Source organism: Perca flavescens, chromosome 5, assembly GCF_004354835.1.
Source record: "Perca flavescens isolate YP-PL-M2 chromosome 5, PFLA_1.0, whole genome shotgun sequence".
NCBI lineage: Eukaryota > Metazoa > Chordata > Actinopteri > Perciformes > Percidae > Perca > Perca flavescens.
The window spans coordinates 5,807,169-5,879,257 of NC_041335.1; the positions used below are offsets into that span (position 1 = coordinate 5,807,169).

Here is a 72,089-nt window from a genome sequence, read left to right on the forward strand (position 1 = left end):
GAGAAAAAGTATTGCAGAGAAATAAGAGTCAATACAAGCATGTTTTATTTCATTACAAGTAAACTCAGCATGCTTTTACATTTAGTTGCACTAGTGCAGTGCAGTTGGAAATGTGTCTGTTTGGAATGGGCCAATTGCTTAGCCTGTGGTATTGCTGCTTGTAGAATTTTTCAAAACCAAATTGCACCCCAAAATTACTTACAGAAGGACCCCAAACCACTTCATATGCAACCCCCCTGTATACCCTACTACTGACTTACAGTGTAGGCTACTTCTACATCAGAGGAAAGATTGTATTACTATATTTACCTGACAGAATCAGAATTTAATCACAATGACAATGTGGAGTAATCAGACATTAGCCTCATGGCAATGCGTTACCCACCTTGCCCGTTATGAGAGCTAATTCAATCAGGAGAGACTTCGTTTGCAGATATGCAAAAATTATTTATTGTACAACTGTATAATATGAAATGTACAAAGTCTTTTGGAGATTAGACTCCACCGAATCAATATTTTTCAATGGGGTAGAGAACAGGAACATAACCCTCGATGGAGCCCAGACACTGGTGGCGGCGGAGAAAGAGACCAGAAACCGGACCGAAGAGGCGGAGCAGTCAGCCGGGAGAAACACGAAGACCGGAGGCGGCAGGGGAGGAGGAGGGTCGAGCACTTTGCCTGAAACGACAGCTGACAGCACAGGGAGAGAACAGATTTAAAGCAGAGTTGTAAGGCCGTGATTGGCCCTTGAATTTCGTGGCCAAGTCCGATTGGTATTATAAAAAAAAAAAAAACTTGATTTAAGAATGAGTAGTGATTGAGTTAATGATGTTATGGAACGACACAGGAGGAGGGACCCAAAAGCAGACGGCCAACACAAAAAGTAAAGGTAAATGTTTTAATGCGTGAAATATATACAATAAATGTGCTGCTGGCAAAAGAGGGGAAGTTGTCGAGGGAATCCAGTGGTGAGTGGTGGGTGCTAGAGCAGCAAAAGCTAATGCATACATCTAGCATGTATTCTGTTGCAGCAAAAGCTAATGTGTGCTTCTTTTACCGACGATTTCTTTTGCGTTTCTTATCCAAACAACATCAAACTTGGCACTGCACGTACTCGTGCCCATAGTAAGACACCTGTCAAGTTTGAAATCCATCGGACTAACGGTTTGAGAGATATGCGCTTAACACCCACACCCACACACACACACACACACACACACACACACACACACACAGACAGACAGACGTTCCTGCAATTTATAGATAGATAGATGTGAAAATACCCATACATCTGGCAGGCAGAATCCCAGCTCATCAAATTCAAAGATTTAGTCTGTGTATGACATGCTACAAAGTCTTTTCAACATCCATGCATGGGGAAAACATTAAGTACCAACTAGCCTCACTTTGCCAGACCTTCTTCCGCAGCGCTGCGGAGGGCGGTCTGGCTATTCCACACAGCATTCCAGGATGGGAGAAAAACGTGCACTGATTTATTGGCATTTCTTTAAACCAATCACAATCACCATGGGCGGCGCTAAGCACCGGGCAGAGCCACTGTGCCTCTGCAAAATATCCTCAGGAAGGAACTTATTTTGGTGAAGTCCGCCTACACAGAGTTTACATCCAGTGCTGGAAAGTTGTTTAGAAAAAAGTTAGTAAATAAACTCCCTTTGCAATCGCTACAGTGGTGTCATTTTTGTTTAATGTAGATCCTCTTTTATTAGTATATCAGCTTTTTAAAGGTGCCAGAGTGGAGAAATGTAGGCAGTCTTGGAATTCAACACAGACTCAACCTTGACGACTCAACTTGGACTTGAACACTCTAGACTCGAGACTCGACTCGGACTCAGGTAGTGGTGACTCGACTACAACACTGGCTGGGACACAAGTCAGGACCTGATCAACCGTCCTGATGATGCCTATAAATGCTGCACTGCATGTGTACAAGGTTCATTTATTTATTTGTCATTGTAAAACACAGGGTTGCACAGAGTACAGTTGCAGACCCTTTATGTTACATGAGAAAAAAATTAAACAAAACAAAAAACAGTAGTGCAAAGTAAAGAGATTTACTACATCAGCAGAAGTTGTCCTGTGGTCTATTAATTATTGACTATCTGTGACATTCTGTGCTGGAAATAGTCCCTTTCACAGAATTCTTTGGCACCTACCACAACTGCAGTCAGCTAGTCGCATCTCATTTCAGGAGAGGAAAAATTCATCTCACAGAGCCTAGTCTCATGATGAACAGTGGTGCCACAATCCAGAAGTGATTTTACAGAACTGCTCACATTAGCATTGCTGTCTGCAATGGGAATAAGTAATCAACTATATAAAACAGCAGAACTACAAATTGGATCATTGATATGCATTGTGTAGAACTGCTTATATGTCTACATATAATCAGATTTGAGTGAAAATTATATATGTCCCTCACAGTTTATAGTGATCACAAAAGGCATTGGCTCTGTGTGTGTGTGTGTGTGTGTGTGTGTGTGTGTGTGTGTGTGTGTGTGTGTGTGTGTGTGTGTGTGTGGTTTGGAGTGTGGCTGGCAGAGGAAATGCTTGACTCAGATGACTTAACACAAGAAATGAGTTGGGTTTCTGAATTTAAACTCAATTCAGTCCATGCAGTCTTCGAGGCTGGCCGATGATCCTGAGGGATTTAGAGACATGAAAAGATTTCAAAATTCCAAATGTTATTTCTGACCTTTCAATTGATTGGTTTTCAGTAGCTTAGCCTGAATGTTGCCCTACCTCCCATTGAATATTTGTACTAAATTATTTGTGAAGGATGTGAGACTTTTTGATGAGCTGCTGCTAACCTAATGACCCTCAGAATGTGCAGAGGGGTGACAGATTTAAGTCCTTCAACAAAGATCAATGAATATGCTGATGAGTTAGAGAAGCCTTTGGAAGGATGAGCTCTGTGGATCTTACAGAGCAGTGTATGTTCATTTATTCCTTTCTCTGCACTTTTGCACTTATTCTTGTTCATGATCAAATGGAAAATGTCATCCCAGCCTGCAATGGAGATACCCAACCCTTCCATCACAGGGCAGTGCATGATAACATAATATTCTGTCTTTTTGATTGGACCTCTCAATTTTTCCTCTCCAGTATAAGCTCAGAGGTTTGGTCATGCACTGTGATGAACAGTTAACACCAGTCCATTGTGCCAAGGAAACGGCGCTCTCTGTGTGTTGCCGTTCTCACACTCTGTTTGCTTCGGGAAAGAACAACAAACTTTGAGCTAGCATGCTACATGCTGAAAAAAATGGCAAGTTTTGAAGAACTTTTGGATCATGCAACAAGGCATGCCTGCTTGGTTCTTTCAGGGAGGGATCGTATGCCGTGAACGAAGTAGGCTACACATGGTGATACACTGGTAAAGAGCTAAATGTGTTTAACCATGTATCCAGCTAATTTATATAGCTCACATTACTGTAGGTTGCAAGAGCAGAGTGCAGCGTATCATCCGCTCTGCTGAGAAGGTGATTGGCTGCAATCTGCTGTCCCTACAGGACCTGTAGCCTCCAGGACACGGAGGCGGGCAGGAAAGATTGTAGCTGATCCCTCTCACCCCGGACACAAACTGTTTGAACCCCCCGCCCTTCTGGCAGAAGGCTGTGGTCTATCAGGACTAAAACCTCTCGCCACAAAACCTGCAGTCAGCCTCATTAACAAGGCCTCGGACCCCCACTGACATAGACTCTTAAACCCCTCACACCTAGTTACTACACTACATTAACCTCCATCCTGAACTATACACCTGCCCATTGCACATGTTACATTACACTTTTTTCTTTAATAGCTTTTTTTGTATGTATTTGTTTCTGTATTTATTTCATATTAAAGTTCAATATGTTGTTTTTTTATGTATGCACCAATCACCAGTGCAAATTCCTTATATGTGTTACTTACTTGGCAAAAGCCTTTTCTGATTCTGATTTCTGTATTAACTTTATTTAATATTGTATGTGGCATTTTCTTTTGCAGGGAGCAAATGTTCCACCAAAACGAGTTCCTTCCTGAGACCATTTTGCAGAGGCACTGTCGCTGCCTCCAGAGCTTAGCGCCACCCAAGACAATTGTGATTGGTTTAAAGAAATGCAAACAACCCAGAGCTTTTTTTTTACTCCTATCCAAGAATGTATGTGTGGAGTAGCCAGACCTTACTCCACAGCGTTGTGGAGTAAGCTCAAGGTAACATTGAGAGCAACAAAAATCCGGAGTCAAATTCTGTGTATATGTACATATTACACACCATTAAAGGTCCCATGGCATGAAAATTTCACTTTATGAAGTTTTTTAACATTATTATGCGTTCCCCCAGCCTGCCTATGGTCCCTCAGTGGCTAGAAATGGCGATAGGTGTAAACTGAGCTCTGGGTATCCTGCTCTGCCTTTGAGAAAATGAGAGCTCAGAAATGGCACATACTAAGGAAAGCTCATTGTGGGACTGGCTCTAGTGGCTGTAATTCTGCACCAAGGCTGAATTTTGGGAAAGAGACTTCAGATACAGTATTAGGGGACCACTAAGGCCTATATGAAAGCATCCAAAGAGAACCATGTCATGGGACCTTTAAAGCTATTTATATTAAAGGGGTGATAGAATGCAAAACCGATTTTACCCTGTCATAGTTGAATAACGACAGTTTGGTGGGTAGATAGGACATAGATAGAAGCTCAAAGTCCCATTGACACCCCTTTACTATGAAAATCTCATATTTTGAAACTGCCGCCGAAAACGGGCAAATCCCAACAAAGCTGGAAGTTGACGTCAACATCCCAAAAACCGGAACCTTTGTCAGCCCATGGGTGTATTAAGAGAACGGTCACGCCCCAACATTTACATAGGCTACACAACTGACCTGAGATCAGGTAGTCTTCCAAATCTAGCTCGCGCAGATCTCTGCTATTCCATTACAAAATTCACTTCTGAAACTTTTTTATACGAGAAATCAACTATGTAAGGCTCAAATATGGGCCGTTTTACGAAAATGGATGGCTAATTGCAAATTTTGTGTCGGAATTCAGCTGCCGGTGCTGCCTGTGTTGCTGCCTCGCCGCCCGACCTGCCCTCCTTCACACACCCCGGCCTGCTCTGAGGTACTTGGAGCTCCGTCACGACTGGCAGCCCACAGCACTCAAGACCCGCGCAAAGTCACCGGTTTTTGGATAATGGACTACTAAACGCCGGTGCTCTGACAGAGCTCCAGGGCCTGCAGCTCCCCTCTTCATGCTAGCTAAATGCCCGGTGTGTGTGAGTGAGAGCACGGTCAGCGAGCTTGTTACGCCAGCAATCTGTTACCACAGGCTCCAGTTAATCTTTTAATGTGTGTAATTATAATGTGTTGAGTTATTTAAACAAACGATTGGGGAAATAAACGCTGCTTGTCCCTGAGTCTCATTGATAGAGCCTGCGGCTGGATGTAGCTCTATCAATGAGAGCTAGCTCCTCTTAGAATTCCTCTGAAATTCACAAATATTCATTAACTTGAAATCGGACACCGTTGTTAGCTTTATAAGACCTTTAGGGAGATGTTGTATAAGTGGCGTGATGAAATTCAAACTGTAAATATACACAAATTTTACGGAAAATGAAGCTAACTATCCGTGATTTGTAGCTAGCTACACATACACCCTAAAAAATGCTGGGTTATTTCATCTACCCAACCGCTGGGTTATGAAATGTTTTACCCATTATGGGTTATTTATATGGAAGTTGGGTTATTTTGTGCAACTCATGCGTTGAGTCAAAATCCATCAACCCAACATACAGTACATCTGTTGACCCAGCACTTGGGTTGTTTGTGCTTCGAACGTCATCAGATCATCACCAGAGTCCACACACCGAGCGCTTGTCACAGCAGAGAACCAGTCTGGTCATCCAACGAGGCAAATACATAATAAAAGGTTTGTGTACACTAGCTACATGTCTAATTCACATTGTCTGTGTTGCGTTACCTATTAAAGTACTATCTTTATATTGTGAGGCTAGTTGGTTAGTTTGGCTAACAACGTAGCTAGCTAACGTTAGCCATTTAGCCGTTATCATGGAAGCATGTATAGCCTACAGCTTATCCGTTTGGTCTGAATTATATTAATGAATTAATGAAACAAGTTCATAATGCCCATGGGCATATGGTCATGTTTATTGAGTTCACCAGGCTAATTTGCCAGCTAGTTTCAAGCTAGCCAGGTAATTCGGCAGTTAACAAACTATCTAGCTAGCTAGCTAGATAGTTTACTAGCCAACTGGCTGTCAGTTAGTTGCTTTGCTAGCTATATTATTTTAACTGGCTGTAAATGAACGCGCTTGTTTTTCCTTGAAGCTTTTAATGTGAAATGTGAAGGCATAACAGTGTATGACTGATTAAAGTATGTAAAAACAGTGAGATAACCTGATATGTCTGACTAAATGCATTTATGTGCATTTATTTAAGTAATGTGGTGACCCACAATAGATAAGAACAAATGCTTATTTAAAATGGCGGCCTGGCAAACGACAAGGGCCACTTGAGTTAAGGGTTAAGAAATATATAATAAAAAGTTTGGGAACCACTGCTGTACTTTTGTACTGACACTGTGCCTGAAGGCTATGCTTTGAGCAGCCACAAATATTCTTGTAAAAGGTAAAACAATTTACATGCATGCAATTTGTCATATGAATTGTATAGGTAGAGAGGGAGGATTGTGATGCTAAATAAAATGGCTGTTATCTTCACATTGGATTACATTCTGCTGTTGGTCTGCATTGCTTTTACATGGTGATATCTGAATAGTTAATACAATAGCAATTGTATCTTTGCTTAAGCTCTTTTTGTGTTTGTTTCAGATCAATGGATAGCTTTGTCATTAACACTTTGACAGAGTGCCAGACCTTGTCGAAAGATTTAAAAGGTAAGAAATATGTTTTCCCATCCACAGCATATCAAGTCTGCATTGCTGCTAAAGCCCTTTTCAGACATGAATTCTTATGAAATATAATTTCCTCTTTTTTTTTAGCTTCCACGTAATATGTCAAAGTGACTCCAATAGATGAATAGAGCCGGCCACTGGATTCCTGGAGGAAAGGCTGCGGAACGTCAGGAAGCGGCTGAGATCAACCAGCAGGTCGCAGAGCACGGCACAGACACCACCACAAACGCCAGATGATGGCGCTCTAGCAAGGGCTCTCATACCAGGTAATTATTAAACTGAAAAATTATTTGATGAAGCAAAACATCCATATTTCAGTGAATGACAACTTTCTTGTTCTTTTTTACAGACTGTACCATATCAGACGAACGTGGGTCACAGCTTAAAGAATGGTTGAGAAACAATTCTCAGCCCCTCAGCCAGATAGAGAACTACATGCCGAACACAGCAGTCTACAGGGCCAAGTGGATTAGGGACAACAATTGGACCATCGATCAGATCCTCGAAGAGTTCCCTCACCTAATGACCAAAGGCATGGTAGGTATAGGGAAATATGATCTTACATATAAGGATGCATTGTTTATAATGTTTATTAGTGTGCCACATTGAATTGGTTTTAAAAATGTGTTTTCCATTGTATAGATTGCACAGGCTTGTCCTGCATGGGGATGCTGCATCAAAGTTGTTTGAAACTTGGTCACGTGAAATGCCAGGAGGGGAGTCTAAAATGGTAAAGTTTATTCAAAGTAGAATACTTGCTTGCAAGTAGAGCTAATGGCTCTTAATAGCAGCTTTTTAATAGGAATTTGAATTTTTTCAGTATAGACCTGTTGAATGTTCAGCCAGTTCATTCGTAATTGTTGTTTTGCTCTGAATGTTTTCCTACCTGAGTGATATGAACTGCACCAGTTCCACTATATTGTTGATATAATAAATTTTTTTCAAAGATTCCATTATGTTGTTTTGTTTTTGTATTGTTTAAGTGTTTATTAAATAATATATGCATACATCTAGCATGTATTCTGTTCTAGGTTTGTAGTTTAACAGTTTTATTGCAATTTATTTTCTTAAATTGTACTGTAATGTGTTAGAATTAATCTGGCATATAGGTTAATTTTGCCCAGCATTCGGGTACACTATATAACAAATATGTAGTTGAATCAACCCAAAATTGTAATTAATTTGACCCAGCATTTGGGTACACTATATAACAAATATGTAGTTGAATCAACCCAGAATTATAATTAATTTGACCCAGCATTTGGGTACACTATATAACAAATGTATGTAGTTGAATCAACCCAGAATTATAATTAATTTGACCCAGCATTTGGGTAGAATATTTAACTCATCTGTTGGGTTAAAAATCACCAACCCATCTTACTGGGTCAAATTAACTACTGTTGGTCCGGTGCAATAGTGATCCAGCGGTTGGGTTATAAAACAACCCAAGTTGGGTTATTTTTAACCCATCATTTTTAAGTGTGTAGCTAGGATTGAAGGGACAGTCATAGCTAACAAAACCCCCACTGTTCACAAAAATTCATTAACTTGAAATCGGACAGCGTTGTTAGCTTTATAAGACATTTAGGGAGATGTTGTATAAGTGGCGTGACGAAATTCAAACTGTAAATATAAACAAATTACGCTGAAAATGAAGCTAACTATCCGTGATTTGTAGCTAGCTACACATAGCTAAGATTGAAGGGACAGTCATAGCTAACGAAACCCCCATTGTTCACAAAATTTTATTAACTTGAAATCGGACACCGTTGTTAGCTTTATAAGACATTTAGGGAGATTTATAAGTGGCGTGACGAAATTCAAACTGTAAATATAAACAAATTACGCTGAAAATGAAGCTAACTATCCGTGATTTGTAGCTAGCTACACATAGCTAGGATTGAAGGGACAGTCATAGCTAACGAAACCCCCACTGTTCACAAAAAGTCATTAACTTGAAATCGGACACCTTTGTAAGCTTTATAAGACATTTACGGAGATGTTGTATAAGTGGCGTGATGAAATTCAAACTGTAAATATAGCTACTCTAGTTATGCCGGCAGCTGACAGCCAGCCTAGAGTAACTGGAACTGTGGTAAGAGATTGCTGGTGTAACAAGCTCGCTGACTGCGCTATCACTCTCACACACGGGCCATTTAGCTAGCAGGAAGAGGGGAGCTGCAGGCCGGGGTCTGTGGAGGAAGGCAGGCCGGGCAGTGAGGCAGCAACACAGGCAGCACCGGCAGCTGAACTCCGACACACAGTCGTACCAAATTTGCAATAAGCCATCAATTTTCGTAAAACGTCCCATATTTGAGCTTTATATAGTTGATTTCTCGCTTAAAAAAGTCTCAGAAGTGAATTTAATAATGTAATAGCCCGACAAACAGTGTATAACTTTGCAGTGAGACCTGCTGTCGAGTCTCCCATGTGTTTCTATGTAGTTTGCTCAAACCAATCAGCGCGTTGCTCATTCTGAATATTCATGATCATATCATATTTGGAAGAAAAGCTCTTGTTCCAAATAGAGCCATATTCACAGGGTAGTTAAGGGCCTAATAAAATAGCATTCGGGGCAATTTTCAGCCCAACCAATGTTACATACCCCATTAGGAGACCTTAAGGAACAGTGTAAAATACCCTATATAATCATTCTATCACCCCTTTAAAGCTATATATTTTGATTCTGAAGAACTCCAGTAATTCATCAAATGTAACGACTGATGTGACTCATTGCTGATCTATACTTCTCTCTGCAACACACACAATGGAGTGTACAAAGCAGGTGAGGTTGCATGTCACCTTGAATTGAAGCATTGCCCCACAGCTATGTAAATGTACCTCTCTCCAGGACTGAGCAAATCAGGAGGAAGTAAAACTACTGATTCCAATAACAATAAGGACATAAACCAACTTCTAAAGATGGGAATCTCACAAGAATAAACATGTTTGCTGATAATCACTTGGGTAAACACATGGTCAGCTTTGCAAGTGTGTAAGCCTATTTGTGAATGCAACAGTAATGTCACAAGCATGCCAAATATATCCAACAAGTGGTGGCAACAACTGATGCAACCTGAAGAAAGAGGGATTAGCTGTGCACGGAGTCTAGAAGTAATTCATTACAACTACTCTTAGTAACTGATTTCTCTACTTGAACTTCTCCAAAGCATGTTTTTCTCTCTTATAAGTATGTTTTGACTCATGCGTATTCTGGTGCAACAAGATTTACATTACTTTGAACAATGTGTATATGTGTATATTACCACTATGAACCCATTTCATCTTTGTCTTCTGACCTCAATGTTAAAATGCTGGCTGCTTTTTAATGTTGGAATTGGTATATATTGTTATGGGTTTTAATATTTCATAAACAATAAACATTGAAACAATATATATGTAAACAGTATTATACTTTACACTAAACACAAAAATATGTTACAAATGAACTGTAGCAGCTAAATCCAATTAAATAAAGAGTATGTGTGCACTGCCCCTTTAAGTATGTAGTCAAAACAAAGCCTGAACTGGCCGGCCGTACGGAAGTGGTTTTTGTTTCGGTGGCTACATACAATAGCATGTGAGAAATGAGGGCTACTACATATTTAAAATCCAGTTAACGTTAGCTGTCTTAAAGGCGTTTTTTATTTCATTAACAATATTTGATGTTTCATTATTATTATTATTTTTATATTGCCTGAACTAAACGAAGGATAGCTAGCTAGCTTGTTAGCTAGCTTTATTAATGTCAGCAGCCATGCCGTCCTACTCTGAATTGAGGAAAACCAACCACTTCTACTACTTCATCAAATTTACCTTAAATATCTACTCAATGCTCTTCTCGGTAAGTTTCGGGTCTCTTTATTGACATCAGCATTTTCAATTCAATTTCCATACCATAGTAAGATAGAGCAGCAACTGTGTTTGCTAATTGTAGCAGACGCGAACCACCCAATAGCATCAGCGAGCCTACTCTCCAAACTTCATTCAAAACATTTGAGTTTAAATGTGCTTATCTACTTCTGTCACATGCACACGTTTAGAACATAACATCAGGCATGTTTAGAGTCTATACGATCTACTCTGCAAGTCGGCATGCACCCCGAATGACGAGCACGAATCTTTGGATTACAATTTCAATTCAAAACCCAATTTCGCATCAAACACTAGCTAGTTAGCAGCTAGCGAAGTTCCATCTAATAGCGTTACAAATGAGACGTAGTATTATGAGATTTTATTAAAATAAATTGCTTCGTATTGGATTGGACGCATTCCGTATTTACCAGGAAATTATTGTAATTATAACATACGTTATCCATTGTGATAACAACTTTGCATTTTTGTTGTTGAGCAATGTAATATTAAGTTGCCATATTTTCTAATGGGATTTGGTATGGGATGCTCTGGATACTAGCTAGCTGGTGAATAGTTAGCTTGCAAGATATACACATCCCTTCAAGCACCATGCATCCTCCCTAAATTGGAATCTGTTAATACAATAGTTTTGGACAATCTTATATTAAAACGATAAACTACTGAGATGTTAATATTTGCATTTGGTATTGAGACAATACGCAGCGACCACTGGCTAGCAAACACCACGGTGGTGCAGGGCGTTGGATCCAGTTAAAGGGACGATAATGTGGGTAAATAGTTTTTGCCGTCAGAAAATAGTAGCAGGCTGATAGGCGCTGTTGTTAGTCATTCAACCAATCCAGGTACACATTATACATCTTTAAACATGTAAAGTGTTCTTGTGAAGAGAGAATATTATTCCAAGCTCGGTTTAGAAGCATTCTGGTTTAAGGTGAGCCAAACGTAGCCTACATTTACTTTAGTGAAGTTTCACTGCTCATCCCTGCCCAGTTTTAATTTGATGCTAATATAAGACTGTGGCAGATGACATTTTTTTTTTTATTTAGATATTATCCAAACAAGCAAATTTGACTCTGGCTAATCTTTGCTCTAAAGTACAACACTCTCTTAACCTATAAAGAATAAAAAAAACAGAAATGACAGTAAGAAATATGAAAAAATACAGTTAAGTATGCAGTATAACAGTAGAATTACAATAGAATTTACAAAAAATATACAGTAGCAATTGAAGAGAGGGAAGGAATGGTGCAATATCAGTATGGTCCAAGATTTAAGTATAAATATACAGTTGTGCTCATAAGTTTATGAACGCATGCTAAAGTTGACTAAAAGGAGGAATAAAAAAATCATCTTTTGGAAATTGATCTTAATGCCTTAATTTAAAAAAAGAAATAGGAAAACTCCAACCTTTTTAAGGACAACAATTTTCTTTGTGAATGAATAATGTATCATAAATAAATAAATGTTCTTCCTTAAAATACAGGGGGCATAAGTAAGTACACCCCTATGTTAAATACCCATAGAGGCAGACAGATCTTTTTTTTTTTTTTTTTTTTTGAATTAAAATAGCCCCACATCATCATATAACCTTCACCAGATTGGCATGGGGTACTTTCCATAAAATCATCTCTGAATGCAAATCAAACCAGCTATTAGGCTAACTGAAATAAATTATTTACGATACATTATTCATTCACAAAGAAAATTGTTGTCATTAAAGGTTGGATTTTTCATAATTTTTTTTTTTTTATATTCCTCTTTTTAGTCAACTTTAGCATGGGTTCATAAACATATGAGCATCACTGTAAATATAAATATAGTGCAAGGCAGGTCGGTGCAATGGTCATATATTAATAACTATTGTAATTTTAAGATTGAAATATACATGAGGTAGATGAGCAGAACAGTGATGATTGACTTTGTTTAGTGTAGCGGTTGGGGGGGAGGGGGGGCTATTTCTGATAGTTCAACAGAGTGACTGCTGGGGGAAAGAAGCCATCTTTGTGTCTGCTGGTTTTGGCGAACAGTGCCCTGTATCGCCTGCCAGAGGGAAGAAGGTTGAACGGTTTGTGACCAGGATGTGAGGGGTCTGCAGAGATTTTTGCTGCCCTTTTCCTGACCCTGGACCGGTACAGGTCCTGGATGGAGGGAGAAGGTCAGCTCCAATGATCCTCTCTGCAGCCCTAATTGTCCGTTGCGGTCTGGCCCTGTCCCGTTTGGTGGCTGACCCAAACCAGACAGTGATGGAGGCGCAGATGACAGACTGGATGATGGCTGAGTAGAAACTAAAATAAATCAATTTAGTACACTTTGGTTGTGGTTGGAGAGTTTTTCTATGCAACCAAGTGCTTTGGCAGTTCAATAGATAAGCTACTCATAGACAGAACTTTGATTGCACTTTTGTTTTTTAAAGTGCCAAGGTTTAATTTGGGATCCAACAGCCACGTAACATGCTGGACAAGCCTTGCCAGGCCATTAAGAAGTAAAGATAAGTTATCCTCAGCCTTCATCTTACAAACCCCTGTGTTTTGTTCCTCCATCTTACCCCTACAACACTTTTATCTCCAGGAACATTGTTGGAATAATGTTCAATTTGCACCAGCGCCAATCTGCCTGACTGTTTGTCAAATACATGTACACCCTGAAGCGCATTATTGAATATGACTCCAAAACATCAGTAGTTTGATTCCATTAGCACTTCAGAGTCCCTTTCATATGATCTGTTGCTCCCCTCTACTATCTCTCCCTCTTACTGCTGGGATTTAGGACAGTATGGCCCAGCTTAGCGCAACAGACAAAAGTTCCTCTAGCCCCAAGCTAACCGTGTAGGCTTAATGGACCTTTTTCACAGCAGACATTTTGACTTGTCATAGTAGGAAAAGCACAGCTGAAATTGATAACCTTAACGATGGCTCAGTTCCATCAAGTGTCCCAGTAAGCTATTTCAGTGAGTCAGCATGCACAATACCAGGGCCTCTCCTATGTGGAATGCAGCCATCATTAATGGTTTTGAATACACCTGTGCTTTTCCTACTATGACATTTCAACATGTCTGCTGTGAAAAAAGGTCTATTAAAGCTATTGTTGCTATGGTGATCAGTGTTGGGAGTAATGCGTTTACAAAAGTAACGCAATTACAGAAATGTATTCCTTTTTGCAATAACGCATTACTAATTCAATTTCGGTAATGTAATACCCGTTAATCTCAGTAACACGAGTTATGAAACATTTTAATGCAACATTTAGTGGTGTTTTCTTTTTTTTAAAGTGCCCATATTATAAAAAAAAAAACACTTTTTCTGGGATTTGGGGTGTTCTTTTGTGTCTCTGGTGCTTCCACACGCATACAAACTTAAAAAAAAAAACCATCCATGCTGTTTTGAGTGAGATACGGTTTTTGAGTGTGTCCTGCCTTCAGTCTCCGGGTGAGCTGTTCAAAATCGGCACGGCTTGTGACGTCACAAGCCTTAACGAGCTGGCTAACCGCAACCGTAAAGCTACGAGCTAACGGCTAGCATGCTACCTCGTTCTCAATAGCAAAGCACTGCTACAACACACACAAGTTCACCATAATCTACAAAAGAACTACTTACATGTGCACCCTCGTTTAGAAGAAGTCTCCCAGCTAATCCTGCCTTGGAACTGACTGAAGGTGGAGAAACAGCCTTTCTTTTACTGTCTATGGAGCTAGCTGGCTGACATGATCTACATCTGAGCTACTGCGCATGTGCAATCAAAGATAGTATAGAGGAAGAAAAGATGTCTCACTCTGTAGCTAAAACAGAGACCTGGTGAAAGGAGGACTCTGAGAGAGAGAGAGAGAGAGAGAGAGAGAGAGAGAGAGAGAGAGAGAGAGAGAGAGAGAGAGAGAGAGAGAGAGAGAGAGAGAGAGAGAGAGAGAGAGAGAGAGAGAGAGACCCCATGTCCTCCTCAGTTTTTGATACTTGATTGTTACGAAAATAAGTATTCTAGTAATAGTGGTCCGAGCCACAGACGGTACCGACAAAATCTGTGTCCCAACAGGTGGCGGTACGTCAGCGCGGACAGCAGTGTGTTAATGTTTAGGCTTGCTATACGTAAATACCATTGCATTTTCTATCAACGGTGGAAAGTAACTATGCTGTACTTTAATACAACTGTAAGGTACTTTTTAATTAAGTATTTTTACTTTTTCACTTGCCTATTGTACATTTTATTTTTTATAGCTTTAGTTACTTTGCATATTCATATTAATTATACAAAATATTATGAATAACCTATGATGTATTAAAGTGGATAAAGATGAGAATTTATTGATCCAGTGGTGAAATTCACAAGCTACCAAGTCAAACTTCTGCTGTTATTTTGGTGAAAGGAACTCAAAAGTAACGCAAAACTAGTGCAACTCATTACAATTCGGAGACAGTAATATTGTAATATAACTAATTACTCTCAAATGACAGTAACTAGTAATCTATAATGTATTACATTTTGGAAGTAACTTGCCCAACACTGGTGGTGATGGTTAAGTTTGGTTAATGTAATTTAGGGGGGATTCTTATGACAGGAAAAAGCTGCAGGTGTCAAGTGGGAATTACTCTGCCTCATCCAGTGGAATTTGAATAGGTCTGGCTGATTGTATTTTGTCTTTTTCACTCAGGGTTAGTCATCATACTGTATTTTTCACATCATACTGTAAGGCAGGTAACAGGTTACATTTAGCATTATTTGAGTATTAAAAGTGATTGCTAACTTCAAAAGCCATCCTTACTGTAGGGCAGGTTTGGACACACAGTATGTGGTGTTAGGCTTTTTCCTGGGTCCATGTATGTGTCTCTGCACTGTTTAGCAGTCGTGGGCACTGTTAGAACCCATCGTGATCTAGCTAACAAACCCTTAGACTGCAAGGCATCCCATCTTTCCAGTGTCCTGGGATGACTGATGCATTCTTTTTGGCATGGTATAGGATTTTTTTCTACAAAGTCTGCTACTTATTCTTATTTTTATTACTGCAGCAGCGGAGGTAGGAAGGCTGACTTTGGATGCAGGATCCCAGCCAAATGTATCTGCCAATGCTTTATGGAGGGTTGTGAGCAGTAAATGGAGTTGAAGTGGATGGACCCCACTCAAGGCAGATTGCCTCTGTTTCCAATTGAAAATCAATAGCAGGAAAGCAAACGCTGTTTGTTACTTCTCTTTTTGTAGCACACGCAGAAGGCTGCATGTACTCTATAGATATTTTACAGTTTTTAGCGTGCACAAAGGGTTAGACTTGGATACTCTTGCTAATCATTTAATGTAACTCTCTTTACAGTGATTCACTGCGAGGCACTATGATCCAGCACACTGTACTTAGTACAATGTTGAGGTACTTACGTATTTCCATTTCACCTGACTATGAGCCCTATCACTCTAACACCTCTCCAACTGCATGTCTAAGGTTCTTATTTGTACTTCTACTCCACTAAATAGCAGAGGGATATTGTACTTTTTACTCCATTTGTTTGACCGGTATACTTACTTTAAGATTTTACATTAAAAAAAAACATATGAGAAGCTTATAAAAAAACAACAAGACATTGTTAAAGCCTGTCTGCCTGGATTTTGTCTTTTCTTCTTATTTGTCTGTGCGGGACGTTTATGCGCATCAACAAAGAGCCATTGGGCCCCATGTGGGTGTGTAACCCCCAGCCAAGGTTCTGCAGCACTAAATTAATACATCAGTGTTGTCAAAGCATACAAAAAACTAAAAAACAAGGAATTAAAAGTAATATACCATATCTAATATAATGATGAAAGTAAACCATAAGATAATTATGATAATATTGAAGATAGTAAACAAATACTGCATGTCCCTCAATATGTAATATGTGTGGAAACATACAATTCTCTACTTATTTTGCCTCATATTGTAACAGGAGAAGACTTATTTTATTAAGTTTTTCAGTTTTCTGGAATTATTTTATTCTTATGTTATATTTAGAAAGTGTGCAGGACTTTTGATTCAATGTCATGCTAGCAATGTTTACAGACACATTTTCTTTCTTGGTCTCCACAATTTTATGGCAACCTCTTTCTATTTCCAGTTGTGGTCACTGACTCTGTATTTAGTTATGTTTTTGAGATATTCTGCTATTTGGATATCTCTTTTCAGGGATTGATAACATTCAATTTAAACTGAATCTCTCTCGTTGGTTGAGCCGGAGAGGAGGAGCCAACTTTTAAACGCTGTGTTTACAAACCGTTGTCGATACTCACTACAGATTTTACCATAAGTATGAATGCATTAGTATGAACCATCTAATAGTGTAAGTAATAATAATGAGACAAGGGCTATTATTATGCATAAAAAGTACTTTTACATTTGATATATATAAGTATGTTTGTATATTTTATATATGAATACTGTTTTTGTATGTTGTATTGGCATGTTTACTTAGTAAGTCTAGGTATTTCTTCTGCCACTGGCTAGATGCCAGTCTAAGTGTAAAGCAAGGTTGTGCACTGGGTGCCATCATGTTTGTGATGATGCAGTCCTATTACACCAATTCCACATTTTACCCCAATTATTTTATTTTCTGAGCCCCTAATCATCTTTTCACATTTTGTAGCATTTACCCAACATGATGTGAGCACTGAGGGCAGCTTCAGCATATTTTGGGGTTTGTGTACTTGGAACAAAAGCATCTAAACCTGTATGTATGTATGTATGTATGTATGATAAGTACATCTTTGTTTTTGTTTTTTTAATGTAATGGCCATGGACTAAAAATGTATACTAGAAAGAATCCTATTTAACCATGTTTGCATTTGAGGTGTCCAGCAGTTTTACAAACATCTCTTTTGAGATAGTGGTCTTGATTTTTCGTTGCAATACCGCTTGTCCACTGGACAAAATTGGTAGCAAGACTGAGCGCACTTCCTGGGGACCTGATTACCTCACTGTCATTAAAGTCATTTTCTGGTGCCACCATTTGTTGTTGCATACTGTGATGATGTCATCCCAGGTTTGTTGCACTTCCAATCGGGCATCTTGAACTAAATCTCCTTCCATAAGAGGGAATGTCCCATCATCTTGATTCACTGCCTAATTTCATTATGTGGATATTGTTGCAGTTTATGTAGGCCTTATTCTGCCTTAAGAAACAACAAATCCACTTAAAAGAATTCCATTAGTCTGGATTTCATTGGCGCAATTCAGTGTACTGAAGATATACAAACCGTTCCTGATTTCTTAAAAAAAACTTGTATGTCAATGTCAAACCATTGATTGGCTGCTAAACCTGACGGCCGCGGGTTTGATTCCAACCTGTGGCTCTTTGCTGCATGTCATTCCCCTCTCTCTCCCCTTTCCTGTCTTCAGCTGTCCTATCAATTAAAGGCCCAACATTTATAAGAGAATAACTTTACAAATTGAAATTGAAGTCATTTATTAACCCAGAATTGTCTCTTAAATTTTGGGATGATAATTCTTATTACTTTTAACAAGACACCAAAAAATGAAATGAAAGTGCTTAAAAACACAATTTTCTCAACAAAATCTATAAATTTAAAACTACTCGACAATCTTGAGTTGAAAATCATTTTAAAGTTAGCGGTGTCTGTAGTGTCAGCAGTCTTCACACTAATACGACATCCCAAGAGACGCATGAGAAATAATGTGAATATCGAAAAAGCTCAACGCTTTTGTTCTTCATACTGAGGATTGTCATGGCTTTTATCTCTCTCCCTCCAGCTAATGGGTCTTTGTGTGCTGTGCGTGGGGGTGTATGCCGAAGTGGAGAGGCAGAAGAATCGAACCCTGGAGGGCCTTTTCTTGGCCCCTGCCGTGGTGCTGATACTGCTGGGCCTGGTGATGTTTACCGTGTCAGTGGTGGGCATGGTTGGATCCCTCAGGGACAACAAGACTCTGCTGCACATGGTAGGGATGATAAAGGAGGAGGGGGAGGAGGGGGGGTGCATGAGCACATGTCTTTATGTCTTTGTTGTACATGATATATGTGTGCGTGTAATTTTCAGAATTGTATAGGGGTTTGAGTTGTCAGCTGAGTTACAAAATCAGGGAGGTAATCGGGGAATACAACTGAAATTATACATACAAGGGTACCTCTACAAATGTCTATCTATGTAAATATACAAATTACACACGCGTCAAAGATGAGAAAAATTGACTGTGTTCAAAGTTTGCCCGACAGCAACGGTACATAAGTCATAATCGGTGATTGTTTTATTTTTTCCACCACAAATGCAAAACCACAGCCGTTGCTTTGGCCAATAACAGAAAAAGAGCTCAAAGGGAGCAGGGATACTGTATATTCTTGTGGTTGCTATGCAACTATCTAATTAGCTTTAGCTAAATAAGCTGGACTGAAAAAGGGGATTAAAAGTTAGCCATTAAAAGAAGTCACTGTTTTTTTCTGCTTTTGCTTTCATGAAGAGGGCGAGAAGCTCCTTTCATACTGAGAGCCATAAAGTTAACGTTACTCACAGAGAAGTGTATACATTATGTTCCTTCATGCACTGATAATTGCGTCTCTCTGTTAACTTAGTTTCCTATGATTTCTAAAAACTTGTCAGCAAATATTCCATAAAAAATATCTTTTATTTTTTTGCCCCCTTTATTGATCCAAGCCGATACTTATTTATTTGCCTAAATGACACACAAATGCACACTCAAACTACAACCTGAAAATGTGATAATATGGAACTTAATGCATCCCCAAAGATGCTCCGTATACATAGTAAAAATAATTCTGTACATAGCAGCAGAACGAATGCAGTGTTGATTAAATATGTATCTGACACACTTTAATAATAATTAAACATACATTTCCGACAGACTTTCAACTCACACCTCCGGCGGAGCTTTTCGTGCATCCCTGTGGAGGCTGGGGGCATTGAACCCGAGTGGACAATGTTCAAAGTTTCCATTGCTGAAGCTGCGGCGAGGAGCTGTGGTCTTAGGATCTTAGGTGCCTCAAGGGGCGGTAACCCACGAACACCGTGGTGGACACCAGTGGTCAGGGAAGCCGTCCGACTGAAGAAGGAGTCCTTCCGGGATATGTTATCTCGGAGGACTCCGGAGGCAGTTGCAGGGTACCGAAGGGCCCGAAGGGCTGCAGCCTCTACCGTGAAAGAGGCAAAGCAGCGGGTGTGGGAGAAGTTTGGAGAAGACATGGAGAAGGACTTTCGGTCGGCACCAAAGTGTTTCTGGAAAACTGTTCGCCACCTCAGGAGGGGGGGGGGGAACCATCCAAGCTGTGTACAGTAAGGATGGGACACTGTTGACCTCCACTGAGGAGGTAATAGGGCGGTGGAGGGAGCACTTTGAGGAACTCCTGAATCCGACTAATACGCCCTCTATGTTAGAGGCAGAGCTGGAGGATAACGGGGGATTGTCGTCGATTTCCCAGGCGGAAGTCACTGATGTAGTCAAACAACTACACAGTGGCAAAGCCCCGGGATTGATGAGATCCGTCCAGAAATGCTCAAGGCTCTGGGTGTGGAGGGGCTGTCCTGGTTGACACGCCTCTTCAACATTGCGTGGAAGTCTGGGACGGTGCCAAAGGAGTGGCAGACTGGGGTGGTGGTTCCTCTTTTTAAAAAGGGGGGACCAGAGGGTGTGTGCCAATTATAGGGGTATCACACTTCTCAGCCTCCCTGGTAAAGTCTACTCCAAGGTGCTGGAAAGGAGGGTTCGGCCGATAGTCGAACCTCGGGTTGAGGAGGAACAATGCGGATTCCGTCCTGGTCGTGGAACAACGGACCAGCTCTTCACTCTCGCAAGGATCCTGGAGGGAGCCTGGGAGTATGCCCAACCGGTCTACATGTGTTTTGTGGATTTGGAGAAGGCGTATGACCGGGTCCCCGGGAGATACTGTGGGAGGTGCTGCGGGAGTATGGGGTGAGGGGGTCTCTACTCAGGGCCATCCAATCTCTGTATGACCAAAGTGAGAGCTGTGTCCGGGTTCTCGGTAGTAAGTCGGACTCGTTTCAGGTGAGGGTTGGCCTCCGCCAGGGCTGCGCTTTGTCACCAATCCTGTTTGTAATATTTATGGACAGGATATCGAGGCGTAGTCGGGGTGGGGAGGGGTTGCAGTTTGGTGGGCTGGGGATCTCATCGCTGCTCTTTGCAGATGATGTGGTCCTGATGGCATCATCGGCCTGCGACCTTCAGCACTCACTGGATCGGTTCGCAACCGAGTGTGAAGCGGTTGGGATGAGGATCAGCACCTCTAAATCGGAGGCCATGGTTCTCAGCAGGAAACCGATGGAATGCCTTCTCCAGGTAGGGAATGAGTCCTTACCCCAAGTGAAGGAGTTCAAGTACCTTGGGGTTTTGTTCGCGAGTGAGGGGACAATGGAGCGGGAGATTGGTCGGAGAATCGGCGCAGCGGGTGCGGTATTGCATTCAATCTATCGCACCGCCAGGACGAAAAGAGAGCTGAGCCAGAAGGCAAAGCTCTCGATCTACCGGTCAGTTTTTAGTTCCTACCCTCACCTATGGTCATGAAGGCTGGGTCATGACCGAAAGAACGAGATCCAGGGTACAAGCGGCGAAATGGGTTTCCTCAGGAGGGTGGCTGGCGTCTCCCTTAGAGATAGGGTGAGAAGCTCAGTCATCCGTGAGGAGCTCGGAGTAGAGCCGCTGCTCCTTTGCGTCGAAAGGAGCCAGTTGAGGTGGTTCGGGCATCTGGTAAGGATGCCCCCTGGGCGCCTCCCTAGGGAGGTGTTCCAGGCACGTCCAGCTGGGAGGAGGCCTCGGGGAAGACCCAGGACTAGGTGGAGGGATTATATCTCCAACCTGGCCTGGGAACGCCTCGGGATCCCCCAGTCGGAGCTGGTTAATGTTGCTCGGGAAAGGGAAGTTTGGGGTCCCCTGCTGGAGCTGCTCCCCCCGCGACCCGACACCGGATAAGCGGACGAAGATGGATGGATGGATGGATAAACATACATTTGGCATTTCCTATTTTTCACAAACTACTTAGTAGGCCCTGGTTCAAAACTATGAAGTTATTGATATGATAATATGGTAAGTAGAGCTGGGCAATATGTCGATATTGTGATATGAGACTAGATATCGTCTTAAAATTTTGGATATTGTAATATGGCATAAGTGTTGTCTTTTCCTGGTTTTAAAGGCTGCATTACAGTAAAGTAATGTCTCACCAGTAGAGGTGTGAATCTTCACTGATCTCCCTATTCGATTACGATTATCATGTCTTCGATTCGATATCTCGATGCATCACGATGCGTCAAATAAATGTTTCTATTAAAGCCATGTAGGATATTTAATTCATAGCTTTTCAAGCTTCAAAAACAAAACATTCTGCAGTGCTCTAATACTAAATAAACTGGATACATAAAACTACAGCACTGAGCACATGGCACTTCCTGAATGTGCAAAACATAACAAAATATGTAAACAGAAATGTTGTTAGGCCTACATTAAATTATAAACCGAAATAATCGATTATGGCCAGGCCGATTATCGATGCAGCATTGTGCATGTCCACGATTCGATCCATCGATTATTTGATTAATTTAATCACCTCTACTTACCAGACTGTTGCAACTGTTCTATTATTTGCCTTTACCCACTTAGTCATTATATCCACATTACTGATGATTATTTATCAAAAATGTCATTGTGTAAATATTTTGTGAAAGCACCATTCGTCAACACTACAATATCGTTGCGGTATCGAGGTATTTGGTCAAAAATATAGTGATATTTGATTTTCTCCATATATCGCCCAGCCCTAATGGTAAGAATGGATCGGCATTTGATCAGGTTTATTTTAGAACCAAAACGGATCTGCATCCGCCCAGATAACTATCTTTAACATCTGCTCGCGACATGCCGATTAAAAACAGGTCAGTATGTTATGCTTTGTGTCATCGATGTATTGAAAAATTTGTATTTTGTAGTAAATAGTTTTCTTGGTGTGTTGGTGCGCCACTACCATATATTTACCCTGAACGCTGTCTGACTCTGATCTTTCTCCCTCCGCAGTTCCTCTGTGTTCTCTGTGTGTTGCTGCTTCTCCAGGCAATCGGGCTCACCTTGGCTCTCATCTTTGAGAGCAAGGTAAACGTCTTTTTGTTTGTTTTTTACATCCTGTACATTCTCAGATTGCCTCTAGCCACAGTCGGGTCACTACTACTTCACTGTACTCTCTGACTGGCATCATCTTTGTCAGTGCTCCTAACAATGACCACCTCTCCCCTGTGTTTCTGCCTCTCTCTGTTTTTTTTTATCTAGACATCTGCCTTGTTCCAGAGCAGTATACGAGAAGGAATTAAACACTACTACGATGATTTGGATTTCAAAAACATCTTGGACTATATGCAACAAAAGGTGGTTTGACATTTAAACAACAGATGATGTGATTGTTGATTTCATTTTTAACTATTTCTACTTATTTATTTTCAGTTAGACTGTTGGAATGGTCAGTCTGCTTTGTCTCATTTTCTTACCGCTGTGGCATAGTTCCCATTTTAAAAAAATAAATAAAAATAAAGCAGTCTACAACCACACACATACCCAGCTTTCAACTCTGTCGAAAGCTGTTGGAAGAAATGGCAATAAACCAGAGCCTCTGCACCACCATGAATCGCGCTTTTTTGGGCTATTTTCAAGCGGTTGCCCATCTCAATAGTGATAACGGCTTGGCAGTTTCTCTACTGAGCAAACTACTTGACCTGTCAGGTAGAGCAACAGGACCTAATGTGATAACTCAGTATTTTGGTTCATGTAGCTGGATTAAAGATGGTTCTTTAAAGGACGGACCACTCAACATAATTTAGCTTTTCTAAAAAAAACAGACTAGGAAATCTTAATCTTAATACAAGTAAAATGCTACAAGTAGGTATTTTAGATATGTTTGATGTGCTTTCTCTTTTTTTAGATAGATATTTGATTTGAGCAATAAAAGTAGAACTGACCTCAGTATTGGCTTCACTGAAGCATATACTGTATGGTTTCTTTGAACTTCAAAACAAATTGGCCGAAATGTTTTTTTTTTAACCTTTGGCCAGTTTTTCTTGTCTCTCAATTGCCATTCTCGCAGTTTGGAGCCTTCTATCAGGGGATACTTGCTGTTTTGGCATCACCTATGTCAATAGAGAGGGCACTAAATCCTGCTCCCTGACTTGTGTCATCTTTGTTGTCTTCCCCACTGCTTGTCAGCTCACAGCTGAGGTCAGGCGATCGCAGAGATGTCCAAAAAAATGGTGAATTACCAAAAAAAATTATTGTGAATTGATTGTCAGAAACTGTGCAGTCTTCACACAAGCACCTGTTTTCCACTGCAGACATTTCCACATTTATTTTAGTTTGCTGTAGGAGTTGGATGTACGGAGAGATCATTTGTCTGTCTGCATGGCGGGGTATAAGGCAGCATTGGTTCAAGTCCGAGGGGGGGAAACAGAGGCGTGGATTATTGCATAGCAGAAGCTGTGACTCAGTGGGTTGTTTCATTTAAGAGATTTGAAGGAGCTTGTTGTTTCACAATCTGAGACGAGTCTTTTTTTTGATAGCATGCTTGGTTCATAATTGCCTTGTCTTCATACTGGCTTGTTTTTCTCTCTCCAGTTTTCATGTTGTGGAGGAGATGAGTATAAGGACTGGGGAGTCAACCAGTACCATTTCTGCAATGGGACCGGTCCACTAGCTTGCGGGGTTCCATATACCTGTTGTGTTCGCCACAAGGTGAGTGCTGACACCACTCATATGCACACAGAACAAACAGTCAAAATACATAAATTCACACAAAATACTGTAAAACATCTACACTGCGATTTGCAGTACTTCCTATGATTGCATTTTGTCATGACCCCCCCTTAAGGATCAGGTTAAAACCAATTTATTTAACCCATTTTAAACAATAGTTCAAAATACGATAGAACGTATTTTTTTTTAATTTTCAGTGGTGTAGTGAGTGCATGGGTGTGTTTTTGAAAGCAAAACTCACAGAACCCAAAAGACAACCAAACCCTGCTGTCTCTCTCTGCAGGACAGAGAAAGGTGAAAGTATTAAAATCATAATATTATCTTAGATTAGATTTTGCGTAACTTCCGGCTGTAGCTGTATCCCTTCTAGCCACAACCCTCTGCCACTCAGCCTGACTTCTAAACAGCGGACAGGGAAAATACCAAAGAGCCACCCACAGAGGGGGAGGGGTTATCACACTTTCACACCTGTATTGCAGTTAGTTGGTCCGGATTGAAAAAAAAAGATACATTCAGTGCGTTTACATGCAGTTTGAAAAAAATGATGATATATATACGAGTTAAGGCAGTACCTCGATTTCGCCATGTAAACACCTTTCCCCGGTTAAAATCGGGCCTAGACAATTCCCTTTAGTAACCGGGGTATTCCTGCATGTATACACCTTAAGCAGGTTATGATCGGTTTTAAGCGTCTGAGCATGCTTCAACTGCCCCTCCCCCACTCCACTGGAGTGGTTTTTGAACCGTAAAATAATCCGTCAGCGCTGTGAGTCGCAGTCGTTGCTATGATACCATACAACAAAAACAGCGGCGGGCCATCGGCAGCAAGAAGCCTTTTTTACTCCCAGCCGAGGGCAGCAGTGGACATTGGCCGATAGCTGCCGACGCTGTGTCTCGGCAAATCAGTGGAGGGGCCGAGCAGCTTGCGGCCGCTGGCTTAATGTTAATGTTAGTTAGCTAACAAAGTTAGCTTGCTAATTCCACCTGACACTGGTTACAGATATAATTAAAGCTTCGAGCAGCGATGGACGGGCCCTCGCGCCTCGGCGTGTGTCTGGGTTACCGGCAAATTCTGCTCCTTGCGAACGTACATTTGCGCAGCACTCGGACGCCGCAAATTGTCACCAATGAAAAGGGAACTCCCCGCTGAGTTCAATGATACCTCACACAAGACTCTACGTCATACAGTTCATTAGCTGTGCTAAGGGGCGTGGGTAATGCATAGAGGGCGGGTCAAACCATCACCAATGAAGAAGGAAGTCTCTGCTGAGTTCATTGATACCTCACACAAGGGTCTATCTTAAACAGTTAAAATTTTATGAAAGGGGACGGGGCTTAAGCATAGGGGCCGGGTCAAACCATGACCAATTAAAAACGAAGTCTCTGCTGAGTTCAATGACACCTCACACAAGACTCTACCTTAAACGGTTCAAATGTTGTCCTCAGGGTTGGACTCTTATGAATCCTGAAAAGTTTCGAGGTAATCGGACAACGTACACTCGATTTTCACCCACTTCCTGTTTCGGCGGCGAAACGCACAAAATAGCCGCCCTGCCACGACCACGGCCTATGACGAAAAGTTTTTCTTTTAACAACTTTTCATCTTTAACATCTTAAGATGGCACAGACAGTTTGAAGTTGATCGGATGAAATCTCTAGGAGGAGTTCGTTAAAGTACGACATGTGGATATGGCCAAAATCGCACTAATCTCGAACATTTAATTCAAAATGGCGGACTTCCTGTTGGGGTTAGGGTATGGCTCTAATGAAATTTTTTGTACATCTTGACTTGTTACATATGTGTACCAAGTTTCGTGAGTCTACGTTAAACGCACTGCAGGGGCTCAATTTTCTTAACTTTCTAGGGGGCGCTAGCGAGCAATTTTTGTGCGCCTATTCCCGAAACCCTTTAAAATACGTAAATGTTCACCAGACTTGATGCGACCGCCAAATTTGGTGAGTTTTTGATATATTAAGCCCCTCAAAAAGCCAATTCATTTGACGGGAAAATAATAATAGAAAGAAACAATAATTCCTTCAGTTTAAATAGGGCCTTCGCCGCTGTCGGCGCTCGGGCCCTAATGAGCCGAACAAATTGTCAGTCATTTGGCGAGAACACACAGTGACAAGAGTGTGTTAATAAAAAATGAAGTTGTTAAATTTTTACTAATTTACTGGCCGTTTGGTGTAATGTTGACATAGGTCAACCAGAAAAAAAAGCCTGTTGTGCGTTGGCAGAGCGCCACCTACTGTACCGGATGTGGAGTTACTCCGTCATTCTTCCCATTCTTCCACGCTCATGTATACGGGGAGAACTGGCATAACCAGTCACTGCTGTGTCTTGTCTAATTGTCCAGCGAAGTCGATTTACGAGTTGTTTTCCGGAGTTACGAACCGGAAGTTGCAAAAAGAACGCCACTGAGGTCGTTTATATACGACTCGTCAAGTCGTCTGAACTCAGAGGACCCCGACTTCACTTTCAAAGATGGCTACGTCGTGCATCACACGTAGTAAACATTGTGGTTTTCTACAATTTTAGCACTTTTGTCTTTGTTGTAACCAAATGAATAAGTCGTACACATAGTGCTGTATACTGCTACCTATAGGCATGTTGCTGCAGTCTTATTATGAGTTAAATACCGCCTGATTAGTTATTTTGTAACTTGTGCAGCTGAGACGCTCGGTTGCTATATGACAACGGCTTTAAGCCGAGCCTTGAGCAGAAAGCAGAGCAGTAGCCCAACGTTAATCAAAACGTTTTCATGCATCAAACTGTGAAATATATTTGTGTAATATGTCAATAACTGGGTGAATAGAATTCTAAATGTTACTAAAAATGTTACAAAAATCCATCTTTTCTCCGACTCGTAATATTGTGTGACAAAAAGAACGCAACAACCCCGCGGTTATTCGTTTTCCGACATGGATGTGACGTCACACTTGAGCTACTAGTCGTGATTACAAGACAAAAAGAACGCACCATAATGTCACAAGACGCTGCTCACCAACAAATAATTGAACCGGTCGAGTTTGACAGCTTTTCACGCCAGCCTAATTGAAGTTTAAACTGCACAGAACTGGCTTGGTGTGAAGCCACACACCTAGCCAGTGTAACACAACACAAACAAAAACTGTAACGGACATTTTTTTACTTTACTATAATTTTTTCAGGTTATCGGCAATGTCATCTGTGCATGTTTGGTTGCTTGTGAGGCCGTAATCAAACGGACGATGTTCACAAAGTAGACTGTAAATGGACGAAATGAGCTCCTCTCTGTTAGCACAGACTTTCGATTTCTCTAAGAAAGAAGATTAAGATACATTTCAGAGTAAATAATTCTGCCAGTTAATGAGCAAGTATTGATACAACGTGAACTGGTATCAGTAAAAGTGACGCTGCAGCCATCCCGTTTCATAATCCTAGTCCCTGCTGATGGATGCTTCAGATCCAAAAACCATGCACTGAGTTAGTGACGACAACTGCTTTTTAGAAGATACACTTATTTTCCCCACATCAGACACGTAATTGATGGTGTGAGAAACGTGTCTCGTATGGGGCCTTTGGGAGTTCTCTGTTCAAATGAAATGTTAGTCCCTTGTGGCCCACGCCTCCCTCTATATGCCCGGTATCACTCCTCTCCCAGATACTGTCTCTGGAAGCAGTGGAGCTGTGCTGGAGAAATTAATGACATAATCATCCAAAAAACACACACACACTGCAGAGATAGAGAAAGTGATTAGGAAAGCGGAACATTGGCTAGGTTTCTGCTGTTATCACTTCCTACCATAGACTTTTACAGTCTATGGTTCCTACCTGTCAGTGCTGCAGCCCTTTTGCAAACGCTTAAGGTCACGCTCTGGCTGGCAGGGGACAGGAACACCCCCTTGTGTGGAGGATTACTCCCACGTGTCCCCATGGTGTTGTACCTTGGTCATCTTAGCTCAGTTAAAGTCTTGTCTCTGACTCTCAAATTCTTAACCCTCTGCACAGGTAGGAGAGGTCATGAACACTCTGTGTGGCTACAGGACTCTGGATAAAGAGGTAAGAGCAATAATTGGTTACTTTAGACACATTTTGTCCATTTGGTTTTACCATTACTCCTAATGCAGCACAGCTGCATCACACAGGGTTATGATAACATTTTTGCACCAATTTAGAAACCCTTCCTTTGTTTAACATGCACTGGGATCATGTCTGGTGTCAAAACATAAGGAGAGTTCCTACTTTTCTTCCAACAATTAGTCAATCAATTGAGGAAATAATGGTCAGATTAATCAATAATGAAAATAATCAGTAGTTGCTGCATCATATCTTCACTATTGTTTAACATTGGTGTTATCATGAGTGTGCAGTTTAGGCATGGACACTATGGATACAATCTCATATTATCTTATATTGTTGGGAATTTTAATTCATAAAGTCTTTTTAAATCAAATAACCAGATGGAAACACATGGCTAATCCAGTCACATTGATGCAACATCCTATAACAAGTGTCTCTTATAAAATATAACTGCTGAGGTGGGAATTGATTGAATTTTATTTATACAGTAGTATCAAATCATAACAAGAGTTATCTCAGGACACTTTACAGATAGAGTAGGTCTATAATTATAATTTACAAAGACCCAACAATTCCAACAATTCCCCCAAGAGCAAGCATTTAGTGGCGAGGAAAAACTTCTGTCGTTGAAAGCCAACGTAAAAGAACTATCTTGTTCTCTTAAGAAATCACAGCGTAGCCAGCGTAACGAATCAGATTGTTTATCAAGTGCAGCAAGGGGAGAAGACGAAAGTGTTCCCCTCGAATTAACAAACGCATCTTCCTTAAGCCCGAGACACACCAAGCCGATAATTGGCCGTCGGACAGTATGGCGAGGTCAGTGACTCAAGTCTGTTTGGTGTGTTCCGTGCCGTCGTCCGTCCGAGGGGCCGTCGGCCTTCATTTTGGCCGGTTTTGACATGTATAATCGGCAGGGCGGGCACTGCCGGCAGTCAGACTCAAATGACCCATCTGATTGGTAGAGTGCTAACCTGGAAAATGGGAGAGGAATGAGCGTGACTAGAGTCTCTCAAAATCTGACAAAAATCTTTTTAAACTGACCTTTGTTGATCTGAAATGACGACAGATTCAGCAACCTCGTGGCCTATTTCTCGCTTTAAATGTTTTCAGAAACACGTTTCAGTGAACTATTTTAGTACGATATGAGATCGTATTTTGAACAAGCCGCCATGACAGTCTGTCTTTGAATTTCCGGAGAAACCAGACCCACGTGACAAGTTCGTCCAATCAGCTGCCGGTTCTCATTTTTTGGGCGACAATAAAGATTAGCGCTGCCTGCTGTTATGGAGATGTATTGCGTCTCGTCGCTTTGGTGTGTTCCGAGGCACTTTTTGGACCAACTCGGGGACACTGATCAGCCCAACTGCCTTTTGTGCCGAGGGTGGGCCGTCTAGTCAGTATGTCTGCAGCTTTTATATAGAAACATGGGAATACACAAAAGAGCCAAATGGTCAAGAATATCAGACAGGAGACTCTTTGAAGCGTACATATTACAATTGACTTCTTCCAGGAGTCACAAGTCATGTTAATGTGCTTCACACATCCCTTTTTGTTTTAGATTATTTTTTGGGCATTTTTTTAGGCCTTTATTTGTATAGGACAGCTTAGACTTAAAGGGGAGAGAGAGGGGGAATGACATGCAGCAAAGTCAGTCGAAACCGCGGCTGCTGCGTCGAGAGGTAAATCTCTATATACAGTATGTTTATATATGGGCGCCTGCTCTGCCAGGTGAGCTACCCAGGCGCCCTCACGCATCCCTTTGTTGTGTAGAAAGCAGACGGTCTCCTGGTGAGATGTCTTTTTACCATTTGTATGTAGAGAAAACACCTTAAAGTGCCCGTATTATGCTCATTTTCAGGTTCATAATTGTATTTTGATGTTGTACCAGAATAGGTTTACATGGTTTAATTTAAAAAGAAAACACCATATTTTTGTTGTACTGTACATTGCTGCAGCTCCTCTTTTCAACCTGTGTTAAGGTCTCTGTTTTAGCTACAGAGTGAGACATCTCACTTCTGTACCATCTTTTTTGGCACTCACACGTGCGCAGTAGCTAGGTAAGGATCATATATCAGCTAGCTAGCTGTTTCCATAGACAGTAAAAGAGTCTGTTTCTCCAACTTCGGTCAGTTCCAAGGCAGGATTAGCTGGGAGACTTCTTCTAAACGAGGGCGCACATGGAAGTAGTTCTTCTGTATATTATGGTGAACTAGTGTGTGTTGTAGCAGTGTTTTGCCATTGAGAACGAGGTAGCATGCTAGCGCTAGCATGCTAGATTTTGAACAGCTCACCCAGAGACTGAAGGCAGAAGACATTCAGAAACCCATATCTCACTCAAAACAGCATTTGATGTTTTTTTTTTTCTCAGTTTGTATGCGTGTGGAAGCACCCGAGACACAACATGATAAAAAAAGTGATTTCTTTTTTTCATAATATGGGCACTTTAAGATTTCCCTTTGTTCTTTCTGTCTCACTAGAATCCTCAGACTAATGTAAATTACTCTTTGATCTAAAATTCATTCCTCACACTTTGTTTTAGGCAGAAACCTTGAGTTGTGAGGAAAATCATCCTTCTATGCAAAATGATGACTTTATATTGATCAACACTCAGTAACGTCAATGAATTGTGTGCTACTCAGAAAATATACCGTATTTTCCGGACTATAAGTCGCACTTTTTTTCCTACTTTGGCTGGTTCTGCGACTTATAGTCAGGTGCGACTTATATATCAAAAAATATATAATTTAACATGTTTGTAAATGTTAATTCATACTGAAAACATTACCGTCTACAGCCGGCGAGAGGGCGCTCTAGGCTTGTGAAAACTAGAATGCTGCTCCTAAAGACAACTGAGAAAGAAAAGAGAAACTGCAGGTAGTAAAATATGCAGACGAAAACAGTAATCGAGCAGCAGAAAGAAAGTTTGAAATGAGGGAGAAACTTGTGAGGGAATGGCGAAAAGGTGACTCTTATTGCAATGAAGAAAACAAAGAAAGCTAATCGGCTAATCGCGGGCTGAAAGCAAGATGGCCAGAGATGGAGGAACAAGTCGGGAGGGGCTTGTCAGCGCTGCAGTTACGTCTCCACGCCTTTTAATACATCCATGCTCCACGCCCTGGTACCGTAGTTGCTCTGTGTGCTATTGTGTAGTTGACAGATGAAAGAAAAAAAAAAAAATCTAAATAAATGCGACTTATAGTCCGGTGCGACTTATGTGTTTTTTTTTCCTCTTCTTGACGCATTTTTTGACTGATACGACTTATACTCCGGAAAATACGGTAATGGAAATAAATAAAAATGGCTTAAAATACTCTTGATGAACACACAAATAAACCTTGTTACAACGAATATAGGATGACTCCCTTTTTTTACAACGCCTTATGTGGCAAAACCCTTTTTGAAGACACAAATCCCTTTCAGACTAGTTTTTTTTTGGGAAAGTTTTCCTGAGATACTATCAGTCCAAGGAGAAGAGAGCCTACGTCTCTGAAGCCCATTTGGCATCATGACTTTGCGTAAACATACACGCCACTTTCCTAAAGCCAAATGGCGTGTTATCTGTACGCATTTTGAGCTATCCACGTGTATGTCTACGCTGTATACAGCCAATGGAATCGCGAGAACATGCCGTACTATCGCGAGAACAACGTCACACGCGTGTAAAAAATAAAAGTTGGGTTTGGGAAAGGCTTCAGTAATGCAAAAAAAACGATAAAAGCACGACGGTGACCAACGTCCCACACGCTTAGGAAAACAAACTGTTGGGTTTAGGAAAGAAACATTGGGGAAGGCTTAAAAAAAAAAAAGAAATACGGTTGAAAAATCTATACGCGGGTCGCAATCCTGGCTCTCCTGGGTGAAAGTCCTGTGTTTTGTTTTCATACTACTCGCTACGGCGAAAAGTCACACATAATGTAGGTCAACGGCGGCCGAACGGCGTTGATAAACGCGCTAAAAAGCAATTATGCGTCTTGATAATACGCCAGAACGGCATTCGAAATTGGCATGTCATACATACGCCACTTTATGAGATCAGTCTGCTGAAGCCTTTTCTCTAGTAAAAGTAAAAGCAGCAGAATGTGAATCCCACATGTGTGCAGCTACTCACACAGCCTCCTGTCAGGCTCTTTTAAGTATTTATAGGGATTTTTTTTTTTTTTTTCTGACTGTCTGAGCTCCTCATCATTACATTCTGACACCTGTAAATCCTGGCAGCTTAACAGCTGATCTGGTCCCGGTCTGTTTTTTTTTTGCAGGAAAGCCGCCAGAAGATGCTTTCAACTAATTTCCATCCCTCAGGAGATAATTAAGTAACTCTTTAAAACTGACTTGGGGAAAAAAAAAAAAACTCACTTGCCTAGCAATATCAAGGCTACAAACAAACCGTAATGCAACACTCTCTGTAGGAGCCAGTGTTACGCTGATACTCTCTCCATTCAAACATAATATCTAATCTTGTGAATACGCAATTGTCTAGTCCTTAAATTATAATACTGTAGTATGTGATGTTTTTAATGAGTTATCTAGTGTTTCATGGCTGTAAAGCATAAATATCCTGGCTCTTGGGCAAAGCTGATCATCCCAATTTAAGTTCTGCTAGCGTATTGTCCTCTCCAAAGCATTTGCATTAGGCCATATGATGTACTATGATGCTGACTGATGTATTCCTCTCAGAATCTTAGAGGATGGATTTTTTTTTTCTTTCTTTTATGACTGAAAAATATCACAGACTATTAATTTACTGTCTAATGTCTAATTTACACACTTGTCATTTACGGCCATTTACAGTCATGGTGTGTTGTTGCTAGATGGCAGGGAGTGGCAAGCAGAGTCTGTGATGCTAATTGACTCATTTCTCAGTTTTCTTTCCCCCATCCTCCAGCATCTTGTTTTCAACAGTGAACCGCTGAAATTGAAATACTTGTTAGAACTTCACTGGCTCGACTTGCTAGTTTTCTTCCCTTTCTTTAGAGGTACTTGAGTTAGTGACTGTTTTAAGTTTGAAATTAAAACTTTTCCTCTTGTTGTCTTCCTCTGGTCTGTGCATCAGCGTGCAGCCCTGCATGAGCTGATCCATGTGCGAGGCTGCATCCATGCGGTCAACCTCTGGATGAGTGACAACATTGGAATAACCACTGCACTCTGCTGCGCCATCGGGCTGCCCCAGGTAATTTAAAGCTCACAGCAGCGACTCGCTGCCACTGAACTGGGTTTGAAGCCCTCTTTCCAACCAAATCCACCTCTCCGACTTATAGCCCTGCTATCTGAACTGTAAACTCCCCACTTTCTGTGAAAGTTTCTGACATTTTAATTTTCCTCACAACACTGCCTAGTAAATAATGCTCTATGCTGCATATGGAAAGCCTATTTAGCACTGGCAGAATACTTAACGTTCTAAGCCAAAAAACTAAATTGGTTGTGGTGTAACTTAAAGGTTTCAAATACTTGCTTTAATGGCTCAGTTTTGGACAGTTTCATTACCGTATACCTTATAAATCTGAATGTAATCTTCCCATGCATACATTTAGACTTGTCACAGCCCCCTCAGAGAGGCATAATTAAGTTAATTAGTCTTCTAAAACAGCTGCATAAAACGCATTGGTTCTTTGCAGCACTACTTCTCCCGAATAAATTTTACCTTTTTATACATTTTGTACAATTGAAATAAACACCTACTCTTTCCGTTAAGTGCCCACACTCTTTAGGCTGTGGCTCAGGTGGCAAGAGCGGCCGTCTACCAACTGGAAGGTTGGTGGTTCGATCCTTGGCCCGATCCGATCCACAGTTCCATGTCGAAGTGTCCTTGGGCAAGACACTGAGCTGACACCGATTGCTCCCGATGCTGCGCCTTCGGAGTGTAAATGTGTGTGAATGTGTACCTGATGAGCAGGTGGAACCTCATACGGCAGCCTCTGTCCTCAGTGTATGAATGTGTGTGAATGGTGAATGCTTCCTGTACTCTGTTAAAGCGCTTTGAGTAGTCGTTAAGACAAGAAAAGCGATGTATAAATGCAGTCCATTTACAGTCACACAGCTGTTTTCTTGGAGAAAAAGTTTTTACTTTTTGCCAGTCCTAATCTTAATTTGGTTAACAGACTGTCAATTCCTTTGAATTGCTGTGGCTTTTGTAGTTCTGGGTCTGATTTTATTTCAGTGTGTTGATCCTGTAAATAAAGCCTTCTTTTAAGTCCCCACAAACAATTCTTAAGGAACTAAAATGTTCCTTCATCCAATTATCTGCAAACCACTTCAGTGTGTTTGTTGGCTCGCACAAATCTTTTTTTTATGTTTTATTTGCTCTTAAGATGTCGACATGTACTTCATTGTTTCCTGCTGCACCTGCAATTAATGAAATTAAGAGAAGGAGAATGAGACTATAACATTTGTCTCCACAAAATCATCTGTTAAGTGATGATATTTATTTGTGCTTTAGGACGTAACCGCTGTGAAAAAATCAGAAAATAATAAGAAAATTTACTTTTAATTTAAGTCGGGTGCCGACAGCAAAGCATAACTTTACAACAATGAAGCCAATGCAGAAGTGCCAAAACTTCAGTTTATCGAGTGGCCACTTGAGACCGGCTCCAAAAGGGAGTCCATCGCTAAAAGTCTATATCCTTGACATTCCACTTCGGGGATTGCTCCGTTGCCGCCGGAAAATCCGCCGGATTTCACTTACTTAAGCCGGATATTCGTTGCCTTGGGCTTCCTTTTGTGTTGGCATTTTAAACTCCGGTCGATTTGTGGACTATGGTTAACCTTTTCTCAGATCTCTGCAGGGTAAATCCAGACAGTTTAAAGAAATGCCAATAAACCAGAGCACGTTTTCCTCCCATCCCTGAATGCTATGTGGACTAGCCAGACTCTCCTCCAGCGCACTTTGGAGGAGGGCCTGGCAAAGCGAGACTAATCCCTATAGACCCCCCATGTTAAAATGCCAAACTTTACAGCAGAACTATCCACAATAACAACCTGGTACAAACAAAATAGTGATGGTGTCTATAGCTAAGAATTACCTCTTTTGGGGGAGGGGATGGTTAGCCGATGTCATGCACTCCCTGTTGGCTTCGTCAGCCGCTCACTTTGAGCTTCATTTTGGTACAGACACCTGCCTGCAGTGAGCACACAAACCAGACCACATCAAAGCTTAATTCATTTGGGCGCCTGGGTAGCTCAGTTGGTAGAGTGGCCCCCCATATATAGAGGTTTACTTCTCGACGCAGCGGCTGCAGGTTTGACTCCGACCTGCGGCCCTTTTCTGTATGTCATTCCCCTCTCCCTCTCCCCTTTCATGTCTTCAGTTGTCCTATATAAATAAAGGCCTAAAATGCCCAAAAATTATCTTTACAACAACTTAATTCATTTAAAATGGCCTGTCATCAAATTACTCATGGAATGTGAATTGGCAACAGCTGATATTTGCTCCTCCCATTTTGCAACTCTGCACTTAATCCTCTCACTGTGGCTCGTTTCAACCAAAGTGGTAAGCCAAAAAGGCCTGGCATCAGTTTCTGGCATTGCACATGCTTATTATCTTGATGGCCAAGTGCTCTATGGTCCGATGCTGACTGATGATTAATTAGTCCGTGACCGAGAATCCATTGATGACCAGAGTATTTGTATTAATGAACAATGTGTCATGCCTCCCTGCAGCTGCTGGGCATCGTCCTGAGCTGCATCTTCTGGAACCTGCTGGTGGACATGAGCGAGTCGGCCGACATGGTGGACTTCAAGCTGAAGAAGGCAGAGGTTGAGTACAGCGAGCTGGACCTGGCGGGCGCCGGCTGGTGTATGTGTCTTCCAAGGGACGGCGGCTACCTGCCCGTCCCGGCCGCCGAGCCGGACCTCGACCCCATCGATGTTCACCTGCTGAAGCTCAAGAAGAAGGCGCCTCGCACACACGCTCAGCTCCGAGAACTGCAGCAGTCCAGATCGGCCACTGGGCTGGACGAGGTAGACGCTAGCCGGAAGCAGAAAACGCCCTTTCATGCCTTTTGAGTTTTTGCCTCTTTTTTTTTTTTTTTTTTTTTTATTTAATTATTTTTAATTCATTGTAATCATTACATTCGTTGGAGTTGTGTTGCACTACGTAATGGTCAGCCATTGGACCAAGAAAGATTTGGTCAGCTAAAGGGATCAGAAGTACTTTGGCACTTTGTTATGAATTTGTTTACAACAAAAGGAACAACATGCAACATAGGCTTTAAAAAACACTTTTCTTTTGTCGTGTTTGTGGTGGTTGTTATTCAAAGATTTATGGCATTATATGACATTGTATTTAATTTTTTAGCCTTTGAAACTGAGCTATGTCTCATGTGCTAAAGCTTACCTCAGGCTGTTTTGAAAATAGCCCAGTAGTCAGAGGACAGTACTATTTGGTGTGTAAATTAATGGTAGCTTGAAAAGACGTTTTTCAGTGTCTGAGAAATAGAAATAGCAAAGTATGTCTTGCGTCTGTGACGGATGTATACAGTTTGTGTATTTCCTTTTTTTTTAATCATGATTTCAATTTTATTTTGTGCAATCGGTGTACATTGTAAGACTGGTAGTTGTGGAATAACATGGAATGCATGTTTTGTACTGTATATAAAGTAAGTTTAAAAAAAGAAAAGAAAAAAAGTGTTGTAAGGCTCTCAATGGGGGGGGGCTTGAGTCTATTCTGTTTTTAAAATAAACTTTTTATTCAATCTTTTAATGGAACACCTAAAGGGATTATCCAGACTACAAATCCAGTAAAAACCTACTCTATGATGTTTTTTTGTATCTGAGTTATGCACAGTTTTGAGCTTCCCCCTAGCTCCTGCCTTGTATCAGCACAGCTGTTGTCAATAAAGCTGAATTTGTCTACTGATTGCTGAGTTGCTTTGCATATACATAATGAAGATAGTGGAGTTTTCTTGTTCCAAAAGTTCTACATGCATTTAGTGTTACTCACCGAAAGTAATTTAGCCAATGTACAACTGGTCAGAATAAACCGAACGAGCCCTTTTAGCTAGCAAGCTAGCGAACTGCTTAGTAAAATTTAAAGGTCCAATATGTAATATATTTACTGTAATAAATCCAAAAATGACCCCAATGCATCAGATATTAAGGAAACATGCTAAGTTGAAATACTATCTTTTCTGCTAATACCAGTATTTTCTCCTTTTGAAATTTCTGTTCCATGACGGAATTTCGGTTTGTGTTTTAGCCTGTGTGTTATCAACTGCCCAGTTTGACAGCCAGGCCGGGTTGTCAGATATATCTGTAAAAACGTAGCTAAACCCAGCGCGCTACAGCTGTAACGTTAGTACAGCCATGAAAGCAGAAAACGCACAACCAGGATCAACGGAGATAGATTCTAGCCGACTTAAAAAACTGCATGGTTCTAACAATTGCGTGACCAGAGACTGGGTACATATTGGAGATGTATTTGAAAGATGGAGACAGCTTAGAGCCCAAACGGACACAGAGTTGGCTTATTTCCTCCTGAACAGGTAAGCATTAGCTTCAGGCTAATTTATCACAGCTACTAGGGACGGGCATTTTATGTCATTTCAACATTCGTGTAGCTACTCACATTGAATTATATAGCTAGAGTACCCAAGTTGGTTACTCCCAAAAACAATTGAGACACAGCCAGTGAAGTGATCCCGACTGGTCCTGGCTAACGCCGGCATGCTAACCCTGCTAACTGCTAACGTTACCGTAAGACCAGGCAAGCGGGCCACGGCTGTTTACAACGTGTAGCCTGTTCAGCGGCCATAGCCGACAACGGTGAGTTGTTTGAAGCCGAGAGAGGGGGGCTGTAAATCGGGAAGAGAAGACTTTGAGTTTGCACTGTGTTTAACGATTGTTGCCGCAATTCTAAGCCAATAAAGTGTGTTCAGGCGTGTGGAGAGGACGGCCAGGTTGTGGGTTTTTAGCAGTTTCTACGGTAATTCTAAGCCGAAAAAAATGTGTCTGTCAGTTGGGTACAGAGCTCAGCGTGAGCACGGGATTTTATGACTATCAATATAGCCAACATCTAAGGGTCATCTAATCTACAGTCTAATAACATCTAATGTGTCGCGCGTGCGTCTCAGCTGTGTGGCGTGTCCGTTTATATTTCAGCTCCCATGTTAACAGGTCAGAGCTTACACACCGCTTGAGTGACACGCACGTCTCAGAAAACTCGTGCCTGCTAGAAATGGAACCCCACGCCTATTTTTCACGCGACACGCAAGCGTGTTGGAAGCGTTTCCAGGCAAAATAGAATAGGAAAATATGTTTATATGTCGTTTAGACACAAATACATATTTATAAATGACATGTTGATGTTTGAAAGTCTCTAGGTTTTGATATAAATGCAGATATAAATGTAATAAAAAAACAAATCGATTTTCTAATATCCATCCATCCATCCATCCATCCATCTTCGTCCGCTTATCCGGTGTCGGGTCGCGGGGGGAGCAGCTCCAGCAGGGGACCCCAAACTTCCCTTTCCCGAGCAACATTAACCAGCTCCGACTGGGGGATCCCGAGGCGTTCCCAGGCCAGGTTGGAGATATAATCCCTCCACCTAGTCCTGGGTCTTCCCCGAGGCCTCCTCCCAGCTGGACGTGCCTGGAACACCTCCCTAGGGAGGCGCCCAGGGGGCATCCTTACCAGATGCCCGAACCACCTCAACTGGCTCCTTTCGACGCAAAGGAGCAGCGGCTCTACTCCGAGCTCCTCACGGATGACTGAGCTTCTCACCCTATCTCTAAGGGAGATAGGGTAGCCACCCTCCTGAGGAAACCCATTTCGGCCGCTTGTACCCTGGATCTCGTTCTTTCGGTCATGACCCAGCCTTCGTGACCATAGGTGAGGGTAGGAACGAAAACTGACCGGTAGATCGAGAGCTTTGCCTTCTGGCTCAGCTCTCTTTTTGTCACAACGGTGCGATAGATTGAATGTAATAACGCACCCGCTGCGCCGATTCTCCGACCAATCTCCCGCTCCATTGTCCCCTCACTCGCGAACAAAACCCCAAGGTACTTGAACTCCTTCACTTGGGGTAAGGACTCATTCCCTACCTGGAGAAGGCATTCCATCGGTTTCCTGCTGAGAACCATGGCCTCCGATTTAGAGGTGATTTTCTAATATTGCACCTGTAAATACAGAACAAAATATTCTGTAGCCTATTTTGCCATCAATACTGCCGACGTTGTCTTTGCTGTAATCAAATCAGTATATATTCATGTTTAACATGGTATTTCATTTTATCAATTGGAAACATACATGTGTCCAGACAAGGCTAGCAGCAGCAGCGCCACGTCAGACACGTTTCTGGTGTGTAAAGACAAAATCCACGCAGCCGCCACCCAACTGACACGCAACAGAAACGCCACGCTCACGCCATGCAGCCAGTGTGTAACTGGCCTAACGTTAGCTACTCCGCTGAGCTGTGAAGTAATGTCTGGCTATGTGAGACAAGCATCTAGCAACATTGTTGGATGTGGATGCTGCGGTCTCAGCCTGGCAACCTCCGTGAACTTCGAGTCTGCGGAGGAGGGGGCGGGGGAGACGACTCTCTCCAGTATTTTGAATTTGTACTGCAGTAACTATTTTAAACACTAACTGTCAGTATTACATATTGCACCTTTAACAACGTAATGTTTCAGTCACACACTATCACAGCGTATGCAAGCACAGTGTTCTTGCCGGATGAGAGACAAATTTGTTCGACTCATTATCTGTAGGCAGTGTCGCATGAAGGCATTCATTTTGTTATGTATTTTGGAATTAGTAAGCTAGCTAACTCAGGTTAACGTTAGCCAGCGGCCGCAGCGGGCTCGTTCCCTCCACTTCTTTGCCAGGACACAGCGTTGACAGCCTCGTAGATGGACAATCTGTTTAGCCATCTCCCGGTGTCCGCTGCTCGGCGTGGATTGAAGTAGATGGAGGACCGTAGGCTGCCGCCGAAGCAAGCAACGCGGTTTTCTTGTTATAGCAATGGTAACAACGCTGGCGGATTATTTCCGTGGTGGGGAGGGGCAGTTATAACCTACGAGCATGCGCAGATGCTTAGCCAGACCACTCTTGTTAAGGTCTACTGTATACATGCAGGAATACCCCTGTTACTAACGGAGTTCTCTAGGTCTGTTCTCTAACTCCGGGGTAGGGTTTACATGGTTTACGTGGTGTTTGAGAAACAGGGGTATTACCTTAACCCGAATATAATCAATTTTTAAACTGCATGTAAACGCACTGATAGTCTGTATCCTTTAGGTCTAACAAATGTGTTGAATTACCTTTGTCATTACCCATTTGCAAACATATCATTGTTTGCATCCATGTTTACTGGCTTGCAGTCTTCTTCCCTGCCTTTGTTGGCACGTTGCAGCATATCTTGGTGCGTAGTGTGAAACCGTTGGCAGACTGCGACCAAATGGTAGCATTTTGCGACAGTTTTTTCTTATTTACAACTTCTCCCATTCTTTTTATTATTTTTATTTTAACGAGGAGAGAGCAAGTCTGCCAGAGTTGGTCAATGTGTGTTTGGTGGGGCGGAGGGTCTGTGAGTGATTAGTCAACTGTGTGAGTAACGCATGGACGTGATCTACACTGTGTCTCACTTTTTGTCATCCGTAAAAGTCAGCCGTGCAACACATGCTGTTGCACGGCGCTGTTGTTACCATGTTTTCGTGAAAACCATGATGTTGTAGTCCATGATACATTTATGAGCGGGGATTCGCAGCTGAAGATCATCCGTTTTGTTTGTCAAAGACTGTACATTGGCTAGGAAAATGCTGCGTAGTAGTAGCCGATGTTGTACTATTCGGTCTCATCACAAAATCAACCACGTTTTTACACAGTTTCGGTCTCAGACAAAAAGGACAGGATTTTTATTTCAACGCCATAACAGCAGGATAACATTTTAATTGCCTGTGCAATTAATGATTTATTTGCATTTTTACATCAATGCTAATGTCAGCTCCGACATTTTGCCACACGCAGCAGTACTGTCACTGTGCTGAGAGAGGTAGAGTGACAGCAGAGAGCGGAGACCGCTTATTTGAAGAACAAAAATACGTATAGGCTGCTTCGCCGGGCCCAGAGCCATAGAGATATAAAGAGTTAATAATAATAATAATAATACATTTTATTTAAAGGCGCCTTTCATAGCACTCAAGGACGCCTTACAAAATTTATAAAAAACATTTAAAAAAGAAAAAGAAAAATCAAACCAGTACAGCATCAAACATTAATCACAAACCTGCCTAAACAGATACGTTTTAAGACGAGATTTAAAAACTAAGAGACTAGAACTGTTGCGAACGTTGGGAGCAGCATAGCCAAAAGCTCGTGACCCCATAGAAGCTGTCCTAGTGCGTGGCAGAACAAGTGTAAGTGCAGAAGCAGATCTTGGAGAGCGGGAAGGAGTGTGAATATGAAGAAGATCTTGAAGATATGAAGGAGCCAAATTGTGAAGTGCTTTGTAAGTTAAAAGCAAAACTTTAAAATCTACATGGAATTTAACCGGGAGCCAATGCAACTTCTGTAAAACAGGAGAAATGTGTTCAAAAATGCGAGTTTTGGTAATGACTCGAGCTGCTGCGTTTTGTACCAACTGTAATTTATGGATTTTGAAGGAAGCCCATAAAACAAAGCATTACAGTAGTCGATTCGTGATGTTACAAGAGCACGCACCAGCGTAGCAGTGCTCTTGAGTGAAATAACAGGATGCAAACAATTTATATTGCAAATGTGAAAGAATGCAGAACGGGTAATTCTATTAATGTGAGCTTCAAAAGACAATGTTGTGTCAAAAATGACACCCAAACTTGTGACCTGATTCAATAGAGGAACAGAACAAAAAGTTATCTATTACCATAGAAGAAATATTTGACTTACTTATCGTATTTTTTGTACCAACAAGAAGAATTTCTGTTTTACTGCTGTTCAATTTTAGAAAATTACTTGAAAACCAATTATTTTTTTATTCACTTAAGCACTCACCAAGAGCAGAAGAGGGAAACTTTGATGAAGGTTGAAGATAGGTAAAGTTGGGTGTCGTCGGCATAACAATGAAATTTAATATCATATTTCCTAAAAATAGTGCCAATAGGTAAAAGGTAAATAGTAAACAGAAGTGGTCCTAAAACAGAGCCCTGGGGAACACCAGTGACAACAGGAGTAGGATTTGATTTAAACTGTTTGAGTTGTACAAATTGAATGCAATCTGTGAGATAGGAACGAAACCAGCTTAAAGCCATACCAGTGATTCCAATAGATTCCAACCTACTCAAAAGTATAGGATGTGAAATGGTGTCAAATGCCGCACTAAGATCAAGAAGTATAAGTATTGATAAAAGACCAGCATCAGCCGCTAGTAATAGATCATTAGAAATCTTTACAAGGGCAGTTTCAACACTGTGAAGAGCACGAAACCCTGATTGAAACTGCTCATATAAACTATTGCAAGAGAGATGTTCACGGAGCTGAAGAGCAACAATTTTTAAAAATTGTTTGTATCTGTCCCAGGTTTCTTCAGAATAGGTGTTATAACCGCGGTTTTAAGTGCAGTAGGGACAGTCCCTGAAAGAAGTGATGTATGCATAATGTTGGTGATTAAAATTGAAAGAAATGATAAACCAGCTTTAACCAAGTGGGTCGGTAATGGGTCTAGTTGACAAGTGACAGACTTAGATTTTTGTACAATGAGACCAATGTCCTCAACTGTTGGAATTTTAAAAGCAGAAAATGAAGATAACGGAGATGGCACAAAGCTAGACTGAGATATATTACAATAAAGGTTTGGTGAGACCAATTTCTGGTGGATATGTTACATTTTCTTATTAAAAAAGTGCATAAATGCTTCACACAATTCTGTAGAGTCAGTATGCCAATTTGAACAATCAGGAGGCTTTAAAATAGTGTTAACCACAGAGAATAGAGATTTTTGGTTTCCTTACACCAGATCCAATTAAACCTGCATAATAATCTGATTTCGCTGTGGAAAGTGCAGTCTTATAAACTTGCATGTGATCAGCATACAAATCTTTATGGACTACAAGTCCAGTCTTGGAATGCAAGCGTTCTAATCTGCGCCCCTTGACTTTTAGTTGACGAAGATCCGATGTAAACCAGGGTGCAGAGTTGACAAACGAAACATTCCTGGTTTTCAGTGGGGCACAAGTGTCAAGGATCATTTGAAGATTGTCATTGTAATGCTGGATTAAATCATCAAAATTCCATGAATGGTCTTTGTGGGGGATTTTGGACAAACATTCCCCAAGAATTGAGGGATCAATATTCTTTATATTTCTAAATGTGATTGGACGACTCACATTAGGCTTAAACACAGATAAAAGGACATTAAAAGACACCAGCAAGTGGTCTGACAGAGTTAAGTCAGAAGTAGTGCAATTTCCAGGAAACACACCTAAACAGCAGACAAAATCAAGAGTATGACCTTTTGAATGAGTTGGGACATTGATAAATTGCTGTAGTCCAAAACTATCTAGGCATGATAAAAAAGACCTTTTCCAGAGATTGATCGTATATTCCATAACCCAAATGAAAGGTCGTTCTTAGCGTTCGCCGTAATGCACGCGCAGCTGCAACAACTCCGCTGCCGAGTAGTAATAGAGCGAATGCACAGGATGGAAGACTGAGCAAAGGACAATCCACACAACTGCAATCCATACAGTCAGTTTAACGATCATCATTGCCGCAGCTGAGGGAGGACAGACGCACGGGCAGCCTCAAACCACTTAACAAGTGAAGAATCCAGCAACGCCGGCAATAGTCCCAGGTAACAGCAAGATCTCGGAGAATCCAAAATCTTGCACAAACGTACAAAATTTGTATGCAGTCCAGGCAGGTAAATAAACACAATGAACTAAAACCGTAGTTCAAAAAAGCTAAGACGTTCAATGTTCCTCAGAGCAGCGGCTGCTAACAGCGCCAGCGTTCACTCCACCGGAACATAAACAAGACGTCCTGTGTACTGCACGAAGAATTTTACTTTGGCGTACACCAGTTGTGACACTCGTTGATCGGGGCGATCACCTGGTTCATGTAAGCCTGTATAGTTCCAAACACACGCAGCGCTGTCATGTTCTACTATGGGACTGACAGCAGCGATTGCAATATTGAATGGTAAATATAAATAAAAACACATACCCATGTACTTGTTTGATTGTTATTGCATTATTGCATATTTTGTAAATGTCAGTTTTACATTTGGTAGGGTGACAACTGAAAGCTATGTATAGATACGTTTTTAAGTTTTGGAGGGAAAGCTTCATGTCCTTGTTAGCATGGGTAGCACTAGGCTACTGTCTTTAGCGGCTTAACCTTAACCTTACTACATCTGTTTTTAAATCAAAGATGATTACAGATGTTCTTTTTTTTGCACATCTGGACTATTGTATTTTCCTTGATTTTGCTTGTAATTCCGATTCACTTACCCGTGGTCAGAGAGCGATTGAGAAAGCAGAGTAGCAACAGTCCATTCAGCATTTAGTGTATACGATGGGGAAAGGAGACAATTTTAAAATAGCAATAGAAATAAGATTTACCGCTAGCACCACTGGTTATAAAATCCTCCAGCAAATGCAAATTCTACTGCTTAACATCCGCAAAGGAGGATGCAGCATGTAAAGCTAGAGCCAGGAGTTTTTGGGGAAGTGTTTGAGATGCTGAGTGTTTTGAAAAAAAAAATCCTCTCCACATATATCAGGCTGAGGTTTGTGGAACAAAAAACAAGTGGGAACAAGTAAAAATAAGAGCAACAAAGTAGAGCATCAGCACAGTAGGGTATCAATAAATAAAACAATGTTAGTCATGTGTGGAAAAAGAACAACAAATGTGTGAACAGGTGTGCTGTGTATCTTACTTGAAAAACGAACAAAGTGAAGGAACAGGGAGGAATAATATAAGTGATTAATAAACAAAAGAAAATCCTCCTCATATATCAGGCTGAGGTTAAGGATTGCAAAGTCTATCAGGGCTGAAAGTAAGGACAACAATATTAATAAAGGATACCTGGCATAAGTAGAAATATAACAGATAACTATGATGGCCACGACAACAATATTGGAGTTCCAACAAGATCTGTAGGGAAGTTCCTCTCGACAACGCATACTGTGGAGACATCCTCTTCATCTGTGTCCTGGACACTAAAAAGCAGATGATGCGAAATAGGGCGAGAACAGCTCCAACAATGGACACAGCAGGTGGCACTATATACTGTACTTAGGGCAAACCATTCCCAACATATTATAACGTCATAAACATACTATAGTATGCCATTATTACCACATTTATAATAGCCCTGAGCAAATTCAAAAGTTGTTGAGGAGAGAGAGAGAGAGAGAGAGAGAGGGAGGGAGGATATAGCTAATAACGCTGTGCACATACAAATAAAGATCAGTATATGCATCATAAAGGGCCTCTGATATAATATAGTGAGTTGACAATTCAAAAGAAGTAGCTAGTTAATCAACTTACCCCTGGAGATACCTTCACAGCTGGCGAAGTCAAGCTAACAAACTAGCAAACGAGCTAACAAACTAGCAGGCAATCGGTCGTCTACCAAGCTAAAAATATATATAATTACGCTGTGCACATACAAATGAAGATCAGTATGCATCACAAAGGGCCTCTGATAAAATACAGACAGTTCACAATTCAAAAGAGGTAGCTATTTAATATATTACCTCAGAAGTTACTCGACAGCCAGCAATGGAAATTAATGAAGTCCAACGCCGTGAATGGATTGTTTGGAACTATCGGAAGTAGGCGGCAAAAAGCGTAGAACGGAGTCCAATGGGAGTGTCACCATTCTGTCTTTCTCTATCACTCTGGCCTGGCCATAAGCAAACAGCACGTTACTTTAATTTTGAGTTTGAGTACACAGTTGCTGATCAAATATATAACTAAATATATACAAGTAGTGCTTATGTGAGTGTTATGAGCTCTCTGGTTCCCTCATCACTTAATCTGTCCCACACTGGGTGTTAGATACTTAGATGCTCCCCTTTCCGTGGAAGTTTAACCACCTTAGATATGACTGCGTTTTCAGTGTTAACAAAAAAAAAGACAGAGAGGAGGGAGGGACAGCCTGTATTAGGCAGTAATACAGTCCATTGACAATATTAGTACTTTGTTTACATTTCTGAATGTGCAATTGTTAAGCAAAAAAAAAATGTGACTGTGAACTAAAATAAGACAGCAGATTGTAGTTTCTGTATTTATTAATTATTACCAAAGCCTTTATCAGCAATATAGTTAAAATGGGGAAATTTGAAAAACTACGTTGCAGGTCGATTTAAGGTGTGCGCCCCTAAATTTTCTGCCTACAGTGCTAAAGTGCTAAAGTTGGTCTGGGATTGTGTACCATGTCAAGTGTGGTGTAAAACGGGGACTCACAGAAAAATGGCTCCATAATGCTACTAGAGGTAAAAAAAATATAATTATAATTGTTTTATCTGTTGTGTTATCCTGCTATTGTTAAGGGGAATGACTATTAGAACCCAAATGCAGACAGTATTCAGAGCCAGGAGAGTAAATGATAACAAGGTTTATTTGAATGTAGGCTACTCAATATTCTGTGGGGCAGATCCGAAGTAAATGTAAATGGACTGTATTTATATAGCGCTTTTCTAGTCTTAACGACTACTCAAAGCGCTTTAACATTGACCCACCAACCTTTCGATTGGTAGGCGACCGCTCACCGATCACCTGAGCCACAGCCTTCCCAAAGAGAAGGAGCGGGGCAGAGCAGGCTTGTGGCGGGATCCAGTGAATGAGATTTTAGGTCTTGAGGGAATCCAATACGGGTCCGGTCTGTGTCTGGCAGGAGCGGAGTGTTGGCAGGAGTCAGGTCCAAATGGCAAGCTGATGGCACGAGAAACAGGATTAGAGGTCGAAAACATACAAGCAGAATTAGCCAGCAAAATTGGCAGGAACGTGACTGTAGAAGTTTTGTCTACGATCTGACGCTCAGTGGAAGAAGAACCGGGTAAGTGAAGCAGAGGTTGATTGTGGCTGATTTGTGTCCAAGGACCCGACGCAAATGGAAAGCAAAGGTTCACCGTCCTGGGGCAATCAGGAAGGTAATCATGCTGAATAAGGCTTAAACAGGTGATTTAACACATTTGTGTTTGCATGCTTGGGCAGGCTCAGACACCCTCTTGCAGGGCACCCTGCCAGGATCTGATCCAATCTGGGATTGGACTGTTAAAGGTTCGACGTTTGGGGAAATGTGCTTATTCGCTTTCTTGCTGAGAATAAGATGAGAAGACAGATACTATTTCTTGGCCAGGACCAGTTGCCAGGCAACCAGTGGAGACTAGAATACCCTTTTCCAACTGGTCAAAAAACCCACTTCCACCCACTAACATCTGGCCTGTGTGTCTGCTGTGAGAAAGGTTACAATTGTTTAATTACTGGGACAAATTATTATTTTCGCCCCTTTTCCGATGCAATGTTATGACACGGCAATGTCTCCTCCGTCAGTAACTTCTGTCATCTCGTCCTCAAATTCTGTCCATGTTTGCCCAAGCAGCGCTTGCACATCGTTCCAACTTAGCCAGCACAACCCGGTCTCACGGCAGGAAAGGGTTAGGAAAGGAACTACCACACGCGGGACGCAATCCCCGGTCTCCGGGGGGGAAAGTCCTGTATTGTTTGACCCACCCACCACCCCAACCAACCTCCTTACGTGGATTTTCAGCTTTCCAATACTACTCGCTACTTCCCATACTTCCCATTCAAATATATTAGTTTAAAATTCGTGCTTACCAACACGATAAAAACCACAAAAACGTGTCCCTGTACACGAATCAATAGATTAAATAACGTCACCATTTCACGAACTGCCATGAGACTGGGCTGGCCAGCACCGAGTTTGAATAAGAGACTAAGTTACAAATATAAAAAAGAAGCAACCACCGCATTTTTGTCACAAGCCTCAATGCTGCTTTCAACTGTTTATGAACGTTGTTTTCCGGCGTCCAACGTGACACAATGGAAAGGCCTACTCGTCTACAGGCAATAGGACGTTTACTAGCGTTTAGAAAAACCGCGTATAGGCTACATTGGTATCAATCACGTGACCTTTCTGTTGTGGCTAGAGCTGGGCGATTTGTTTCCCTAAAAATCTGCGATTGTTTTTTAAAAAACTCGATTTACGATTCGATTTTCCCCCCCTTCCATTTAAAACAAAATAACTGTGAACTGTAAATACATTTTAAAAATATAAATTTATTGTATTTAATTAAAGTGCATCAACATAAACAAAATTGCAAAGGCAAACCCTTTTTCTAAGTGAAAAGTCACTGTGCAGTGTGCAACAAAGATTGTTAAACATCCAAATTATTTATACTGTATTTGGATTAAAAAAAATCTAAAAAATCGATTTTTTGAAAATATGAATCGATTTGACCTACCAACTCAATTTTTCAATCAAATAATTTTTTTTCCCAGCCCTAGTTGTGGCCACCATCTTTAGGACCGTAGCGCCACCAACCGATTCCAGAGGAAATAGCTAACGTTAACGTCAAAGAAACGGGCTCTGCTAACGTTAGTCAGACGAAAATCGCTCATCTCTCTGATAAAGAAAAGCAACTCTGTTCCAATAAAATTGATATTTTGGGTTTTGATCCTTATTTACTTCATCAACTATCAATAATAAACTACTAACCTTGCTGAAATCTGTCGTTAACTTGCCAAACGTGTCTTTTGCCGACATTTACATTTACATCTACCTCGTCCACAATCCTTCTCCATACACTGGGGAGTCCCTCAAGGCATACAAGAGCACTGAAGCTTACATGTATTTTAAATCAGGATGGGTGAATGATCCTCGAGTATATCATCTAGAGATGAAGAAACTTTTCTTATTTACAGGAAAGGTAAGATATGTGTTTACTTAACTTTCCTACGCTACTAACTTGCTAGGTGGTGCTAGGTGGCAAAGCTAGGTCAATGCTAGGATAATAATTAACAATTGCCAATGGTATTTTGTTTTTTTAAAACTGACCTTACCTTTGTTAGCGAAAACATATTTAAGGTAGAAAATTGCTAGGAGTCTTAGATCATGTTATACAGTATCTCACAAAAGTGAGTACACCCCTCACATTTTAGTAAATATTTCATTATATCTTTTAATATATAATGAACACTGAAGAAATGTCACTTTGCTACAATGTAAAGTATTAAGTGTACAGCTTGTATAACAGTGTAAATGTGCTGTCCCCTCAAAATAACTCAACAGACAGCATTAATGTCTAAACCGCTGGCAACAAAAGTGAGTACACCCCTATGTTAAATTCCCACAGAGGCAGGCAGATTGTTATTTTTAAAGGCCAGTTATTTCCTGGATCCAGGATACTATGCATCCTGATAAAGTTCCCTTGGTATTTGGAATTAAAATAGCCCCACATCATCACATACCTTTCATCATACCTAGAGATTGGCATAGTTTTAGGTTAGCCTAATAGCTGGTTTGATTTGCATTGAGAGATGATTTTATGGAACGTACCCCATGCCAATCTCTAGGTACCAAGTACCAAGTTGGTATCAAGTACTTGGCAGTATTGTGGTGCTTATATTGTGAATATGTTTGTAGTCTGGCTCTCAATGAAAATTTTTAAATCAGTCTATTACGGATGTACAATTTCTGTAATTACTTTTTGAAACACATGGGTAAACGAATTTGAATCTGGTCCTTACTGGGCCACAGTATGAATCTAGACAACCTATCATGGAAGACATTTAATGTACTGTTAAAAATGCGGCCCACAGTAGGCTTTGACACATGAAATATATATGAAAAGAAGTGCAGTGGTAAATTCAGTCTCATTCTCATTAGAGTCATTAAATAGCTTTGAAAAGGATACAGTCCAGGTCCCACCTTGAGAAACTCTGACACAAAAGTGAAGACAACAATCAGCTTGGCAAAGGATGGAAGGCCAGTTAAGTCCTGCACCATGTCATCATTGTCCTAGGATAGAAGGAAATCTTGCTAACCTTTTCCCTGAGCTGATACATTTCTGATCTCAGTGCAGTACACACTTCTGTCAGTCTCCTCACAGTTTCTTGGCAGGCTTGACTGAGCCTGCATAGACTGCATACCCTCCTGAGCTGAGGTGTCTCCACAGTCATCAATCTGCATATGACTGCTGTTATCACAGGGTGCCACCAGTCCAACATCATGCCTTTTTCTTTTGCGTTGCTCAGGTGTGAGATAAGCCAACAAACTTGAGTATAGTTGTGAAGTCCGTGTACGTTATGTGCTGGCGCTACCCGAGCTGGCTATGTACACCGGTAAGAGAGTCGCTGCAACCTTTGGTTTTAGTTCAATAGATTTATTGACATCCAATCCCAGCAGGTGAATACATTGCTTGTTGCTTGTGATAGTATGTGTTTGTGTGGTTTTCTGTAAAATAGAGAAATACAGAATATGTAAATATAACCTGTACATAACGAATACACATATATATACAGATTACAGGTCAATAAGCAACAACTCACTGCAATATACACAATTATATGCAATATACATAATTGCTATGCAATAAATAGTTGCTGTGCAAACAACCAAATAATACTGGGTAGTACTGGAAACCAATAAATTCCAATGTAAAGAATACGCTGCAGGTCTCATTGTGCAGTTACATATATTGGCCACTAGATGGCTCTAAGACCACAAATGAACATAACAGCTACATACAGGTGCAATAGTCATGTGATACATCAGCGGCGCGAATGGCACGGTGAAATGCGCTTCAACAATCAAACCAGCAACACCATCGCGAGTGCAACAGCTGAACTAATCCTCAGCAGGATTTTAATTAACGAATGTACAACACTGTGCTAACATGCATCCATGAATCAAGGTATTAACTATTGTTTCTGAATGACATATTTGCAGTAAGCTCCTAGCATTACAGTAAACATAAGCATGCAATCCTGAACTATAGTAAAGAAAATACTGTTACGTTAGCTACGCAACGTGCAACTTTAGGAGCAGCTGTACTCGTGTCTGCAGCGAACTACAAAAAGGAAATGGCAAAATTGCGCATGTGCGCAAATGCGTGAGTCCAAGGAGTGACGTCAGCTCATCAGTCCAGCAGGGAGTTTTCCACAATAGTATAAAATGAGATATAGTGACACATCGGGGGTTTAATGGATTTCTCGCTCTTCTGACCTACAGTGGTAGAATGAGATATAGTGACACATTAATGATCAGTGTGTGACACTAACAGGGAGGCTACACCGGGTAAGTGAAACGCTCTATTCATGACGCGCAAATATTTTTTTAGAATACTTTTATACGTTTATTTTTTATTTATTTTTTTTTTTTAACGTACGCATCACATCTGGTGTAGCCAGTTCACTGATCATAGCGGAAGGTAATTGTTACAGCAGACGCAACGTGAACGGAAAACTTCAGTTACGTGCCTGGTGTAGCCTCCCTGTAACTTTAGCTCTACCATAAATAAGTAACGTTACTCGACCGAAAATCGAATAATGCAATATAGACAGAGGTGTATAAATTACTAGAAACCCATACTTGAGTAAAAGTACTAGTGCTCTATCAAAAAAGTGACTTGAGTAGAAGTTGAAGTACTCTTTAAGCACCCCACTTAAGTGGAAATACTAAATTATTCAAAAATGTTTGTACTTAAACGTACAATATGTAACTTTCTGCCGCTAGGGGTCTTTCAACCAAAACAATGGACGGCGAACTGATTTTTGATGACGTTGGGAAGTTGCGTGGAATTATGGGAGTTTTTAGTGTTAAACACCTTCGCTGCCGGTTAGAATCGTTCTCTTAATACATCCATGGTTAGAATGCATTAGTTCACGGACAAGTTTACCCATTCAACAGTGGCGGCTGGTGAAAAATATTGTAGGTGGGGCTGTTTGTGCGGGGGGTCTGGGGGTCCTCCCCCTGAAAATGTTGAATTTCGTAAATGTGATTTCCTGCATTCTGGTGCATTTTAGGGTGACCACCTGGAGATCCCAAATCATTCACAATGATCAATTTGTGTGTGTAAATTTCAATGTTTCACACATAACTCATTTGGTATTTTATGTAGCCAATAAATTAAAAACAGGACATTGTGAGCCGTTGATGCAGAGGAGCACTGCTCAGTTTTAAAACAGCCACACAGGTGACGCACAGGTAGTTAGGCCTACACTTAGACTAGGCTACAAGGGCACTGTTTTCTGCTGAATGGTTATTAAATGATCATAAATGTAACCTTCATAGGGAGATTATTTATATATATATATATATATATATATATATATATATATATATATATATATATATATGATGGTGACGCTCATGTCCCTTGCCTATACCAATAAAATAACTCAAACCAGTCAATACCAATGGTCTAAAAAGACAATATTAATTTACCTGCCATTTAGAAAAACAACAGTTTCACCAGTAATGATAATGAACAGGTTGCATGTTTATTATGCTCCGTGTCCAGATAGACAGTGCAAACACATAACATTAAATTATAATAGGGAATACAACAATCTAGTTTATCGAATCTAGACTTTTATCGAACAGTGATTTTTATTCTTGTACTTTATTTCGTATACAATTATTAATACGGATTTTTTTTTTTTTGTATCTTAAATGGTTTTAAATTTGTATTCATTACTATTTTTATTCTTATTTTACTCCCTATTTTTGTTATTTGTTCTTTAATGATTGATGATTTGTGTGAAGCACTTTGAGTTGCCTTGTGCTGAAATGTGCTATATAAATAAAATTGCCTTGCCTTGCCTAGTTCTTTAAATCAATCCCATGCTGTAGACTACATATCTTTAAAGTTCACTGTAGACAAATTGACAATTGGATAATGGATAACAGTCTGTGTTGATACTAGAGAGAGGCTCTCAAAGACAACATTCTTGAAGTGAACACCAAGTTTGAGAATAAATATGATGTTAACATTTTAACTAGTATAAAACACACAGTAATCCAGCTCAGAACTTAGAAACAACAAAAAAGCAAGGGTTACATACATATTGTGTTCATACAGTTATGTTCCTATTGAGATCACCATTTTTATGGCATATGTGTGTGAAACATGGTGTGTGTGTGTGAGTGAGTGAGTGAGTGAGTGAGTGAGTGACACAGAGACTGCCTATAAAGCTTATTGAATTGAGATAAAAAAGCATTGAAATATGGATCAGCCTCCACTAAACAGATCAAACTAAACAGGTAAGCAAATTTCACTTAAACACAATTTCCATTTTTAGTGAGTATGAGTACCAAAGGAACAAGTTCACTGCCAGAAAGCACACAACACAATCAGACTTGACTTTGGGCTTAAAGTAAAAGACAAAAGTTCAAGAGTGAGTCAGAAATGAACCATGTTTTTCTGAGTGAGTGTAAAGACTTCATTTAGTCTGAAATTTAAAAGCAAAAAGAAGTCTGTTCAGATACCTGTTTAAAATGTGAGACACATGATTTAGAGGTAACTGTTGAGTGAATGAGGCACATATGTCAAATGAACAACTGCCAAGCCTTCTAAAAGTCACTGAAATACAGGTTCACAGTAGGGCTGAAAAATGAATCGCAATTTTATTGAAATCGCAATATGGACTAGTGCAATATCCAAATCGCAGGGGGGCGCAATAATTGTTAAAGGCAAAATATGTGTCAAACCATTCTAAAATAAAGTATTGTGGTGCTGCAGAGAAGGCCTACAAATCGTATCCTACGCCATCACAATATCAGTCAAAAATAATCGCAATTATATCTTTTCCTAATATCGTGCAGCCCTAGTTCACAGACCTATTTCCACATCTACTTATTTTATTTATCTATTTAAATTCTGAGAAAAAAATCCTCACCTCCTGTCTCTTTGGATGCTTAATTTTCCTCATCTTAATTATAGTTAATTATTTGAATTTAGTAGTGTGCTTCTGGTTTATAAGGCCACTTCTCCTCTTCTCCTCTTATAGAGGCAGTCTATAAGTGCTCGTTTTCAGAATTATACTATGCTTGTATTAGTCTGCACAAGTCACATTTCCCATCTTATCTCTTGTGCCACCATTAAAACCAGAAAAATATTATTTTGCTTTTGTTAATAAGGAAAAAAATAACAGCATGTCCATTCAAGAAATATTTCAGTTATATGAAATTTCTTGTTAAATTCACAAAGCCTTCACTAGTACAAACTTCAGTAGTACAAATATGTAATGTATGCTTTGTATGAGACAATTGGATACAACATGTATGCCATACATTTTGTGATCAGAGCCCCCTATAATACCCACCACTGTAACCTCTATGCATTAGTTGGCTGGCCCTCGTTACACATTCATCACTTAATTCACTGGTACCAACTCATTTACAAATCCTTGCTAGGCAAAGCCCCGCTGTACCTATGCTCACTGGTCCCTATAGCTTTACCTTAACCTGCGCTCAAGCAGTTACATCTCCTTGGTCAACCCAAAAGCCTACAATCCTTTGGCCCCCACTCCTTCCAGTTCTCAGCTGCAAATGACTGGAATGAACTACAAAAAAACCTCTGACGCCTCTAACATCTGAGCTCATTTGTATAGTCTGTTTATTCATGTATATTGTGTTATTACTGACCTACTTCACTATCCAGACCACACTGCACTTACTGTATACTGACTCCTAAAGTAATCCCAGCATTTATATAGACTGTCTATTCATGTATATTGTGTTTATTTTTTAGTCCACAACTTGCATTAACTGTACATTGACTATACATTACATCACTCATCAAACTACAATTTTCACAGTTTTGTGACTCTTTACTACACCTCAGATATAGACATATTCATGTGTATGGTGTGGTATTACTATATCACTCCTATTGTATTCTGTACTCTTGTATTGAAAGTGAAACAGTATGTTGTCTTGCACGCCTACACTTTTCTTGGCCAGGTCGCCGTTGCAAATGAGAACTATTTGTACAGGAACTTTGCTCGTCTAGCTTTCTGAGTGGCAAATCTCTCAATGACCCATGTGCTGAAATCTGAAATGTCGCGTGTGAGTTTTTTCTCTATAGAGAGCATAGCCAGAGCGTTGAGGCGATCTTGTGCCATAGTGTTCCTAAGGAAAGTTTTTATCCTCTTTAAAGTAGAGAAGCACCTCTCTGATTCTGCTCTTGTCATTAATGTGGTGATGAGGATCTTGAGAAGACTTACAGTTTCAGTGAATGTGTCTTGAAGGTTATTTTCCATTAGAACCTGAAAGAGAGCTAGTGCACCACTGCAACCCTTGAAGTCCTCATTTTCATAGATCAGGGACAGTTCTGTTTTGAGTCTGGCTTTGTCCAACATGGGGTAGGCAGCCACCGTGGTTTCTAGTGCTGCATCTGAGAACTTTCGGCTGTGTTGTGGGAACAAGTCTCCTTGCAGCAGAGTGGCACTGATGAGATGCTTGGTGAAAACAAACCTCTCCTTGGCTTGGCTCACAATGGTATCACATACCTATGAAATGATACATAATTGTAGAAAAGAAAACACAGAAAACATTAAGTTTTCAATTTCTCAGTTCAACAATACAAGCAGCATATTCATAGCAGTTACAAAGTAAGGCTTACTGTAATTATTAAAAGCATAAATGTGAAAATAAAATCATATCATTTCTACATTCTCCAGTAGACAGATATGCCTAATAATGAAAATTCAGAATACAAAAATGTACAAACAAACATATAACATATGCCTAACATATATAGGCTATAGAATACAGAAATATAATTTCTGTTACTGCTTACCTCTATTGCCATATGCTGTTGCGTTTCTTCTCCCATTGCCCTCCGTTTCTTCGGGGCTGGTTCCTGTACAGGTCCCCTATACTCCTCATCCTCAGCAAGAGAAGGAACGGAGTCCCTGATCCAAAACAAGTTTCACAAGTCACGGTCCACCCTGAAATTACTGTATCAGAAACCATCTTGCTGGAGATATAAAATATATCCAGAACTGTATTAAAATATGTGCTATTGTTGTGTTAGGTCTAGATTGCATAATTGTGATATTTATGATGTTATATTGTGCTCAATTTTTATTGTTTAGGTTACATGAGCATGTTTTCAGCCAATATGCAAAATCCTAGCCTACCTGATAGCCTGTATGCTGTGAGTGAACCTCTGTGTAATCCCTGCGATGAAGACAGAGTCTATGTTCCTCTTCTGCAGATGGTTAAACAGCATGTCTACATGTGGCATGATTTTGTGAAATAACGCCAGGAAGAAACAGAAAACCTCATCTTCCAACATTCTCATACAACCCCCAGCCTCTCTCTTGGATATGGCATCAGTCTCCTCTGTCTCGAATGGTTTGGAAGCACTTAACCAGTTCATCTTTGTGCTCATAAACTGTGTTAACAGCACGACTGTGGAAGTTCCATCGCGTTGCTGAAGCACCTGGAAGTCGGTGTGCCACCACTTCATCCAGCACTGCCGTTCGTTTGAATGACTTTGAAAAAAATGTAGAAAACCCCCCAATGTCTGAAAAAAACTGGCCGATCTTTGATGTGGGATGTAGCCTGCTGCATGACAAGGTTCAACTGATGCGCATAACAGTGAATGTAGTAGGCACTCTCGTAGAGGTCTTGCACTTTACGCTGCACTCCACCTGTCGCACCGCTCATTACTGCAGCACCATCATAGGCCTGGGCAATTAATTTTCCCTCTTGTCCAGCAGGGAGGATGGTGCTCAGCCTTTCCAAAATTGCAGTGGCAATCGTATCAGCGGTTGCATTTGGAAGCGCGATAAACTCCAAAAAGCGCTCTTGAATGTTGTTTTGGCCATCTATGTACCGTAGCACAAGCACAAGCTGACAATGAGTGCAGACGTCGGTTGTCTCGTCTGCCTGAATGGCAATATAGTCCGACTGTTTCACCTCTTCCAGAATGCGGTCTCTGAGAACTGACAACATGCAGTCTAACAGTTCATTTTGCACGGTCTTTGAAGTGCCTTTAAAAACAGTGGCGTTCTCCAGGTGCACCTCCAACTCGCGGTCGATTGAGTCCATGAGATCAATGAGACCCAGGAAAATGCCAGGGTTTTCTGATGTGTCACTCTCATCATGACCACGCAAAGCAAGTTCAAAATATGACGATTCCTGTCCACCTCTTCATTGTGCCTTCTTATGGCAATGCGGTGTCCCTCATCTAGCTGGGTGGCTATGCTAATTCGGCCTAGCATGGCTAGCTTAACAGAGTTGTCCATATGCACTCTTGCCCGCTCATGTTTTTTGATGCGTTCTGACATATGTTTCAGGTCTGTCACCCCTGTCTGGGTCCACGAACTATCACAAGCACTTGTTTTAAACAATAAGCAAGGGAAGCAAAAGATGGCATTGGCGTACCCACAGCTAGTTAGCCAAGACTTTCTATCCAACCAACCTCGGGAAAAGCATCTCTTGTAGGTTTTCTCCTTTTCTCTTGCCTGTTGGGTTATATTCACTTCTGGCTTGTCTGGTCCGAGTCCTTTTACGATTAGTTTTTCCGCTAATGTTCTTCTTTCGAAGGGATACAAGTGTAATGATTTAACTGAGTTTGGGGCTAGCTCAACTCCCACGACAGCGCTACTTTACGTCGCCATGTCGCACTCCTCTCTGAGATAAATGTCCCGTCATGCCGTGTTCTAGCTAATCTACGGGCGATATTTTCAGAGCCCCCAAACCATAAAATTCGACGACGAGGATTGGCGAATTATGTTCTTTTTTTTGCGTAGCAACCGGGCAACCATTGGCCTAAATTCCAGTCCAGTAGTGCTGAGCGAACTGGAGCCCAAAATGATGTGACTCACGTTCAACACCACCACACATTCACGTTATGTGAAATCGAATGCAAATATCATTCTGGAGAGTTCTAAACACATTCTCAAACATTTTTAAAAATCATTAGCATGTAATTAAATAAATTGACACAGATTATTTTTTCAAAATGAGACATTATAAAAAATAAAAATAAAAAACAGGCAGGCAGATTGGCGGGAGGTCGGCGCCCCTGCGTCCTCTATGGGCGAGCCGCCGCTGCCATTCAAGTTTATTCACGTTACGTTTATTCATGTTATTGTAATAAAATAGCTGCAGTTTCCCCAACATAATTACGTTTTTCTTGATTAGATTTTTATTTGTAGCTGACCAGTTAGCTAGTGAGCCAGCAAGCTAACAGTAGCCAGCAGTTAAAACACAAAATATTTCACATATCAATGTCACCTTTTGGAAAGTTTCAACACCGGGGCGGACGGGGTTTGTTGTAACGCTAGCTAACTACTAAACGAGGCTGAGAGACGGGTGTGGGTGTGGATTGCCAGGGAATTCTCCGCGACGGCGACCCAGGACGTTCGATGCCTGTTGTGCAGCAGCAGAACATCTCCCAGCTGCCCGGAATTATCTCCCCTTCACTTTTCAGTAATCTTAACTTTTCGTTTTGGTGCTTAACCCACCTTTTGTCGGGTTAATTTAGCTAACCGTAAAAACAGCTAAACGCTAAACGGTAACTAGCTAGCTATATGTCCCGGGGCTGTTGTCAGCTGTCATCTCGACTGAGTCTCTCTGCCGCGGGGGAGTGAGGCAGACAGACCGGGGTGTGCTACTTTGGCTAAATTAGCATTAGATTAATCGTCTATCTATACAGCTAATGTTAACGTTACTAGTGAAGTTATTCGTGGGTTAGCTCAGTCCTGTTAGCTGTGGTCGAAAAAGTCATACTCTTCATTAGCGTGTTGAAAGATGTTGTAACCTCATAATGTTACCCACAAAGCTTTAGCATCAAAGTTAGCATTGTAGTAACGTCAAGCTGGTATTAATATTGAACTTTCAAAATAGATAAGGTCTCTGTTGTATTACTGTGATAAAAAGTGGGATGTAATTAATCACAAAATGATGCTGTATGGCAAAAAAAGCAGTATTACGGTTACAAGTATTTATTTTCTGTGACATTGTATGATTTACAATTACTCCTGAACGTATCATCTTGGTGCCAGTGAAAATAAAATAACAGATTTCTCTGGGTTCGACATTTGGTGGAAACATTTGGGATAGTGTAAGAACACAACTCATAAAAATATATAACATAGGTATGGTCATTTTTAGACATTTTAAAGCAGAATTGTTACATATTGTACCTTTAAGTATTGCAAGTAGTTTATTTTAAAATGTACTACCCAAGTACTAAAAGTAAAAGTACAAGTATCGTGTTATTTAGTTATTAAAGAAAGCACCCAGGTGAAAAAGAATTCTATTAAAAATATACTTTAATAAAGTGTACTAAGTATATTTTCTAAATTTGTTACTATTTTCGTCAAATCCAAGTATAGTTAAGTGTATTCAATTATGTATTAACTTCAACTTAACATCTATTTGACTACACTTCAAGTGTAAATAGTATACTAAAATGGAACAACTTTTTTGAAACTTCAAGTGCACTAAAATACACTTGAAAATCAAGATTCATGAGCAATTAAGCACACTTACAGTACAATTGCATTGTATTGCCATTCTTATTGAAATACACTTAAAAAGGCATTGCAGCGCAACTTATAGTTGTGTTTAAGTATATTTTGTGCATACTGCTATCATACTTATAATTACTATAAAATATGTTAATTTAGTATGCCTCTGATATTTCAAGTGATCTACAAATGCACTTCATAACTATATTTAGTGCTTTTAAAGTGCCCCACTATGACAATAATAATGTGTTTGAAGTGAAGTTCAATTACAACCTAAACCTGATAAACACGTACTTTCAGTGCAATGTTATTATAGTGCAAGGTAGAAACAAATTGTTTGAAGTATATTTCATCTGTACTTTTATCCCCATTTTGTTATACTTAAGCATGAATGTTGCTATTACACTACAAGTGTATTATATTACAATTCAGTTCAAGTGCATTACATCAACAGATTATAAATTGCATTTCAGAAAAGGATCTTTATTATTGACACAAAAGTAAAACACAAAAGCAGATATTGGCAAAAGAAGGAACCTTGAACAGTTAAGGCAGCGTCAAGAGAAAAAAAAAGAAAAAGAATATGAGCGATATCCGCCGTGCTCGGACATACGCCGCTGTGGACGATGTCTTGCAAGCGGTTTCAGGAAAGTGGCGCCAGTGTTTGTCTGTGTGTGTGTGTGTGCGCGCGCACAGTACAGAGTCTGCAGTCTATCGCACAAACACTCGAGGAATAATGCAAACATTTGACGGTCAGTACCAGTTGCCTGGGGGAACATACGTGCCACAAACGGCAATTCCACAATTGTACAACAGTGTGAAAGACGACATAGCCTACTAAAGGAGATCAAAGACATATTGTGGATATTTAAAATATCTTCCAGTTCTAGTGTTAAAAATTCCTTAGAAATAAAAGTTTATTGATCTTTGAAAAAGTGTACCTGCATTATTATGCCATTATCATTATATTAGATGAAAATGGTCTCAGGACGACAAGATTATGGTTTATCACAATAATTTCTGGGACAATTTATTGTCCAGCAAAACTTGTATTGGGACAGGCCTACTCTCTTTATACTGGAACAATGTCGAAGGTTGTTCCCATCAGTAACAACAACAGAGGAACATAGGGTCCAAGTTGAAAAACCCGAAGTTACCCTTTAAATTGTGCACTCTGTTTTCAAAGTATTTTTTCAAATGACAAAAAATGTTAACCCTGTGTAAAAAAAAAAGCAGTACCAAAGATGCCTGTTGGTCTTTAATGAAGAAGTCTGTTTTCTAGAGAGAAAACTTTTGCTTGGTTTGCAAAAGGTTATTTCCATGCAGCTCCATGCAAATCCTGTTCCCGTAATTCAAACAAAAAAAACTAGTCCAAAGAGTACAGCCATACCAATGATGCCTTTAGGGACAACTACGCTGTTTGGTTGACGGTGCAGTCTCTCTGGCCCTTTCACTGGAAGAGCCTGTTTTTTAGATCAAGTGCTTTGTTGGTAAGTTTCCCTCCATCAAGTTCCATGCAAATCTTTTGGATCGAAGGCGAGCAGGGTAGTTGAAGTTCAGGGCATACTGTACATTAGTCCAAACAACGTAGCCACAGGTAATGCTACATTATAAAGATCTTGCAACATCTTGATGCCTTCAAGGACAATACCAATGTCCTTTGGTTCATCACTTGAAGCATGTTCTTTAAGAACATAAATCCCAACACTGGTTTCTTCAATGGCCTCGTTGATGGCGTCTTCATCCATGCCCTATTAAAAAAAAAAAAAAAGGGCAGTCACTAAGACCAATCGAGAAACAAATACACAAGTATTAAATCATAAGGGAGTAGTAAGTGGGGCTAACGATTTTAGATAATAATCTAATAGCGATTTTTTTCCACAAATATTGTGATTGTAATTTAATATGCAAGAATTTTTTTAGCTCTTTGTCTTCTGTATTATTCAACAAAGACAAGTAATACATCCTTGTATAGTATGAACAACACAAGATTAGATAGATTAAACAAACTGTTATTTCCTGGAGGCCAGGCCTGTATGTAATGATGAAATTAGGTGATGCATGAATTTATATGAATGACATCTTTTATTTAACTACTTCAAATCACAGTAGTATATTGAGCACTGACCAAGCTTGGTGTAAACGTTCATATGAAAGTCAGAAACAAATCACACAAACTAAAGTGCAGATTGCAAAAATATGTGGCTTTACCAGTTAGTAGTACTTAGATTATTTAATTATTATTAACTGTAATAAACATATATAAACATGTGGTTTACATTGTTTTTTTAAAACACACTAAACTTCGAAGTCAAATACTGGTGTACACTGTCATATGGGTACATATTTCTCTAATATTACAACATGGTTCCTACAAAGGTACTAGCCTTGCTGTCAACTCCAAATCACGTAGGAAAGAGATTGACAGTAAAGACAAAGAAAGATACAAATATGAAGATAAGTAAGAAAATAAATAGAGGAAAGGTTAAAACTGAGAAAGAAAGATGAATATAGTAGGAGAAAGATGAAAAATAAATAAATAGACGTTGGGCCTTACAATTTGTATGCCGTTCTTGCCAATAAATTGTGGTATGTAAAATATTTTACATAATCTTTCCACAATTCTAAAATCTTAATGTTTTTAAAAAAAAGAAATAACACTAAACAACCAGTTGGTGTTTTAATGTTTCTGATACTGTTAAAGTTTAAAATGGCGATATCTGTGAGAGTAGGTTAGGAAATATATAAAGAAAAAAGAAATATGACAGCACTTACCACTGTAAAGCATTTGATTGTGTATACTGTTCAAATAGGATCCTATGAAAGAAAACATTTAGAATCAGTGAGGTGAACCAAGCACATTGACTCAATAATTAAAAGACCACACAAAATAAAGCACACAACAAAGACACAAAGGTGGGATAAAAATCCAGTTTGAGTCCGACCTTAAAGACGCTGCTTCATTTAATATGAAAACTTAATGATTTATGGAGGGCTTCTTTAGTGTGCAGGAGTGGAGAGAGATTTAGGAAAATGACATGATAAACAATTCCCATACACTGTGCTAACGTTAGTTGCCCCGATACATTTTCATGTCAGCAGCACCCTCCCGCATATCGCATATCACACACACACACACACACACACACACACACACAGAGAGAGAATAACCGACAGCTTTAGCTACAACATTCGTTCGTTCTTACCCGACGTTACATTGAACTTGTAAGCCTGTGGTCTTAGCTAGCTAACCTTAGCTATTAGCAAACCAACATATAACGTTATGCCCAAACAACTCGGCGGACCTTTTTTTGTTACATAAAGTAACGTTACAACAGCATCAATGTAACCTAAATGTTGCGAACTAAACCCGACAGCTTAATACCATTAATTCTTATGAGGCTGAGTGGCTCCTCTTCACCGGCTGCCATTAACATTATGTTAGCTACATTGAAATACCGTTGTTAGGAGCAGGACCGTCAGGGGGAGAAACACAATTATTAATGCTAAACTAAGTAGTTACTAGCTAGTTAGTGATGGTATTAGCTAACTTAGTTACAAGAAAACCGATATATTTATAGAATGCACAAACAAGTGAACAGACTTTTATAACTGTTACACGCAGTCCAAAAACATTATGATTGATGTTAACTTACTTTTTCGTGAAGAAGACAACACATGGCTGCTGTAGAATTAATCCTGCACGCAACCAACACATGCTCAACATTCTTCTTCACATTCTTCTTGTTTTGGCGATGTCCTTGATGAAACAGTTTGCCTGTGCTGGCAGCATAGACAGTATATAAACGGTTGGTGTCAGTGCCCGGGAAGTGCCACCTACACTTCCTGGCGCCATTTGATTCAAATATACCATTTCCGGTAGTGACCAAGCTTAATTCGATCATTTAAAATGTTCAATTCAATCAATTTCAATCAACGCAAAAGGAATCTATACAAAAACAACTTTAGTCTACATGATTGAACCATGTTCTTGAAAGGAATATAAATGAATTGCGTAGCATATTCTAAATTCATTTTTGTAAATTCAAAGACCTGCTATTTCCCATTTTTTCAGTGTATTTGATATGCTAATAAAAGTAAATTTATATTTAGTGCACTTTGTTTACAGTGTACTAAGATTACACTACTGATGAAGTGAAATTAGTGTACACTTTCAAAAATTATACTAACTCTGTATTAAAAATAAGTGTACTTACTATAAGTACACTAAGTTACCACTATACATTTTTGTATTTTAACATATTTTATGAAAGTACTCTGATAGGCCACTAAAGATACACTTATTTTAGAGTGTACTGTATAAAGTGTACAGAAGTCACACTTCTAATGAAGTGAGATCATAGTACACTTTAAAAAAGTATACTAACAATTAATTTCCAAAAAAATATACTTCCCATAAGTACACTGAATTGCCACTCTAAGTATGTCAAATTTAATACACTTAAAAAAAATAAACTTCTATACAATTTAAAATACATTAACAACAAAGTACACTTTCAAAAAGTACATTTAAAAAATAATTTGAAATTAGTATACTTACTTTTTGGACTCTGAAGTTGAACTTAATTAAATCTATTTTGAAGTATACTTTTAAAAAGTACATATTAAATACTCTTTAAATAAAGCACAACAAATCGAAGCATACTTGTTTCATACTTCATATACTTCATTCATATTTCTAATACACTAAAGTATACTACTTTTTTACCTGGGCAGTCACATTTTTTATATATTGTTTGAGTTCAACTTTTTACTTGGTATTGAGACAAGCTGTACATTGCTGGATATGAAGGAAGTTTCTGAAATAAACCCAAAAAGGTACATTATCTGATTCAACAGTTGGTTATCACTTATTAACAAATACTGAAATAAAATGTGTGATGTAGTGGAAAGTTAGCAAGCTAGCAAAACACAGATAAACTAGCAGCTTCACATCACAGGGTCAAACAGTTAACATTCAGTACTCATTTCAGACTGAAACAACTCACGAATATTCTTCATCTGCTGCAACAATATCTAAATAGAAAGAGTACAAACTTACATCGTCTCTGACTTCTGGACAGGCGACCGCCGTAATGATAAGAAAGGCAAGGTGATCTCTGGGATTTATGGGATTATTATCGTATGTAACTAACGTAGCCGTAACTACACACACTGTAACCTCCACAGTCTCCGTAGCGTGAGGAATACACAACAGTAATAAGTAACGATGCAGCACATAAAAAATGTATTGGAGTAAAAGTATTAAACTCATCGAAAATATGTACTAAAGTAAAAGTGGAAGTAGGAGAAAAAAATAATACGGATACAGCCTTTTAGTACTTAAGTACAGTAGTGAAGTAGTTCTACTTCGTTACTATACAACTCTGAATATAATGTAGATGAGCGGAGATGAAATAATTGTGACTGATCTTACTTTGTGAATCACTGTCATCTTCAACATTGTGTGGCATGTCATCGTATCTTATCTTAGGGTTGCTAACATGGCTAGCTAACGTCAGTTATGGAGTTAACTTAACCAAAATAAAGTCTTCATTGCACAGTCTGGAGTTTTCTGTCCTAAAGATGGCGCCGGCTATAATGTGTGACGTCACAGGATACCCAAGTGTTGCCTACACACTAGTTTTACTGGAAGAAAGGGTAGAAGTTAGCAGTCACTACCAAGAACAAGCACATAACGCCCTGTAAAATAGAAAAAAAATGTTTATACTTGTTTTTGTAGTAGAAACAAACAAGACACAGCATGTTTGTGAGTTTTAGAGGTGCTGGTAGGCACTTTTTGACAGGCTAGGCTAGCCATTTCCCCTGCTTCAGTCTTATGTGCTAATCAATCGCCAATCAAATGTTAGACTATTCCTTTCCTTTGTGTCTTAACCAAAACTATTCTCGAGAAATCAATTTGCACCTAATTCATGGCTAGTGAAGTGTCTCTTATTTTCATCACTGTTCTACCAGAACTTAAAAAAAGGCAAAAGTACATATAGCCTTTAGAAATATGAATAAATAACATAAATCTGGGGTCTTCAATGTCTTTAAGGCCAGGGACCCCTGAGCTGAACGAGAGACTGAGTAGGGACCCACTACCACCAACACGCTCTCACAGCAGTTCGTGAAATGGTCACTTTATTTTAATCTATTGATTCGTGTTCACAGGGAAGTTTTTCTCGTTTTTTTCGTGGTGGCCAGCACGATATGGTTTATACGGAGATTGCACGGGAGGACGCCTCACACGCTGGGAGACGGCTGCGGGGGACGTGCGACAATAACGGGATGGCGGAGGTTGCGTTTAGGAAAAAAACAACAGGGAAAAGATGCCTCACACGCCGGGAGATAATACCGGGACGGTTAACAGGTAAACAAAACGGCACACGTGGGACACGATCCCCGGCCTTTGGGGTGAAAGTCCGGAATTGTTTGACCAATCCACCACCCCAACCAACCTCCTTACGCGGATTTTCGGCATTTCATACTACTCGCTACCGTAGTCGTGCTGTGACCACGACATATGCTTCCCATTTAAATACATTAGTTTACATTTTCGTGCTGGGCACCACGAAAAAAACGTCCCCGTGAACACGAACCAATAGATTAAATAACATGATCATTTCAGGAACTGCCATGAGACTGGGTTGCTACCACATATAACGTATACAATTGAGTTGCATATTAAACTGTGCAGAATGGATGAAAAGAAATGGATATTATATATGCATCATGTTTTAATGTTAAACATACATCTGGAAAGCACAGTGACTCCTTGAGCTAAACTGTATGGCTACCAGCGGCTAACTTACCTATAGTAAGCTTATCTTCAATGTGTGAATACTTTTTTTTTCACATATAGGCCAATTTATCTTTGCTATTAAAATTTTGCATTCATATTAATGTATATTTTCAGACTTATTTAAATTTTTGAAATAAGAAACATTCAAAAAAATATTTCTTTTTACATAATTTGGCAGCCCCCCTGAACTAACTCTGCCGGACCCCCTGTTGAAGATCTCTGACATAAATAATATGAAAATTATGGCAGAAGTTTAAATTGCATCTGCAAATTTGTTCATTCGACCAAAGCTAGTCTCCCTTTGCCAGATCTTCCTCCACAGCGCTGCGGAGGAGGGTCTGGCGAGTCCACACAGCATTCCCGGGATGGTTTATTGGCATTTCTTAGTTTAAACCAATCACAATCGTCATGGGCAGCGCTAAGCGCCTCAGGAAGGAACTTGTTTTGGTGGAACATGTGTACGTTCAAAAGGTGTTTGGTGCTTTAAAACACGTTCAAAAGTTGTTTTAGGGCGTTTTCACACATGAAAGTCCGAACCAAGGTCCGGACCAAGGTTCATGTTTGTGTTACATTGTATAAATTTGATCCGGTAAGTTTTGGTTTCACACTGCAGTTATGCAAGCGCACTAAAGATCTATACGTGACAAAACTACGTCCTGCCATCGTCACATACGTGAGCTGCGTCTCCAGATACTTTTTTGTGATCACATTTTTATTTTATTTTAAAGAGTACAGGTATGTATACGCTTCAGAAATAGAGCACAAAACATATATTCACATACCTACCTATATATAGAAACATATGATTTAGAGCTAAGATGAAGAAAAGAATGAATAACAAAAATAAAAAAAAATAAAAAAAATGAAAATGAAATAAAAAAATAAATAAAAAATAGAATAACTAAATAAAACCCCAGACAGAACCCACCCACCCCCTGGATCCAGAACTCCAACTCTCGGTGACATATTAAACCTGAAGCCCGCGGAGGGTACTGTAGTTAAAAGTGAAAGCCAAGCCTCTATTGCTGACTCTTTTGCTCCGTGAACTCTAGCTGTCGACAACTCCAAGTAAACAATATCCAAATATGTTAAAACCCAAGCTCGAAAAGAGAGTGAATGTGGAGGTTTCCAACGTGTGGCAACAAGTTTTTTTGCAGCCGTAAATCCAGCCAGCAATGCCTTTCTCTCATTCAGAGTCAAACCCTGCCTCGACAGATCATTCAAAATAAGCGTAGCAGGCGAGCAGGGCAGTCTAATCTTAAACAACCTAGAGAGATTAAAGGCAACCATCTTCCAAAAGTCGGCCACTGGGGTACACTCCCGAAACATGTGAAAATAACTGCCTATCACTTTGGAGGAACAGAAAGTACACGTAGGATCATCAATAACCTTCATCAGATGAAGCTTCCTAGGAGTTAAATATACCCTGTGTATACTGTATAATTGTAATGTATTTTCTGATGATCAGGGTTTCTGGATGCTAAGCCCACACTGATCCACACTTCATCCCAGTCAAATGTAGGCTCCAAGTCTGGAACATCTCTCCTCCACACTGTGTCCAACGGCAGGGGTCTGTAAGCATACTGTAGCAAGATCCAGTATAGTCTCGACACAAAACCCCTTGTACTCCCAGCAGAGTGGAACAATTTTCGAAAGACGGTGTGGTGTAAGAGGGGCGTGTAAAGGGGCACCATTGCTTTTTAAAGTCGATCTCAGCTGCAAATAAAAGAAAAAGGAGGTACGTGGGATACCATGCTTAAGACATATGTTCTGAAAAGTGAGTAACCCCCTCTCCCCATAAATATCACTGAGAGTGCAAACGTTTTTTTTTCCCAATCAGGATATCGAATAGGACGACCGCCAATTAACAATCTCTCATTGTTAAATATTGGAGAGTGTGGGTCCCAAACAAAGGGGCAACCAGCTAATTTCTCCACCCTCCTCCAGATCAGTAGCAAATGTGAAATCATAGGACCAAATCTCAGACGGCAGTGATGGGGTGAGATTTTGGAATGCAGAATGTTAGTAAACGAGTATGGCGCTATCATCCGCTCCTCCAAAGCTCGCCAAGACAATTGAGCATCAGATTGAAACCAGGATAGGAGAGGTCTAAGTGTGAAAGCCCACTCATAGAACTTGAAGTTTGGGAGGGACAAACCGCCAGCTTGCCTTTCTCGCTGCATAGTGGTGAGCTTAATGCGAGATCGTTTGCCATGCCATAGAAATCTATTTATTGCCGACTGTAATTTGCTCCAATACAGAAGGGGCGGGGGAAGGGGGAGCATCGAGCTGACGAAATTGACTCTGGGCAGAATATTCATTTTAATTATGGCTACCCTGCCACGAAGTGAATTTGGCAGATTAGCCCACCTGTCCAGATCCGCCACAACTTTGTCAAGTGTGTTAGAAAAAAATTTGAAAAAGATTTAGAGGTAACAAAGCTGTTTGTTTAAAAGTTTATTTTAAAGCCAGAAAGTTTGCCGAAATGTTCAAAGATTGACAAAACATGTGGGATACATTGCACAGGGTTATTTACATACAATATTACATCATCAGCATAAAGTGAGATGTGATGGCGTGTTCCCCTAATGGAAATTGGAGAGATTGTGGGTGAGCCACGGATGGCTTGCGCCAGTGGTTCAAGAGAAAGGGCGAATAACAGAGGGCTAAGAGGGCAGCCTTGTCTTGATCCTCTCGAGAATGGAAAGGGAGAAGAGCTAGTTTTGCCTTAGCACTACAGCTGTTGGATTATTATGTAGCACCTTGATCATATTAATGAACTGCAAGCCGACCCCCATGAACTCTAACACCGACCACAGAAATGGCCACTCCAGGCGATCAAAGGCCTTCATTGCATCGAGTGAAAGGATAGTTGAACTTAAGCCTTGAGCACCATCTATAATATGTAATAGTCTTCTGACATTATCTGTAGTAAGTCTAGACTTTATAAACCCTGTCTGGTCATTATGAACCAGTCCTGTCATATGGCCTTGAAGCCACCGGGCCAGTAATTTCGCATAAATCTTTAAATCTGCATTTAAAAGTGAAAGAGGCCTATAGCTGGAGCACTCAACTGGATCCTTTCCTTTTTTAAGAAGTAGTGAGATTAATGCCAAATTAACATCCCTAGAAAATGATCCCACTCTGATTGAATGAAGGATCATGTCTAATAACAGAGGGCCGATGAGGGGCCAAAAGGTGAGGTAAAATTCAGGTGGAATTCCATCCGGCCCTGGTGATCTACCTTTACGCATGTCCCTAACAGCTGCCTCACACTCCTGCAATGTGACAGGGCCATCTAGCTTTGAGGAGTCAACAGTACCAAGACGGGGTAGTTTAACGTCATTCAAGAAAATATCGCTGACACGTTTGTCAAAGTTATTTTCCGACTTATATAACTCCTGATAAAAGGAGGCAAAAGTGGCATTTACTTTCTTTGGGTCACATTGTATAGTGCCGTCTTTGTCTTTAATGCAAAAAATATTAGCAAAGTGCTCATCTGCCCGAAGTTTCATTGCTAGTAGATGACTGGGCTTTGAGGAATTAAAATAGTAAGTTTGCCTTGTTTTGTGCATGAGGAATTCTGAACGGCGCCTCAGAAGAGAGTTAATCTCTTTTTTAATCAGTTCCTTCTGTAGGGCTGTGTGGTCGTTAAAATTATGTTGCAGAGAGGCATCAAGGGTCGCATATTTTAATTCTAAAGCTTCTAATTTGGCAGCACGTTCCTTATTTTGTGTTGAAGCGTATAAAGTGGTGTTACTCCTTATAAAGCCTTTCACTGCAACACAAAGTATTCTCGGATCGGGAAACAGAGCCAACATTAAATTCCAAAAATTCGCTAAAATTTGTTTCAAACTGAGTTTTGAATGTTTCATCTCGCAATAAGGAGGAATTGAAACGCCACCGGGGGGCTTTAGTGGAGGACGGGCGAACAGTGACCGAACAATATATTGGTTTATGATCAGACCAGGTAACCGGAATGAAACAGATCTTTAGAGGCAAAGATAAAATCTAATCTTGAGAAGGATTTATGTCTCCCTGAGTAAAATTAGAAGTCTTTTAGGGAAGGGTTTAGCAGTCGCCAAACGTCGACCATGCCTGTTTCGGATGCCCACTGGCGCAACGCCTCAGACGCAAGACGTTGGTCCCTAGTCTCACTGCCACCTGTTCTGTCCATGCCGCTGTCCCACACCGCATTGAAATCTGCTCCTAGAACTAAATGAAACTCTGTGAGATCAAGCAAGGATTTAGTTAGTAATTCAAAAAAGGTACCATCAAATGCATTAGGGGCATAAGCAGAAATAAGTGCAATGTTTTTCCCATCCATGCAAATTTTTGCAATGGCTATCCGACCTGCATCATCCGCCCAGGAGTCAATCACATCAAATTTTAGTTTGCATTTACACAATACCATTACTCCTTTACATTTTGTAGCTGCAGATGAAGACGCAATAGGGTGATAAAACTTATTGGCTAATCGACCCACATCTTTAGACAATAAATGAGATTCCTGGACCATAGCAAAATCTACATTTTTCTTGCGAAGAAATTCAAGTACAGTGGTCCTTTTGTGCGGAATGTTAAGACCCCTGGCGTTAACTGAAATGAGATTTAGAGCCGTCAAATGCTGGGAAAAATAGTGAAATAAAAGATTGAGTTGTCCCCACAACAGTAAGAGAGAAGTCTGGATCCATAAAAGAAAAACACCCCAAAAAAGAAAAAGACAAAAGATATCAAAAACATCAAAAAAGAAAAAGGAAGGTAAGGAAGCAGAATACTGTCAAACCTCCCTGATAAATCCACAACTGGATAACTAACTCAAGGAACTAAGAGTTTCTGGCCACTCAAGTGTGGCAGCGGCACCACCAATTATCAAAAAGCAAAACAGCAGCAGTGTGAACATTTTCTTCAACATTGAGACATCTGCCTTATAACAGTGCGGTACACCTATGACGGACCACAGCGCCCCCAAAGACGCTCCCCACCTGACAGAAATACATGACCTGCAACCCTGGCAAAAATGAAAAATTCCTACCTGTTAATAATGCCCCCACAGTCTACAAATCGTAATAAGGAATGCACCTATAAAAACAACAGTAAAGACAATAACAGTCATAAGGACAGTGGTAGATCTATGTTATGAGGTAGATTACAGGTAGTGATGCGAAAATTGGACAAAAAAATAAAAAATAAAATAAAAAAGGAAAACACATCACCAACGTCCAGCGTTGCAAACCCAAAATGTTCATCTAAATGTCTATCAGAGGGGG

The 72,089-nt window shown here is 40.4% G+C and overlaps 1 protein-coding gene and 2 long non-coding RNA genes across 3 annotated transcripts; 2 read left to right on the plus strand and 1 right to left on the minus strand.

Annotated features, from left to right (window-relative positions):
• The first annotated feature begins 5,807 nt into the window (after positions 1-5,807).
• LOC114556132 (uncharacterized) lies at positions 5,808-7,875 on the plus strand. Its single transcript, XR_003692637.1, has 5 exons — positions 5,808-5,922; positions 6,845-6,909; positions 7,015-7,193; positions 7,277-7,464; positions 7,570-7,875. It is a non-coding gene; the product is annotated as an uncharacterized LOC114556132 (long non-coding RNA).
• A 2,581-nt stretch (positions 7,876-10,456) lies between these two features.
• Positions 10,457-37,434, plus strand: zgc:110329 (tetraspanin-15). Its single transcript, XM_028578207.1, has 8 exons — positions 10,457-10,774; positions 18,521-18,706; positions 22,802-22,876; positions 23,051-23,146; positions 24,383-24,499; positions 28,512-28,562; positions 33,634-33,750; positions 36,237-37,434. Exons 1-8 carry the CDS (start codon positions 10,676-10,678, stop codon positions 36,579-36,581), a joined length of 1,086 nt encoding a protein of 361 aa, XP_028434008.1. The 5' UTR covers positions 10,457-10,675; the 3' UTR covers positions 36,582-37,434.
• Positions 37,435-61,678: 24,244 nt separating this feature from the next.
• Positions 61,679-63,836, minus strand: LOC114556170 (uncharacterized). Its single transcript, XR_003692644.1, has 3 exons — positions 63,671-63,836; positions 62,790-62,831; positions 61,679-61,765 (listed from the first exon to the last, which is right to left on the minus strand). It is a non-coding gene; the product is annotated as an uncharacterized LOC114556170 (long non-coding RNA).
• Positions 63,837-72,089: the final 8,253 nt, after the last annotated feature.

Coding starts and splice junctions, on each gene's coding strand:
- zgc:110329 (XM_028578207.1), top strand. CDS start 10,676: ATGTCAGCAGCCATGCCGTCCTACTCTGAATTGAGGAAAACCAACCAC. Junction 22,877..23,050: donor CTCTCATCTTTGAGAGCAAG/GTAAACGTCTTT, acceptor TTTTTTATCTAG/ACATCTGCCTTGTTCCAGAG. Junction 24,500..28,511: donor CCTGTTGTGTTCGCCACAAG/GTGAGTGCTGAC, acceptor CCCTCTGCACAG/GTAGGAGAGGTCATGAACAC.